Source organism: Mauremys mutica, chromosome 1 (genome assembly GCF_020497125.1).
Source record: "Mauremys mutica isolate MM-2020 ecotype Southern chromosome 1, ASM2049712v1, whole genome shotgun sequence".
Lineage (NCBI taxonomy): Eukaryota > Metazoa > Chordata > Testudines > Geoemydidae > Mauremys > Mauremys mutica.
Genome location: NC_059072.1, coordinates 101,637,043 through 101,709,131, shown reverse-complemented (window position 1 = coordinate 101,709,131; position 72,089 = coordinate 101,637,043). Strand labels below are relative to the sequence as shown.

The 72,089-nt window shown below is 43.3% G+C and overlaps 1 protein-coding gene across 1 annotated transcript; it reads right to left on the bottom strand.

Annotated features, from left to right (window-relative positions):
• Nucleotides 1-27,460: 27,460 nt before the first annotated feature.
• LOC123344161 (tyrosine 3-monooxygenase-like) lies at nt 27,461-70,654 on the bottom strand. The gene is made up of 12 exons (XM_044980059.1): nt 70,451-70,654; nt 69,497-69,671; nt 67,184-67,272; nt 63,545-63,612; nt 62,400-62,450; nt 54,917-55,062; nt 49,641-49,776; nt 46,857-46,926; nt 42,468-42,524; nt 36,945-37,040; nt 31,849-31,982; nt 27,461-29,531 (listed from the first exon to the last, which is right to left on the bottom strand). The coding sequence occupies exons 1-12, from the start codon at nt 70,652-70,654 to the stop codon at nt 29,372-29,374; spliced, it is 1,386 nt and encodes a 461-aa protein (XP_044835994.1). The 3' UTR covers nt 27,461-29,371.
• Nucleotides 70,655-72,089: the final 1,435 nt, after the last annotated feature.

Sequence of the window (72,089 nt, the reverse complement as noted above, 5' to 3'; positions counted from 1 at the left end):
ATTAGCCTTCCAGCCTGGAGGGTTCAGCAGACCAGCCTTCTCCTAACCATGTCTGCCTTCCCTGTGAGGGGAGCCTTTCTGCTGTCCCCTTTCTTCCACTGATTGGGGAAGAGTGGAGCATTGCCCCTTCCACTGTGCCAGGGTCATTTAAAGAAACCATGTCTATTTTCTCCCAACCACTACTTATTTCTGGGACTGTGTCTTCTCTATCCCTATCCCTGCTTAGCTCTTTGTATCTCTTTACTGGGCCTTAAACTCTTAAAGGGCCATGCCAGGTGGTGGGAGGGGCTGACCACTACGTGCTATCCCCCTTAAGGGTAGGCCGCCCTGTCACAGTCAGCTAATATGGTACTGTTTCAGCTCCCTGATGGGGGACTCCCAAACATGCAAGAAACTTCCAGGTTAGCTGCAAAGTTGAGTGCACAGACTTATGGTAATATGTTTTGTATATAGCTATTCTCATATGTATTCATAACTACAGCTTGCTGAAATCTTTTTTTGTTGTTGTTGTTGGCAAATGTCCTTTTTATTAAATCTAGACATTAAAATAGAATAGCAAAAAAATTCTGTTTTTCCTTGTTTTTTGTTTACTGAATTAGAAAAGGAAAATGAAAAGGGGGGAAGAGGAATGAGGGGAGGAAAAAAGGAAAAACAAAAACTGAAAAAGCAAAAATTTAATAAAAATGTTTTTTGAAAAATTGAGTACATGAAAAACTGTTCCTATTCTAAACTTATCAAGTAATATTGACTTTCATGGTCCCCCCCCCCCGCATTAGGTGGGGAGAGGCAGCCTTTTCATCTGAGTCAGAACAAAGCACTGGAGAGCATATTATTAACAAGCTTGCTCTAGCAAGGGGATGATCCAGAAGATCTGATAGCTCTTTCCCATCTGCAACTTCTAGGATTTCATTATTTCCAATTGTCCAGGGAAACAAGTGTCTGAATGTTGTTCTCACACCTGGGGCTTGTGCATATGTCATCCCTTAATGCCAACTGGCAGAAGGCCCCCTATACTGTCACTCATATCAGGCCTTCCACCCTCACTGCCCCCAACACACTGTTGTATAATATGTATCTAAGACGTGTCATATAAGGTGTATGTGAACTGTTGACATGCTGGGCTCAAAAATCATTGTGTGGTATATGTAGAGGTTGTATATAAAGAATTATGTATGTGTGCTGGAAATATGTTCTTCACGTGCATTTGGAAGGCAGTACATAAATCCAGCCTGCCCTAGACAAAGGAATGTGGATTTATCTGTCTGACTGGTTTGATTCCAGGCAGAGGACAATGAAAATACATTGTCATCAAGCTACCAAGTTGGGGTAGAAATAGCCTGGTGAGCACTCTGGGGCCTGAGTTTTCACCTCAGGAAGTCTTCCTTTCTGTTGAGACAAAGACAATGAACTTTGGGAAATATAAGGGGGAGCAAAAAGACATTCTAGTTATCCATCACTTAAGGAACAAAGGGAACAGAACCCTCTGATTCCATGCAAGTTGGATCCCCTGGCCTGGAAGTCTTAGGATTCTGGTAACTTGATGTAAGTGAGAAAACTGCTTCAGCAAAGATTGCAATTTGCTAATGTTAAGTTTTAGTCACTAGAAAGTGTGTTTTGGTTTTTTTGTTTGTTTGTAACCACCCTGACTTTGTCTCTTGCTTTTTAATCACTTAAATCTCAGCTCTTTTGTTAATAAACGTGTTCATCGTTTTACTATAAACCATTTCAGTGCTGTTATTTTGAAGTGAAGTGGGAGTCTTCAGCTACACTAACAGGCTGGTTTGTGCCTTGTCGCTTTGGAGGCAGCTAACTTAATTTCTGTGAGCTTCCAGTGAGAGGGACCTGACACTGCAGAGAGAAGTCTCTGGGGAACTCGGGACCTGGTGTTCATTGATAGTTACCTGCATGGGTTAGACTGGCAGAGTCTTGAGGAGTCTGCTGGTGAAGCAGACAGACTGGCGTGGCAGGGTGCTGATACATAGTCTAATCTTTGGCAAGATTAGAGCAGAGTGGTAACACAGCGACTTATGGTTCTGGACTGCCCTGAGGAGAGCAGCAGTGCCACTTGTCACTATCAGAATGACCTGCTTGCTTTATTGACATTTGTATTTTCTTGGTCATCTCTCACAATCATATCCACGTCCTTAGGAACATCCAGAGACATGAAGATTTTTGGAATGTGGTCAAAGGGAGCTGCCTACTTTATCCCTGGAGGCACTCACTTAATCTTTTTAAAACCCATTGCAATAAGAGTTCTATATTTTGACATGTCTAACACTCTGAGGCCCGTGGCAGGCAATTTCAAGTGTTTGAGGTTTCAGCACAGTCAATGGTGAAGTAATGGCAACTATCAATAGCAGCATCTTTTTTTCTCCCCAGTGGAGGTCCACTCCCCTTTCATAGAGCAGATGATTTCTATGGGAAGACCCTGAGGCTGGACCCACCCAAGAGGTATTTTCATCTGGATATGCTTCAGCTACACTGCAGGATAGCCCACTAGACCTACAGGGTGTCTGGGACTTACCGGCTAGCCTGGGAACAAAAGGAGTGGAATAGCTCTGCAGGGGAACTGAAGCCATTACGGTGCAAGTCCACAGGGCTTCTATTATATTAACATGAGAGAGAAAAAGGCATCTTTTAAAATGTGGAAGTCAAATCCTAGTGAGGTAAATAGAAAGGAGCATAAACACTACCAAATTAAGTGTAAAAATGTAATAAGAAAACCAAAGAGGAGTTTGAAGAACAGCTAGCCAAAAACTCCAAAGGTAATAACAAAATGTTTTTTAAGTACATCAGAAGCAGGAAGCCTGCTAAACAACCAGTGGGGCCCCTGGATGATCGAGATACAAAAGGAGCACTTAAAGACGATAAAGTCATTGTGGAGAAACTAAATGGATTCTTTGCTTCAGTCTTCATGGCTGAGGATGTTAGGGAGATTCCCAAACCTGAGCCGGCTTTTGTAGGTGACAAATCTGAGGAACTGTCACAGATTGAAGTGTCACTAGAGGAGGTTTTGGAATTAACTGATAAACTTAACATTAACAAGTCACCGGGACCAGATGGCATTCATCCAAGAGTTCTGAAAGAACTCCCTCAGCCTTTTTTACTCTACCATCTCCTGGTTCTCCTCGTACCTCTTTCATCCCTCCTTCATGTCACCTCTCATATTTAGATTGTGAGCCCTCCAGGGCAGGGACCATCATTCTGGTATGTTTGTACAGTGCACAGTGGAACTCAGGCCTCTAGGTGCTAAAGCAATTCAAATAAACAATAATGATAAAATAATACTGTGACTCCATTGAAGGCAATGGCGTTAAACTGGGCCGTACTGAGCTATAGTGTGTATTATTTATCTCCTTTGGTAATACATGTTATTATCTGTTTAAAAATAAAAGAGGGTTAAAAATAAATAGGGAAAAACTGTCATTGACTTCAGTGGGCTGTATGTTTGGAACTACGATAGCTAAGCTTTGTAACAAAACAAAACCTAACAAGACCCAGACATCTATGATACAGAAGCCAAAACTAAGGGCATGTAATTTAATAAAAAAAAAAAGACAAGATATTTCCATACAGCCAAGATAAAGTTAAAAGTGAAAGCAAAACACATTTTTACTTATAAGGGAGATTTATAATTGGATTAGGGGAATATTTAAATATGAGAGTTGCCATGTTTATGAGCTGCATAGCATGTTCACATGTGGACAAATGTATATTTCAATATCCTTAGACTAGTCTCTGTTGTTATGCCAGTATTCAGGCTAACAATAAGAAGTTGCTACTGCACATGAGAAGAACTTTATCCAGCTGTTGGTGTTGGAGAAGTAGAAGGCAGATGCAGTTTGTTAAATGTAGAGAAGCTATTCTTGAGGGATTTATCTCCAGTATTGCATTTTGTAATGTGTGGATGAAAGCAGTACATAAGCATAGATTAGTGATGTTTCTACAGCTGATGAGTATATAGAAGAGTCAGTATGAAACAGATTTTGCATTTGGTGCTGGATACCCATGATGCATCTGGCTTATCTTCTGTTCTTATGTACAATTCTATGTCTTTATTAAAATCCAGATTTTCTTTAAGACTCCTTTGGGAGTTTTGAGGAAATTCATGTAGGCTTCAATAGCAAACTTTCTTGTCTCTAATATGTTCAGCATAGAAGCAAATAAAACTTTCATTGTTGGCCTAAGTACCATGGTACATAAATGTTGAATTTCCCACATTGTCTGATAGCCTGTAGTTCTTTCCATTCTGGTGTGACCTTGCTAGATAAATATCAGAGGGGTAGCCCTGTTAGTCTGTATCCACAAAAACAGTGAGGAGTCTGGTGGCACCTTAAAGACTAACAGATTTATTTGGGTGTAAGCTTTTGTGGGTAAAAAACCCATGGAGTGAAAATTGCAGATACAGGAATAAATATATATTGGCACATGAAGAAAAGGGAGTTACTTTACAAGTGGAGAACCAGCGTTGAAGGCCAATTCAGTCAGGGTGGATATGGTCCACTCCCAATAATTGATGAAGAGGTATCAATACCAAGACAGGACAAATTGCTTTTGTTGTGAGCCAGCCACTCCCAGTCCCTACTCAAGCCCAAATTAATGGTGTTAAGTTTGCAAATGAATTGTAACTCTGCAGTTTCTCTTTGAAGTCTGTTTTGAATTTTTTTTGTTGAAGAATGGCTACTTTTAAATCTGTTATTGAATGTCCAGGGAGATTGAAGTGTTCTCCTACTGGCTTTGGATGTTACCATTCCTGATGTCTGATTTGTGTCCATTTATCCTTTCATGTAGAGACTGTCGGGTTTGGCCAATGTACATGGCAGAGGGGCATTGCTGGCACATGATGGTATATATCACATTGGTAGATGTGCAGGTGAATGAGCCCCTGATGGTGTGGATGGTGTGGTTGGGTTCTATGATGGTGTCGCTAGGGTAGATATGGGGACAGAGAAGGCAACAGGGTTTGTTACAGGGATTGTTTCCTGGGTTAGTGTTTCTGTGGTGTGGTGTGTAGTTGCTGGTGAGTATTTGCTTCAGGTTGGGGGGCTATCTGTAAGCGAGGATTGGCCTGCCTCCCAAGGCCTGTGAGAGTGAGGGATCATTTTCCAGGATAGGTTGTAGTTCGTTTATGATGCGCTGGAGAGGTTTTAGCTGGGGGCTATATGTGATGGCCAGTGGTGTTCTGTTATTTTTCTTCTTGGGCCTGTCCTGTAGTGGGTGACTTCTGGGGACCCGTCTCACTCTGTCAGTCTGTTTCCTCACTTCCCCAGGTGGGAATTGTAGTTTTAAGAATGCTTGATAGAGATCTTGTAGGTGTTTGTCTATGTCTGAGGGATTGGAGCAAATGCGGTTGTATCTTAGGGCTTGGCTGTAGACGATGGATCATGTGATGTGTCCTGTATGGAAGCTGGAGGCATGTAGGTAAGTATAGGGGTCAGTAGGTTTCTGGTATAGGGTGGTATTTATGTGGACATTACTTATTTACTCTGTAGTGTCCAGGAAGTGGAACTCTTGTGTGGACTGGACCAGTCTGAGGTTGATGGTGGGGTGGAAATTGTTGAAATCCAGGTGGAATTCTTCAAGGGCCTTCTTCCTGTGGTCCATATGATGAAGATATCATCAATGTAGCATAAGTAGAGGAGGAGCGCTAAGGGACAAGAGCTGACTTAGAACAACACCTCCTCATCAGTTATTGGGAGTGGAGCACATCCACCCTGACTGAATTAGCTTTGTCAACACTGGTTCTCCACTTGTAAGGTAACTCCCTTCTCTTCATGTGCCAATATATATTTATGCTTGTATCTGCAATTTTAACTCCATGCATCTGAAGAAGTGGGGTTTTTTTACCCATGAAAGCTTATGCCCAAATAAATCTGTTAGTCTTTAAGGTGCCACCGGACTCCTCATTGTTTTGCTAGATAAGGAGTGCAGCACAGGGAATTCTTCCTTTATTTTGGAACAATCATCCCTTAATTCACAGAACTACAACTACTCCTTGTGGAACATAAAATCACTGGAACCAGGAAATTGGATGTACACATAGCCATCCTCTGAAATTTAGTGGGCAAAATTCATTTCTAGTCATACAATGAAGGCATATCACCAGTCCATGGGAATTGCACCAAGGATGGATTTGTCCTAGTAAGTATCAGACTAGAATACTTACTGCATCAGCCACTCCAGAATTTCAATTTGAAAAAAAGAGAGATCAAGATGCTGCTCCTAAAGGAAAGTGGAATATAGCTGCCTGAGAATTTTTGAAAGTCACAGTTATGTTAATAGCTGGAGTTATGCACTATGCCACCCCTTGTATCCATGTAGGTTTGCTTTGGAAGGATGTACTTAAACAGTGACATAAAAGTTCCAAATCGAAGCTCCATCTGTATTATTGTACAGACTCACCATTCACTCTGACCTTGGATGTCAAAACAATTATTTTAATAGGTGTGATATTTATGGGAAAACCATAGAGACAAACTAGTGGGAACATTCTAGTTGTTCTTCATCCTTCTCATCTTCATGTGAAAATAGCAAAACATCTAGTGAACAAGATACATGTGAGATAGTGTGTGTGAAAAGGCTCTGCTGAGATCTTTCATGGGTTCTTAGAATTTAAGAAGGAAACATATTGATAATCTAGTCTGACTTCTTGTATAGCACGGGCCAGGGAATTTCAACCAGTAATTCCTGCGTCAAACCCATAATTTTTGTGGCAAGGTCATTTATTTGGCTTTTTTCCCTCCTCTAAAGAGAGCAGGATCATGTGAGTAAGAAAACCATTACTAAGCCACTCTTTGGTGTCAGAGTCAGTAGGATAATGGAAATCCCTAGTGGCCCATTTCCCTTTCATTTGATAGATGTCCTGGCCACTCTTGCTTCATGATATAGCACAACACAGACATTTTCTCACTCTCAGGCTTACTTTTAATTTAATTCAAGTAAGCACCAAATACCAGTCATTGATTAAATTAATAAGAAAAGGATTGCTCTATTTTATGTTTCAACAGCCAGGTTTCGAATAGTCTGAAAAAGTGCTACTGCATTTCTATTGTTTTACTTCTGATGACTACTCTTGTTTGTTCCATCAAGGGTAAAGTCTATACTGCAGTGAAGAGTGTGCCTCCCAGCACGAGTACACAGACAAGTATTAGCTCTGCTCAAGGAAGCACACTAAAAATAGCAGGATAGTGGTATTATAGAATCATAGAATATCAGGGTTGGAAGGGATCTCAGGAGGTCATCTAGTCCAACCCCCTGATCAAAGCAGGACCAATCCCCAACTAAATCATCCCAGCCATATATTCTGTTCTTTGGGTTACCTTTTCGCCCGGAAGCATCTAACCTCTGTTCCCTAACCCTTGGCTGAAATTACAGAGGGATTGACTCCTTCACATCTATAGGCATATTTATGCCCCTGAGGAAAGCCCTCACTTGGAAGCTTTACACCTATGCCATCATGTCCCTTGGGCGGGTCACTTCAGCCAGACAAAAACCATATGCCTGGCACTCCGATTCTTCTGGTGGACAAAACTGTGGTCTGATGTTCACACTGATATCAGATTCTGCAACACCTGCGCTCTTACAAAGATACCTCTAACTAAGGAGGGAAGTTGTGGTACCTCATTAATTGGGAAGGATGCAAGCCCAAGGAGTGGATCTGGGAACCAGATCATCATGTACATGCTTTTAAAAAAGTCAACACCTGCCACAGGGCACACTCAAAACCCAGACCTCCAGCACTCCAAGGGGATGTGATGTCAAGAACCACTGGGTTCTTGGGAACCAGCCTCTCACTGAATTACCAGGGAAGTCACAGACTTGGGTGGGCCAACTTCAAGGGTTCCACAACCTGCTTCCTGGTCTTGATCCTGATTGGCTGGTGACCTTATATAAACTTCCTGCTTCCTTTTTGGCCTTGTCTGAGCAACAAACCATTGCCTGCTAGTTGCCACTTGGAGCCTGCTTGACTCTTAGCTTACTGCCTCACCTGACCCTGTCTTGCTGCCTTACTTGACCCCACCAGCTGCCTTGTTGTATCTTCCCCATGAATTGGATCTCCTAACTATCTGACCTCTTGTGTGAACTCTGACCACTGATCTGGACTGTCCTTTGACCCACCTGACTCCTGGGTATTATGAGGGTTCCTCTGTATTGGAGAAATCTTCCTGCAGCTTTTAAATCCAGATGTAAGGTTTCTTTGTGCCACTGGAGTGGTGCATAGCAGACTTGTCAGGGATGAAGATCTGTCCTGCACTCTAAGCACACTCTGAAGGGCAGGCAACGAAGAAACTCAGAATCTATTCTGTATGTGCTGGCCGCAATTCCTGTTTCCCCTGCCAATATGCTTATGGTTTGGCATCTGTTGAAGCACCAAAGCTGTCCATCTGATAAACTGACACGCTTTGGGTGGCCTTAGTCTCTTGAGATTTTACAACTGCTGTTGCTCTACCAGACAAGAGCCAAAGGCTTCCAAACTCTCCCACAGAGACTTTCCTTGTACACCGGTGACAAGTTCAGAACAAGAATTCAGAGCAGACTTTTTATTCCTCCTAACACTCACATCCTTATACTGCAGCTTTCCCTCAGCTAACTGGTGTATGTGATGACCCCATGTTTTATGCACTAATTCCCCCTGGTAATCAGTAGTCTGGAGTAGTTCAGAGCAGTATCCCTGCCACCCAGGAGTCCTCTCCTCGTGAAATATGAGGCATTTTGTGTGCTTGACACTTGGATCCAAGCTTATAACCAGAGTTTGTTGCAGTGCACTGTGCAGTTCTGATTCCTGAATCTCTCTGCTGTGTTTGCGGCATGCTCAACACCCAGGTGAAAGAGATGGTTTGCTGACAATGAGACAACATGGAAAAAACAATGTCTCCAGCAGGAATTTTAGAAGGATGACTTGACTGATACAGAGTTAACACCGCATCATCTCCATTTAAGGTTCACACCATAGGTAGAGGTGCTGGCTAATGTATATCTCGGACTTTGTGTAGAATGCTTTACTCATAGAACCTTTTCACAATATGCAGAGTGGATTTCCACCACTTCCCTCTCTCTGGCTTCACATGGTGGAAGGTGAGAGCATTCTGCACCAAGTTTTGATATTCCAAGATTTTCTGGGCCATCTTCAGTATTCCCATTCTGTTTCAACAACTGCCACATCATTAAATGCAGGCAGTGTGCAAAGCCAAGGTCACAGACAACCCTACCTTCATGCACAGCTCACACCACACTGGAACCGCTCTTGGATGCCATGAATACAGGGGAGGATTAATTCATTAAGTTATTCACCTCCTTTGTTTTGCACAGTGTGCGATATCTCAAAATTGCACATACATGTGGCTGCTGCTTCTGCCACCAGCCAGCACACAAACAAGCTGTTTTTTCTATTCACCACCCAAGCAGACCAAGTGGGTGCTCTCATTCAGTAATTTATAGAGAGTGATCCATAGGTTGGTTTGTCAGGAGGATTTTCCTGTCCTTAGATTTCTCCAAAACAGAGAGCCCTGTATCCAGCAGCATTTAGAGCAGCTGTAAGACTGCTCTTGAGGAGAAATACATCCCACTTGATTCTTACCATCTGGGACTGCCCCTGGGCTCAGTTCCCAGAGGGATTCTCACCTTGTATAAGTGAAAAAAACAATGCATAACTTCTAGGAATTCACTCGCTTTGGCATTGAAAAAATCCACAAGGGAAAGTCCTGAAGAATTTAATGGGATGAATCCAATAGATTTCCAGAGAAATTACTCTAAAACTATATAGAATTTAATAGAGTGATATTCTTTCTCTAGTTTTTTTTAAAATTTTTTTTACAGAATTCCATAACAGGGATATAATTTTCCAATAAATTCTATTGGATTGTTAAAAAAACCTACAGTACACTTTTCATTTTCTATTACCTTCTATATGACTTTTCTATAAGGAAGGACCATTGGGTATTTTTAGCACAGTTAGGGCTGTATTTGAGGGTCTCACCAAAAATCAGGTGAGTCATTCACTTGCTTTCTGACCTTATTGAGGGATGGTGGTTTTGAGACTGCTTCTGCTCTGCCTTCTTAACAATAGCTATTGCACTGAAGGATTCAGCTAAAGAAGTAGCTCTTCCTTAGTTCATAACCTGCACTGAAAGCAGTGACACCTCATGACTGATTCTTCAGCAGGACTACTTTTCTGAGTGAGTGCTCACCAACCTAAGTAAGAGTTGCACAAGGATATGGCAGAGCTTAGGCACACCCCCTACAATGGCTGTCAGGACCCCAGCTACTATTTTGCCTACACAAGCAACATATCCCTTTTACTCACCCCTTTTCCTCTAGGTCACACCCTTGGCTCAATTCTTTTAATATTGATACCTGTGAGACTCGTAGCTGGGGATACTGATGGCAATTGCCTATACAGGGTTCATGTACAAAAGTTTAACTAGTTTCCCTGTGATTTAATTTAGTTTCCCTGTGATTTAAAGATGGGCAGAGAAGTCCTCCTTAGGAAATTCAGTATGACATGCCATTTAAGGTGCTGTAAAAGAGGACAACATCTTTATTCCTCTTAGAAGCTTACACATAAATATTTACAGCATTGAGCACTAGGATTTAGCGGGGCGGGGGGGGGGGGACTTGTAGACTGTCAGGGATCCCTGTTTCTGGAGTGGTTTGGCTGTATTATGTATCTGCTTAGCAACAATTAACACTCTAGTTCCCCCAGGTGGCTATTTATGGTACAAAACAAAATCAGTTGAGCGTCTCAACAAAAGGCTCTCCATTGGTCAGTCCAGGATAACAATATACAAATTCCATGGATCAGCCCTGCTCTCCATCTTCCAAGAAACCTGATATCTAAAGGTTTTTATGGTACCTCTGCTAGAATGACTTTTCTTCATCAATGACCATTTCCTGCAAAGTTTTCATGCTATGCAGTAACTCAAACAATTATCCCTTCCCCCTCACCAACATGAAAGTTTCTGTGCTGATAGTATTGCTACAGAGAACAAATCCAAGCAGTGCCACATTTTCATGATAGCCACTAATGTCCTCTTAGCAGACCTAAAAGATGATCTTTAGCAGCACTCCTCTGCAGGAGCGTTAACCACTCTGCTGCTGGCAGACTTTTCTTTCTTCAGCATCCATTTTCATGCTTTTTTTTAAGCCAATACCAGAAAAGGAAAGAAGAAGATAAAATCTGAGCTGGGATGACCAAAATATTTGAAAAGATCCATTTAATATCTTAAAATAATGCAAAAAGTTATATCTTCAGTAGTTATTCAAGTTAAGGCAGGGGGTTGGTGCAGAGCCAAATGTCTGTGCAAGCCCCAGTAACCCCAGTTGTTACATGATTCTGCCTGCACGTCTTTGTTTGCTTATTTACTTTGAGTGACGACAAGGGCACTTGATGTTATAAAACCTGGTCAATGTCCTGGGTTCAGTTGGAGAGTTAGGTTAGGATGTTATCTTTCTGGAGATTTTCCCTGCAGCAGTGATGATACATGTTCTGGGGTTAACTTTCTGTCGAATAAGCAGGGCAAATTTTAAGGCACTGGTCCAGAATGTAAACAAGTCTGTCTATATGGAGCCTGCACTGGCAGCCGTGCTGAGGTTATTTGTATTAAAATATTTGCTAAGCAATTCTTTATAAAGCGAGGTATGTTTCTGTGAAAAGGAGAGATAACATTGGTGCTTTGTCCCATTGCCAGTAGCAGTACTCTTGCTACCTTTGTTACCACTGATTACTCGCAGGAATTCCAGTGCACTGAATTTGGTGCTGCTGCACAGGGCCGGCCCACAACATTTTGGCACCTGAGGTGGGGAGCTCAAATGACACCCCCATGCCTCCTTGCTTCAGCCAAAACTTTGAAAGGTCTCAATTCTGCCTTCTTCCTGCTCTATTCTTCTCATGGTACTGCTCTGCTACCTACCCCTGTAAAGGAGAACTAACAACTTTAAATGCTTTGTTCAAAAATTTTAAGTAACACTTAACTTTCAAACACCTGAACAGCAAATGTAATTTTTCTTGTCTGCATAGTAAACACTGGCATTTTTATGTTTGAATAATCAAAGTGGTGCTTTCCATGCCTTCTTGGTTGCAAAGATTTGAACTGCTTCCCGCTGAAGGTCCACAGTCTGGGTCAGCTCATGCTCTATTGAGATGGTTGCAAGGCCCACCAGCCTCTCCTGTGTCATTGTGGAGTGTAGATGTGTTTTTATTAACTTCAGCTTGGAGAAGCTGCGTTCTTCACTGGCAACTGTTACAGGATGTGTTAGAAGTTTGCACAGAGCAACAAAAGCATTTGGAAAGAGGGTGGTCATCTTATTTGTGCACATATATTCCAGAATAGCCTTTGGAGTTGATCCTGCTGAAATGTATCTTGAAAGGGCTTTCAGTTCATCACCTAAATCACTCACATCAATATCGCACATGTCATCATGTGTCTGTCAACACAGTCTCTAGTGCCCTGTATTGCTGGTGTAGGTCTTCTTCAGATATAGTGAGGAGTTTTGGACTATCATAAAACATCCCAAATATACTGCTGTGTTCCTTGAGCTTCATGAAATGTTCTTCAACTGACTGTATTGCACAATCTAGCATCAAACTCAGCCATCAGCTCCACAATTTTGAGGAAGTTTCCATTGTTTGGACATACAGCTGATCTGAAGTGCCACACAGTGCTAGGTTTTGGGTAGCAAGCATTCTCACAATGGCAATGAGCGTTTCAGAACATTTTGCCAGTAGACTCTTGATGCTGATCATCTATGGTGGCCTTTAACCTTAGTCTCATCTCAAGCTCTTTCCACCTACGGAATGTTCTCTGGTGATTTGCTGCCTTCTCATGGCATGCCAGATTTCTAGCCAGATTCTTCCAGTCTTTTGTTCCTGTAGAACCCAATGTGGCTGGAACATTAGACTGGAAAAGTTTGCAACAAAAACAGTATGCAGCATTCTGGGTTTGAGTCCATAAGCCATGGCCTCTCCACTTTGTCACCATTGGGGATTTCAGGCCAGTAATGTGTTGGATGGAAACTTCTATTATCATTGTCTTTAGGGAATATGAAGTTTTTCACTTGCTGTGTCCCATGCAGTACAAGGAAGTCCATCAGGCTACTGCTCAAGTGGGTCCATTGTCCTAGATCATCTAGACTTAAGGAACTAAACTCAGCAGCAGCTGTTTCTTGCGCCTCCACCACACTCTTCTCTGATCTAACTTTTCTTCAGGAATGCACATGGTTACATCCATTTGAGATGGAGATATGGATGCTGCAGTAGCTGTCAGGTCACCTGCACTCTGACTAATTGGAAGATCAGGCATCTCCTCACCACTCACATCCTCACTGGGGCCAGAAGGCTCACCGTGAACATTTGTGTCTATGTATCTCAGGAGAGCTCCTTCCTTCTTAGATAGAAAAGCTTCCTTTGCTTTCTTTCTTTTTCTGAATTCTGCCCCAGAGAGGCGTTTTCTTCTTTCACTCATGACTGCTGTTCTGTGCCAGCTATAGTGGCTCTCAACACTCAGTTGAAGGGGACAAATAAGCAGACTGGTAGCAGGGCCTGAGTGAGGGAAGATATCAGCGTCTTAAGGGCCTAACAGGCTCCTACTACTTCAGTTGACTGCCTGTTCTCCTCAAGTGGGTTCAGGGAAGCAGCAGGAAACAGGAAGTTCCCTGAGAAGCTGGTGTTAATCAGTCCAGACTCCTGGGGTGCTAGAGAGGTACATAAGAGGCTTCTCCTCCTCTCTCTCCCTGCAGCTCCTGCTGCTTTCTGTTATTCCCTCTCACCTTTAATCCTGCCTGCCTGTTATGTCTCTTGTGCCCTCCTTCCTCCAGCACAGCACTCCACCATCTCTGTGCATCTAGAGCAGAAAGAATACATATGCACCAGCAGCAGACACAATATTCTACACTCTGGGTCCTAGTGGTGCCCCCCTGCCATAGTCTGGCACCTGACATGGCTTCCTTAGTTTGCCGCATGGTAAGGCCAGCCCTGCTGCTGCAAGCCTGGAACTGGTCTGATTGTCTGTCTGCCCAAGAAGCAGGAGCGGAATCAACCCAGTTGCAGAATTCCAGTGGCATCAAATTCAGTTCACCCAGAGCTGCTGAAACTAATCAATGATAGGGAAAATAGTGAGGGTCTATCAGAATAGGGGAAATTCAGGATGTAGGACAAATAAGTTCAGCTCATCCCACCCTCATGGATAAGCTCTATACCGCAGGGATTGTCTTTGTGTTCTGTGTTTGTACAGTAGTGAGCACAATGAGGCTGTGACCTATGACTCAGGTGCCTACGAGCAATATAAGTAATAATAATAATTTACAATACGTCTTATTCCTATCTGGAGAAAAACTGAACAGTTTGAACACAACTTAGTGCAATGTAAAACTACTACAACTATTTTTGTGACAAGGCAGGTGAGGTAATAGATTTTATTGGCCCAACTTCTGTTTGTGAAAGGTACAAGCTTTGAACTACATAGCTCTTCTTCAGATCTGGGGAAGGAAGCCAAGTGTCTGAACTAAATACAAGCTGGGATAGTTGTTTAAGCAGAAGAGGTGAGGTAGTCCCTTGACATGGGCAATGGAGGGTTAGATTATTATGCATAAAGGGTTTGAAAAGGCCAATGAAAGGTTAGCCGGCAGTAAGATTTGTTAAAATTGTTTTAAAGAGCCTAAAACCTGTGTCCCTGTTAAGTCCATGGTTATTGGTATCTAGCAGAGTTATGACTTTAAGTTCCCAGGCTTGCCTTTTGAAGGGATTGTGTGTAGGTTTCCCATGAGGACAAGTATTAAAAGATCAAGTATGGAGTGTTTGCTTCATGAGAAGTGTTTGCCCCTGGCTGCTATGGTGTTTTTGTCTTTTTTACTTTTTCTGTGTGAGTTCATTCGAGAGCAGAGTATTGGCTGGTTTCACCCACATAGTTATTTTATTTTATTTATTTGGGTATGTTGTTTTTTATTAGTTATGTATTATTCTTCATCTAGGCCAGGTCAACCTAAAGGTGCACAGCACTTTTTAAACAAGTAAAAGGCATAGTCCTGGCTTCAGATCTGGTCCTGTCCTGCATTCCTTACACACTCAAGCTTCCAAATTGACTTCAGTGAGTGATCTGAGGGTGCCAAAATGTAAGGTTGTTCCTTATATTTTGATATTAGATGATGAGTGATAACAAGGAAAAAGGAGCAGGGTATTGGAGAAAAGGAGATGATTGTTGCTGAGGCTGGTGTGCACTTCCTGAAGACTCTGGTCTTTTGTTCATTGTGTTTGCAATTGGTTAGGATAAAGCTGTTAGTGATAGATGCAGTCCTTTTAGCCTCTCCTCATGTTGTTCTCCATTTTCCTGGACTCGGTTTATGGGACTTACACTCAAGTTTCTGGCAAAGAAAAATGTGAAAGGACCGGGACAGGGAGGACAAGGAACAGAGGTCACTAATAAATTAGATTCAGGGTCTTTTCAATGGGTGGAGGATCAGACCTAGGATATGCGCCATACTCTATCATGGATGTTAGAAAGAACCTGTATATGGACATTTAAATAGTTTGTGTACAGTGCAGCTGATCTCTCAAGGGTAGAAAAGGTAGCTATTGATTTAGCTGTAGGGAAAAGATTAGAAGACATGGAAGCTCCTTAAGTTTCCAGTACATACCAATGTCTAATCCCTGGCAGGGAGCTATGGAAAGGCATTTGCTGTGCTGCTGACATGGTGTGAGGAAAAATAAATGCAAAATAACAGGATGAATTTGCTGGACATTTTGAATCTCAGATCTAAGTGAGAGTGAAGAAGAGGGAGCCTGGGGTTCTTCTCCAGGAAAAATAAATAAATTGAAGTTTACATGCAAGGTGGGATATTGAGATGGTAAAAGTGGTAAAACTTCCCACAGACCAACAATGAGCACTTCTGAGAGCATTTTACTGTCAGAAAGTTAGGGATTATGCACTCTGGTGGCCAGATGTTAAAAATCAGCATAGCTTCACTAAAGCCAGCTGCAGGTCTAGCCCTCTGGGGTGGAAATTCCTGCAAGTTATTCTTATCTTTATCCCAAAGGACAATGAGGATGCTTCTTTAGCACAACTTCTTGCTGGGTATGTCTCCTCATCTGAATGTAGCCCTCTCTCTTCACCATTTTTCATTCCTTTTCCCTTCTTTCTTTTCCTCCCTCTTCCTTTCCTTTACGATCCCTTTCTTGTCATCCCCACACTCAGCTAGCATATCATTTTTTTCCCTTTTATGGTGGCGTAGATGTGCATGCTGCACAAAAAACAAATAACTCTACAATATCTTTATTATTGTGTTTTGACATTTTTTTATTAGCATGTCATTATAGAATGAATTCCTTTGGTATGGACCCACTCCAACATTTTTTATTTTATTGCTTTGCGTACTGTCAATGAACAATGATTTTTTTAAGTGACAAACTTCACTTTTTTTCTGCCAATTTCTCCTCCTTGTTTCCATTAATTTTTCCCTGCAGCAGGTCAGGTTAGGTAGTTTTGCCATCCCCTGGTGCTTCAGTCATCTCCTAATGTCTGAATAGGCTTTCTCAGAGGCAGCTTTTCTTATCTGTGAGCTATGTTTTCATATGGGGTGGATTTTTACTCCGTCTGTCTTTTCCTCTGTCTCTGCGTCGTGTCTTTTGGTTTGTCTTTGGCCTTGTGTCTTTCTGCTTTTTTGGCTCAACTCTATAGTAACAGAGGCAAAGTTATTGTTAGTTCTGACTGAGAGTATATTACAAGATGGAGTGATGCTTGTTTCTTCCATAGTTAAGACGGATGCAAAGCCTTCCATTATAAGCCTGACTTTGAATTCCTCCCTAATTTTGTCAGGATGAAATCAATCCACCTGAAATTTCACAGGCATGTTCCTACGCCTGGCTAGAATTTTCTTGGAAAGTTTGAGAAAAACTTGGAGTTATTGAAAAAAGGGGGTGATCTCACTTTTTTGACTTTTTCCTAATGTGTGCATTTTGTTAAAGGAGCGTCATAACTAAAAACTGTCTTGACCTGGAAACTCCAAATTTGGTTACATTGTGGTGTCTGGCAAGGACTGGTGCCATGGTCTAGTCTTGGAAAGTTTGATGGTTATTATTTAAATATTAGTAACATCAATGTCGATGCACATTTGGAACACAGAGATATTCTATATATAGCATGCTGGCTTTGTACTTTGTTTGGAAATTGCTATCAGCCAGTTATGTGCTCCTTAAGCAATGTATCAACAGCATGTACTTTTTAGGAATAATGTAGCCAAAGGCTACCAGGTGCCTAAATAGCTGCTGTCATGTGTCATGTGACTGGGAAGCCCTCTACTTATTCATCTTGTGTTTGCCACAGGAATTCTTGCAGAACCTGTCAACTTCGCTGTTGTTCCTCTGGACTTTACAAGCTGCACAGGACCTCTCTCCCCTTTTAGTGCCTCCCTGAAGTCTCAGAAATTTTCTCTACTAGGCTCCCCCTCAGTGCCTGTGGCTTGGGAGACATTAGGGATCCTTAAATGGACTATGGCAGAGTTGGCCTCACATTGATCCTAGTGGAGCAATTTTTATACATTTTTTTTAAAACCGAATGAAATACCGAGACATCAAACTTTGCTAAACTGGAGGTGAGGCCAAGAAAATAAAGTATGGAAATTCTGGTAAGCTGCCCCTATGATGTCGTAGTTATGCCTGAATCTCAGTACACAAAATGGCGAATGGCATTACTATGAAAACTCAATAAAACCTTTAACTGTCCAGATCCAGACTCCCTGGAGGCTCAAGGATGGCTCCTGGGTTTTCTGACCTTAGGAAAAACTGAAGTAAACTGAGACCGTACATTGTAAAGATCTCCAGGTGGCCTTTTCAGTCGTACTCAGCACTGGCCTAACTCTGCTCCCATTAAAGTCTTTGGTAACACTCCAGTGAGTTCAAAGGGAGCAGAGTTAGTCCAACCTTACACTAATAATTTGTGTATTTATAATGTTCTCAGGCTGCTGTACCACATGATAAATACACAGTCAAAACATAGTGAAACCTTAATTGAAAAACCACCCACAATAATACAGTAAAACAAACAATACACAACACAAAAAGGAGTTGATAAATATGAGACCAATGATGAGGGCATCTCGAATGAACACTTCTCTGAGATATCTGACATTGCAAGAGATTGTGTTGAATATCCCAGTTAGTGTAAAAGTGGAGACACAGGATTATAAAAGGCCATTTCTAAAAAACTTTACAGACCAGATACATGATCAGGAAAATATCCTTTCTGTTCCCAAACACATATGTAACCCCTTTTGCTGTCTCAGTATCAAGATCTCAATTCCATCTAGGATAGGGTGACCATATTTCCCAAAGAGAAGACAGGACACCCCCAGCTGCTCACCTGAGAGCCCCTCCCCATGCTGTTGCTTGTCACTGGAACCCTGCCCCCCCCACCCAGGTTGTTGCCCATTGCTGGAACCCTGTGCCCCGCCCCCCACGCCAGGCTGTTGCCTGGTTGCTGGAGCCCTGTGTGGGCCCCCTCAGGAGGCTGTTGCCCGGTTGCTGGAAGCCTGTGGGAGGCCTTGCATGCTGCAACTCTGCTCCCCACTCCCAGCCCTGCTTCTCCCCTGTGGGGGGCTGGCATCTCCTCTTGCCCCCTCTGCACCACACCCCATGTTCCCCCCCCCCCCCAAAATTTGGCATTTGTCCTGTTTGCTTTTGCCATCTAAGCAAGTCAGCAAGAGAAAACAGGACAAATGCCTCATTTTGGAAAAACAGTCGGGATGGCCAGGAGAGGGCTTAAAAGAGGGATGGTCCTGGCCAAAACGGGAAGTAGGGTCACCCTAATCTAGGAGAATGCAAAGCAGGTATTAGACTGAAGAACAGAGAAGCTAGCAGTAATGTCCAGAGTGAGGGTGCTGACAGACTAGAGCGCTACAGGTGCAAAGGTTCCAAAATGAATGTCCAGGCATAAATGAGCGTAGATGTGACAAGCCTAAACAAGAGTATGTGCTGTGAGGAACATTAGCTACCGTCAATGCTCAGCCTAGTTTGAGAAGGTGAAAATCTTTGCAGAGTTAGATTTCCCCTGGCCTTAAATGTTCAGGTTTTCACATTTGGAAATTGTGCCTATGGTGACTGTTTTCATTAAGATGCCTGGTACAGGCAATGTGTTTTGTGACATGTGTTGGTGCATGGTGAGAGAATCCACATACTGTCATTTTGTTTGAGTTAGCGTATTTTTATAGCATTTTTGTAATTTTGTGTTGGTTGTAAAGAACACTCTCACCCTGGCATAGGGCAGCCTACTATATTAGGAGATTGAAGTGATCTCTTCTGGGGCAGAGGATCCTTTTGCACTGCTCACTTCTGATAGTGATACTCTCCTATAAAGATTGATCACTCTCTATAACAGGCAGGAAGAGTTTGTTTGAAACACTCCATTGTGTTAGCAGATGTTGATCCTGCTGGGGAAGGGTTAAGTGGATTGTATTGATTCAATGAAGCAAGCAGGTGATTCATTACCTGCACCTGAATATAAAGGGTGGAGGTGAAGAAAAGAGATGGTTCGAGGATGGGATCCAAGTAGTCCTGGCCTTCCTGAAAAGGCGGCTTGTGCTGATTTTATAGGCCTAATCCAAAACCCATTAAAGTCAGTGGATGTACTTCTGAACACCTTGCAGGGGTCATGAGCATCTCCAGGAAAGAGGTAATTAAAAATCTTGAGGCCTACATTTCCAAAAGTGACTAGCAATTTTGATTCCTCAGTTCTTAGGTGCCCAACTTGAGACAACTTAAAGGCATTAAACACAAGTTATGGGGCTTGGTACAGGGGTAACTGGGTGAAATTTAAGGCCCTATGATAGACAGGAGGTCAGTCTAGATGATCTAATGATTGCTTCTGGCCTTAAACTCTATGAATGAATGAAACTGAGGAAAATCAAAATTAAAGGGGCCTGACTTTGAGTGTGGGTGCTCTGTACTTTTTGAAACCCAGATGTCTCTAAAACTGATTTCTTGGATGACATGTAGAAAAGATTTGGGGGTCATGATGGATAATCAGCTGAACATGAGCTCCCAGTGTGATTTGTGGCCAAAAGTGTGTGGTGCTGATGTGATGCCGGATGGCTAAAAGGGAATCTTGAGTAGGAGTAGAGATGTTTTACCTCTATATTTGGCACTGGTGTGACCACTGCCAGAAGCAAGAAAGATGTTAATAAATTGGAGAGGACTCAGAGAAAAGCCACCAGAATGATTAAGATTAGAAAACATGCCTTATAATGATAGACTTGGGAAGCTCAATCTATTTAGCTTAACAAAGAGAAGGTTGAAGGGTGACTTGATTACAGGCTATCATCACATATGTGGGGAACAAATATTTCATAATGGGCTCTTCAATATATCAGAGAAAAGTATAGCATGATCCAATGTCTTTTCCATTGTAATGTTTTAAAGATGAAATTCTGATCTTATCACAGTTAATAACAAAACTCCTATTTATTTCCATATGATCAGGATTTGTCCTTACAAGAAAGATGATATATGATATGTCTGGTTTCCCCAACTGCTCTTCAAAAAGATTTATGTTTACTCCAAGTGTGCAATAAAAAATGGGCTCACACTATTTGATCACACCCAAATTTTTGCTCTTAACTTCATTAATGATGATTTGCAGAACAACAGTTTATTGTAATCATGTTCCACCCTCATTATGCTGTGTGGTTTGGAAACAGAAATATAATTAAGACCTCCTTTTAAATAATTTTATTTTATGTGATTATTTCTACAAATAAAAGCTTTTTAAGCGGTTCTGAGCTATATGTTTTTATCTCCAAACTCAGTACACAAGCCATAGATGAAGAATTATGGTCACACAGAAATAGCACCCACGGAATATAGAGATGCCATTGGGAAGCTAAGAAATTACATGGTTTTGTGCAATATTTATAATCTGTAGCATACTAATCCTCATTATGGGCCCTATCCTACAAACCCTTATTCATGTACATAACCATTACACATGCAGGTAGTTTCTGTAACTCCAAGAAGTTCAAGATTAGGCTTTCTGGTTTTGCTAACTGTTAAAGAAAGAAAATCTCCAGCTACTATGGGAGAGGAAATGTTAATGCTGTAGTTAACTGGGACAGCACCAGAATCTCTCCGACGCTGTACTGGTCTGTGAAAAAACTTGATTAGTTTTCAGGTTTTGAAACATAGGCCTGGTCTACATGGGGAGGGGGGAGAAGGGAGGGGATGGCATCGATCTAAGTTACGTAACTTCAGCTACATGAATAATGTAGCTGAAGTCAGTATACTTATATCTGCTTACCGCGGTGTCTTCACTGCGGTAAATCGATGACTGACTCTCTCCCTTCGACTCCCCTGCACCTCTTGCCCTGGTGGAGTCCTGGAGTCGACGGGAGAGTGGTCGGCGGTCAATTTATAGTGTCTAGACTAGATGCAATAAATTGACCCCCACTGGATTGATCGCTGCCCGTCAATCCAGCAGGTAATGCAGATAGTGATATCAACAGTATATAAATCCCAGTGTAGAAGACTATCAGTTGGGTAAGAGGGTCAAGCCAGGTGATTTCAGTGAACAGTAAGGTCTTATTTCTGGCGGAATAGGAGATTGACTCTTCCAAATCAATTGGCTGTAACCTTGTGAACCAAGAAAGTTAAGTGGACTATGGGAAAATATAGGTCGTCACGAGGTGTTCACTATGCTCACTATATTATATAACAGATTAACGGTGTTAAGTACTCCCCCTCCCAACTGCGCCCACCTACGTGCGGCTACATTGTACAAGACCCTTTATTAATTTTCCATTGCTAATATGCTGTTATACTAGGCCATGTTTCACAATTATCTGTAGGCGTTGGTTCCCCTTTCTCCTGTTGGCCTTTCGATTATGCCATACCAGCTATCCTATGTCTTAATATCAAGCTGACCTATAATGGCCTAATGTTAATTATGCTCAGCTAATTCAACATGGGGCAAGCGGGACACAGTCTGGGGCAAGTGGGACCCCTTAAAATCCCTAACAGTACTAACATCCATACTTAGTTATCTGATGACTTATCTGCCATGATCACCATAGTATCTGGATGGGTTGCATACTTTAAAAGAACACTTTAATCTGTACGACCACAAAACACTGCAGAAATAGCTACAATCCCTGGTAACCAACCCAACCGACCTTAGGGAAGCCAACCGAGCCTTAGTCAAGTGACTACTTAGCTAAAGAAATGGATCTTGCATACTGTCTTGAAAGTCGGTGAACTTGGGCTCTGGTGGAGCACAGCAGGAACAAGTTCCACAACTCAGGACCTTCTACCAATATCTTCCTCCCTCCAGTCTTCTCGGGTTTGATTCTAAGCATGATCAGCTACTGCACCTCAGCTGATTTCAACCATCACGAACAACAGTAATATTTGCCCCCTTATTTCTCAAAACAAATCAAAATAGCAAACCAAAGATGAGTCATTTCAGTTACATGTTTTTAGTCCATGTTGTTCATACTTCTCATGTAGCCTTTTTCTTTGGCTTGGAGTCTGTTTTGGATGCCTGTTTGTTTAGAAATATTTACCTGCTTTGTAGTATTCTTGTTTGAACTTCACTTTTCCCCCTTACGTTATGTGATTATTAAAGTCTAACACTATACCACAAAGCTTCTGGGGGTGCTGGACCGGAATTAAGAAACTTACTGTCTTTCCATTAAATATTAATGTTATGCTACCACCTTGTGGACAAAATATAAATAACACTGAACTACTATACATAGGTATACTGCAATAAGGGTGGAAGCCACATCACCCAGGGAAAAAATGGCTGTGTGTGAGTGACCTATCTGGAAGCATATCAGAGGCTGAATCCTCCCCGCTAACCAAGACAATACAAACTACCAGTGTGGCAAAACTGTGGTATAGCTCATGTACTGTAATAGCTGCTGCAGGCAGTGTTGAGGGCCTGATTCTCCTCTTGGATGGAGAATCAGGCCTGTGTGGCCCCTGAATTCATATAGCTAACAAACTCATTGATACAATGAGGAGTCCGGTGGCACCTTAAAGACTAACAATTTTATTTGGGCATAAGCTTTCGTGGGTAAAAAACCTTAAGGTGCCACCGGACTCCTCGTTGTTTTTGTGGATACAGACTATCACGACTACCCCTCTGACACTTTAAACCCATTGATCACACTCCAACCTCAGCCCTTAGGGCTGCCTATGAGTTCCCTCTGCAAGCCCTTGAGGGGAACGCTGCTTCCAGTTCACCCATTGTGCTTCTGTGGAGAGGGGAAAACAGAATATTGCCCTACATTCCAGCCTTAGAACCATTATTAAGAAGAATTTTACCTGAGACAGGACCAAGGAGCAGTTCATCCTGTAGGGCTGTAGCTGTGGCGGGGAAGGCACCCACACAAGTACTGGGTACCAGTGGCCTGACTCTCAGTACAGAAGATGCAAACAAACAGCTGAATCCCCCTTTCCCCCCGACAAACATTACAGATCGCCCGTTGCAGGTTTTGGGCTCTGCTTCTTCGAGGGCAGATGTGCGTTGGGTGAAGGACAAGACCATTCTCTACTTCAGCTTCCTTCAGTTCCCTGGGGATTTCCTGCACATGCAAATGCTGACCCAGTGTCTGGTGTGAAAGTGGTGGGACTGGGGGTGTGTGGAAATCAAGCAAGCTGCATTTAGGGTTCCCATGGCAGCTTAGTTACACAGGGAGCACTGTGGTGGTTGGGGAGGCAAGGAGCAGCCCACACCGCCTTTCCTCCTCTCACTGTGACAGCTGCATGTATTTCCTGATGGTTTCCGGGGAAGAAGTTCCTTGCTTCTGCTATAGCCCTAATGGCCTTTTGAGGCCATGTTGCCTTACCATTACATGAGGGCCCAATCCTGCCTCCCCAATCCCTATGCCCTTCCTCTCACCCCCACCCAATGAAAGAGATGATGTGAAAGAAATGTCATAAGTTAAAAGCAACAGAGGTTTCTGGCTCTTTGACTGGATTTTCCCATTTAGGTCTTGGTTAGCATCTGAATATGGAGCACAGGATTAGGCCTTATGTACCTATGGTATAAATTGGTGTATCTCTATTGAGGCCAATGGAGCTATGTCATTTTCTACCAGTTGATATGGCCCTAGGGCTTCAATGAGACTAAGATCTTGCCCATAAATCCTTCCTAACAAGTTTTAGGTCTTACCACTGATAATTGATACCTAGAACTTTTGACAAACTGTGGAGTAACAGAAAAAATGTGGACAGCAATTAGCTCTGCAATAGATAACCATGCAGCTGTTCTTAGAGCCTATTTTTTGTTGTTGCCATTCAAAGTACTGTATAGTGAGCTCCTCTGTGGGTTTCTAAGATTCCTGTCTTTTCATGCTATCATTCCTGCTCCTGGGCAAACTGAGAACTCAAGTGCAAAGGAATCAGAAAGATTATTCCCTCCTCATGGAAATTCACTTTGCTCTTCCCTTCATGCAGTTGAGTGAAAGCAAGATAAGTCATGTAGGATCTGATAATGGACCAAAAACTATGCAGGTAGAAAAAGTATTTTTAATCAGGTTGCACCCAACATAAGAAATAAATACCATAGGAATAAATTATAACCTCAGCGATATCAAAAAAACATATATTAGAATTGGAAAAAGGTACAGCAAAGGGCAACAAAAATGATTAGGGGCATGGAACAGCTTCTATGTGAGGAGAGCTTAAAATGAGATGGAACTGTTTAGCTTAGAAAAAAGATGACTAAGGCGGGGTGTGATAGAGGTCTATAAAATAATGACTGGTGTGGAGAAAGCGAATAACGAAGTGTTATTTACTCCTTCGCATAACACAAGAATTAAGGGTCATCCAATGAAATTAATAGGCAGCGGGTTTATAACCAACAAAACGAAGTACTTTGTCATACTCTACATAGTCAACCTGTGTAACTCACTGCCAGGGATTGTAGTGAAGGCCAAAAGGACCAGTGGGTTAAAAATGTATGATAGAAATTAGTGGAGGATAGGTCCTTCAATAGCTCTTAGCCAAGATGGTCTAGGATGCAAACCCATGCTTTGGGTGTCCCTAAACCTCCAACTGTGAGAAGATGGGATTAGATGACATGGGATGGATCATTCAAAATTGTGCTGCTCTGTTCAGTCCCTGTGAAGCTTCTGGCACTGGCCACTATCAGAAGAGAGGATACTGGGCTAGATGGACCATTGGTCTGACCCTTCATAGCTGTTCTTATGTTCTATGCATTTAATATTTTGATAGGATTTCTGAACAACACATTTGTAACTGAAAGCATGTTTTGCTAACCATTGGATAAAATCAGACAAAGAAAGAAAATAAGTAATGAGAAAAAGGTTGCAACAAACAATAGTGGATAATAAGTTACAAACACAGTTCCTTCCATTTCCCAATGCCCTAAAGCTAACAAAATGTTTAATAAGAGAGCAAAACATAAGGGTCAGATTCAGTTTCAAAGCTTGTATTTGTAGGACACTAGAGACAAAAGAGTTGAGTGAAATCATTTTGTTAACTTAGATTTAAACCAAGAAATATGAACTGACATGAGAGTAGGAACCAAACTGACTGGTTGAAGTACAAGGCTTAAACACTTTTTACACATTTCCTACCATCAGCCAACACACGTTCCACTTCAAACCCAACAGTTCTGGGATCAATTCAGGAAACACTTAAAACCAACATATTTAAAAAAAATTCGGTTGAGAAAGTTTTTAATACTCTTGTTGTGCAAAAGAGAAAGTGTTGCTTAACTGTGTCATCTCAAGACATTCTTGAAACATAACACTGTTTAATTGCCACCGTAACAGCTACTGACCCTCTATGAGTTGGTTTGCTGTCTATTGATTTCAGTGTATTTAAAGTGGGCCTATCCATAGCGCTTGATGAACCTCAATTAAATCCATGCAACTGAGTTATTCTCTATTAATCAATATAGGGCCATGTCACTAAATGTTGTGATTTGACATTACTGTAAATGACTTCTTTATTGAATTCGGATCCTGCTTATGTACCACTGCACTCAATGGGATTTTTTCTATTGCTGCAGTGCCACGCGTGCTATAAATCAGTGTCGTGTTACTAATGTCAAAGGTTCCCCACTGCTTTAAGTCAGCTGAAGCTCTTGCCTCATGACTTCAGTGGTAGCAAGCTCAGGTCCTTTAATTTCCAGTGGTATCCCAAACTGATTTAAACCAGCTAGCTCAGCTTCAGTTTTAGCTTCTAAACTGGAAGAGCTTTTTCCTCACTTTACCTTGCCTGGTCATTGCAGTCTTTTGTGGTATGTTACATGTGATGCAGGCTTCTACAATAACAGCCCAATGAACAGTGCTGTAGAACTGGGCTGCAGCAATGGAAGGGAGGGAGGGGCTTGCTTTGGCTACTGAAAGGAGCACGTCCCACCACTTAGCTAAATATATATTGTGACATTGTTTCCTCCTCTTTTATCCTAGATTGATATAAATTTAATAGCAAAATAGACCAGAAAACACCCCCAGACACCAGCTGGGGACTGCTAATGCACTTTGTGCTCCAGTCATCCCCTGCCTCACCCCATTACCTGTGACATGCTCCCTGCACTGGTAATGTGGTGAGGGAGGTGTATAGCTTGCCTGTATGCCTGTTGGGCACTACCCCATGAATCCCCAGAAGGGGACTTAGGTGAAGTTTTCACTCCCTTTGTACTTCCTGAGTAGTGCAAGGTTACTGGACTGAGGGCTGAGAATTTGGCCCTTTATCTTTGCTTCCTATCTTAACTAGTGCTTCAGTTAGCTATTAAACAGTTATAAAAATTCACTCTTGAGGGAAATCTTGGAGGTGGCTGCATTTCAGTGGTGAGTTAAGTGACCCTTTTATATATGTCAAGACATCAGTTCATTACGTGTTTTAGGATCCTTTGGGAATTTATCATGTGAGTTTGCTTCTTTCCTCCTGGGTCAGTAGGGAGTGGGACTATTGAGGATGTGATACTTTCTACTCATGGGGGAAGGGTCATGATTTCTCCTGCTCCTTGGGGTTGCTTTTATTGGTCATGTCAGGATGGAGGTTCAGTCCATAACAGATCTTCACCCCAGTGTAAAGAATGAAGATGTCTCAGAGGAAAGTGGTTGAGAAATAGGGGTATCCCACTGGACTGTGAGAGCTTTGCCATGAAATACAGATCCTCAATGGGGGAAAGAGGAGGGTGAGGTGAGAAATGGGGAGAAACATGGCCCAGTTTCATGAAGACTTGAGGTTACTTAGGACTCCTCTCTCTGCCTTGCCAAGTCCACAAAATCCTAAGACGTGACCATGCTGGGAACTCCTTGTAAGTCCACAAGGAAGCAATCCGGCACCTGGTGACTTCAGAAGGGTCAAAATGGGTAGGGGATAGAGCTGGCTAAGAAAAAAAAAAGTAATGACTTCCCAAGAATTCTCCCACATATCACAGAAAAACACAATACAGATTTAATAAAATACAGTTTTGTTTTACATACACCCAATCTAGGAAAAACAAGTTTATCAGGATAAGCAAAATATCCACCACAGGGAGTTCATCCATAGTTCAGTTTCAAGTCACAAGACATGTTTTACATGGCTTTCAAGTCACTCTATGAGAGATTAACATGAAACAACTCAAATGTGAAGTATATATAGTTTTTTTCTGTTTGATATTATCTGCTGCTAACCTCTATCACCCCCATATGGCACCATATGCTAGCTTTCCCATGGTTATTTGATGATGATGATGAAAGAACAGCTATTGTAAGAGCAATGCAATTGGTCCACGTCATTTTGGGTCAAACCCTGCAGTTCTTCCTCTGGCCTTACACCAAATAAGGGTTAAAGAATTTAGTTCTTAAGAAAGTGTGATCGCTGCTGCTTTTGGAACAGCCTTTGTTGGATCATATGAGACCCTGACCTAGAACTTGCGTAAGGACAGCAAGTTTTGCCTCTTATGGAAAGAGCAACTTACCCCTGAAATCATGAGTCAAATTAATCACTGTTGGAACTCCATAGGAGTCAATGGAGTTACACCAGGGATGAATCTGGCCAATTGTCATTAAGTCTGCATTTTATCAAAATAGTGCGTTGTTAAAAACACCAAAATCGGCTCAGGACTAGATTCTGCCACAGTAGTACCCTACTCCCTGAGTAGTTCCACTGCAATCAGTGGCCTTACTTGAGAAGTAAGGCACTAATAGGCATGTGTAAAGGCAGGAGAAGCTGGTCCTAAGTTATTTATTTTTCTCTCACTGCTCCAGGAATTGGAAAAGACAAGGGTGTGTGGGCGGCCCTGGAGTCCCTCCAAGGCAAGTGTGAGGCTTTGGACAAAACAAAGCCATTCCTTCCAAATATAGGTCTACTCTGAGCGCCAGCCAAACTCAAGTCTAAAATCCAAATTCCATCTCTCAGAGGGAATTCATGAACAAGACCCTATGGCCTGTAGAGTCCATCTATAGAAAATATTTTGATAGTTCTTCCTCTCTGGCATTATCCTCCACCTATTTTTCCTTGAGCACATGCTTCAGTCTACAAAGCAAAACAACCAGCTTGATGAACATAATATTTTGATTTATTCAAAAATGATTTATTATTAGTCATCAAACATTTTTGCCTATGCCCCAATTGGCAAGAAGCAGACAGATAAATTACTACAAGATGTAATGAAACAAATGGCTCTAAAGAAAAAAAGTGTGTGTGTGTGTGTGTGTGTGTGTGTGTGTGTGTGTGTGTGTGTGTGTGTGTGTGTGTGTGTGTGTGTGTGTGAGTGAGAGAGAGAGAGAGGGGAAAGTAAATCCATAGCAAACGTTGGGCCCTTGTGAATGGCACTAAATTATCTACTAGTATATGAAGGCTGCTAAATGAAGTGACAGTCTCAAACAGATACCATGTACAAGTTCAAGGCCTGATCCTACAAACATTTTCTACAGGGCAGATTGAGGGGACTATGCATGGTAGCCAGTATTATACATCTTAGTAACTGTTTGCAGAACTAAGCTCCAAAAATCTATAGATGATATTTTCAAGCAATTATCAGCCCTGATTGTTTGGGGTCATTTAACTGGCAAACAAAAGTCACATGTCTGAAAAGGTGTGTCATTCAATGAGATAGCCCTAGAAAAGTGGCATAGGTTTCTATATATCAATATAACGCAATAAAGGGTACAGCAGTAGATATGTACACTCCACTCAATACTAGCTTATATTGCCTATCAAAAGTAGAAGATTCTGTTGTTTGTCACTGAAACATACTATAACAAGTAATGAATGTGGCTAAGATTGTGTAGCTTGACTCACTGAGGTGATTAGACTGACTCAGCTACTCATGAGTTAGGATCTTCAGACACACAGTTTCACCACTAGAAATGAGTAAGTTCTCGAGTTATTTGTACACATTTTAGCACCAGCTAAGACTGGCTTTTAAGAAATGTTTTCAAGGGCAAAGCAGAGGTTTTTCAGCTCCTCTTTCATTTGACTGAGCATGTTCTTGACTTTCTGAGGTGTATTCAGAACCTCTATGCTGCAGGTGAATGGATCATAGTGAAGAGAAAAAGGCTTCTTGATCTTCAGCGCATATTTTCTATTGAGGGTGGGGGAAGAATATAAGAGATAGGTAAATGACATTTGAACCTGCAGACAAAACCCTAAATGTAAAACCTGTAGGGCCTTATTTACCACTATGTTACTCCTGTTTTACATCAATAGCAGTCATTTATGTCATTTATGTCAATGTTTCCATTTGGAATTTATTTAATTATAGGGGGAGCTGGACGCAATCCCTACATTTAGGTTACCTAACACCTTTCACCATGAAGGATTCTTGTGAAGCTTTCCTTTTTTGAGATGCTGCAAAACCTCCATTGTAGTAGGCTTTTGAAATTTGGACTGGATAAAGCCCTGAGGCCAGAGAATTGCCTTTTCATTGTTCCATAAGATTCTCTTCAGGTTTAACTGAGATTTGCACTTTTGAAAAATCACCATTTTTCTTCAGTCAGGTGAGTTGTCAGCAACATTTTGGCAGAGTGTGAAAATAACTGAACATTGTAACCTAAGGTGAGGCCTAAATTGCTGCTACTACCTCAATAGCAGACTGTACACTGGGAACCCTTGGAAAAGATAGCGTCTCCAGGAGGTTGGGGGAAGGGAGCTGGAGTGGGCTCTCTTTGAAGAATTCCCCACCCTGACCCAGCACATGTCCCCAGCAGCTTCTTACCCACCCCTACAACCAATAGCTGCCTTCTTCTCCTGCCAGCTAATGTGCTGATGGTTCAGTGTTCAAACACTGCTAAAAGCAGGGGAGGGCATTGTTACACAATAGTATTTTTTTATGACATTTTAAAAAAAATCTAGGAAATTATATCCCCCCTCCCTACACACCCTGTTTTATAAGACTGTTACTTAGGTTACACTCTAATGTTATGACAGAACTTAGGTTGACTGTGAATTTTAATTCTGTTCCCTTGTGCTTACACATTTGGGACAGAAGGATGGCCTTATGACTAGGCGCTGACTTCCTCATTTCCCAGGGGGTGCTTGACCTCCACTCCGTCCCAGGCCCCGTCCCTTCCCCCAAGGCCCCACCCTGCCTCTTTCCACCCCTGTTCTGCCCCCTCCCCCGAGGGCACCTCATAGACAATTGGTACCTCTGCATACTGGGGGGGGCACGATCTAAAGAGGAGGTCCCGTGATCAGTCACATGTCATCCCTCTTGGCGACCCTCCCCCATGCCCAGCCCAGGTCACGTTACCTGTGTGTGTTTTGGGGGGGCACTCTGTCATCCCTCTGCACCTGCCCCCACAGGACATATTCCTGGCAGGAGGGAGCTCAGGCAGGGAGTGGGAGGGAGCCATTCCAACACCACCCCTCCCGGTCGCTGCTCTGCCTGAGAGAGCCTGGCTGTGGAGGCAGCTTCCACTCCCTGCCCGGGCTCGGCTGCTGGGGACCATGGCTGAGCAAGCTGGAAACGTGCCGGGGGAGGGAGGCTCTGGTTTGCTTGCCCCCGGTCCCTGGCATCCAAGCCCGGGCAGGGAGCAGAAGCTGCCTCCCCAGCCAGGCTGAGCAGGCTATGTCAGGCAGATGCCAATGCCAGCCCACCATGCTGCAGAGCAGCATCCCAGCAGCCGGAGGAGGGGCTGGATGGTCCTGCCCCATCTGCTCCTGGCCCCTCGCCCCTTCCACTTCCCGGCATCTGGGGCATGCATCACCCAGCCCCAGCCCCCACCTCTTCCTGCCTCCCCACATGCCATCAAACAGCTGATCAGGGTAAGTGGGAGGCACTGGGAGGAGAGGGGGAGGAGCTGATTGGCGAGGCCTGCTGCTGGTGGGAGACACTGGGGAGAGGAGAGGGAGGAGGAGCCCACTGGTGGGTGCTGAGCACCCACTATTAATTTTCCTTGGGTGCTCCAGCCCAAAAGCACCCACGGAGTTGGCGCCTATGGCCTTATGGTAAAGCCCCTTGACAGGGCTACAAGAGGTCTGATTGCCACAAACTTCCTGCGTGACTTTGGGAAAGTCATTTAATCTCCCTACCTCTCAGCAACAGAACCCACCTCAGAGAGATGGTGCGAGGACAAATGTGAGTAAGGCATTTTTTGGATGTTGGGGCTGGGGACTGGCTAGATATGTAGCAGGAGTCTTATATGCAACTATTGCTTTTAAAAAGCAGTATTAATATTTATTAAAAAAATGTTCAGATCGTGTGTGTTCTGAGTCAGCCACCATATTTTATGGAATGAGGATGTATCTACCTTGATACTGTAAATGGAGCTCAGCTTCTAACCTTAGCTCTGCTACCAGATCGGGCAGGGGTGTAGTAGTGCCTCCTGTGCATTGGAGATTAGCATTTGGCCCAAAGTATTTGTCTCAATGAAAAGAATGTGCATCAATGACATACTCACTGGAGTTTGGCCGTGGCATCTTCAAAATTTTCTGCTACAAAATAGACGGGTTGGAAGGTCTGATCCTGATATGGATGAACTGCAGTCAGTTCAGGATCAAACGGTTTGTGCTCAGGCTTGTTTGATAAAGCATACTTTAAAAACCAAAAACAACACAAAAGGTTAGAATTTGTGCATAAAGACATAACAAAATAAACATCCAGTGTACTGATTAAGAGTCTAAAGTGCATTTGGGATGGGGCAAGATAAATTATGAATAGGATACTACATTTACAGTTTAAAGTTTATTTTAATATTTTTTTACTAATACAACACACATGGAAAAGACGATGTTTCATGCATTGCAACAATGCAGGGTGGGCATACCGTAACCCTTTTCTAGAATCAAATTCAGGGTGTGAAGCTATTTAAACATTGATTCTGAAATGTTAATAAAGAAGGCAAATGCAAGTCATAGGTATAAATACTAGGTAGGGAGTTGACAGAAAAAATGTCATAACAATAATCCCTTTTACCAAGGTGGGTAAGGATGGCATACTCTGGCTCTCTATCATTCAGAGCTTGATGGCATTATCTCTGATTTTGAGCTAACCATCTAGTTTTGAGTCACTTGCCTCTTATCAGATAATGATTTGAAATTTCTTTCTAAATGCTAGAGTGCTATGAAGTCTTTGACTGTGCAGGTCTCTCCAAACCAAGTGAGCTGCGAGTGAAGCTCCTGGTTTCAGTAACACAGCTGTCCCTTCACCTCACAATCCTCAAGTTTTATTTTTAAAGTCCCATCAACTTATTTAATTAGCAATAAATTATGCAACAAGCTCATGGCGATGAAAGAACTGAAGCTCTATTAAACATATTGAGAAGCCACCTTTATGTTCTGAGGTATGGCTACAAAGAATCCTGTGGCACCTTATAGACTAACAGACGTTTTGCAGCATGAGCTTTCGTGGGTGAATACCCACTTCTTCAGATGCAAGTGGTGGAAATTTCCAGGGGCAGGTTTATATATGCAAGCAAGAAGCAAGCTAGAGATAACGAGGTTAGATCAATCAGGGAGGATGGGGCCCTGTTCTAGCAGTTGAGGTGTGAAAACCAAGGGAGGAGAAACTGGTTCTGTAATTGGCAAGCCATTCACAGTCTTTGTTTAATCCTGAGCTGATGGTGTCAAATTTGCAGATGAACTGGAGCTCAGCAGTTTCTCTTTGAAGTCTGGTCCTGAAGTTTTTTTGCTGCAGGATGGCCACCTTAAGATCTGCTATTGTGTGGCCAGGGAGGTTGAAGTGTTCTCCTACAGGTTTTTGTATATTGCCATTCCTAATATCTGATTTGTGTCCATTTATCCTTTTCCTTAGAGACTGTCCAGTTTGGCCGATGTACATAGCAGAGGGGCACTGCTGGCATATGATGGCATATATTACATTGGTGGACGTGCAGGTGAATGAACCAGTGATGGTGTGGCTGATCTGGTTAGGTCCTGTGATGGTGTTGCTGGTGTAGATATGTGGGCAGAGTTGGCATCGAGGTATGGCTGTTTGTCTTCAAGCCATGCTCAGGAACAATCCTCATGCCTGCACTCCTGAGTCTCTAGTCTTACATTAGTGTATGTTCTTCCTGACATCTTACCCTCTTTCTCCAGTTCCACTTAGCCTGTTGCACAACAACCTGTAGCAAAGAGGTGTGGCCACCCTTGGAGATTGACAGTGAGAGATGGCCAGATGCCCCCTACTGGGCAGAACCAGGAAAGCCACACTCACCACACCGGAAGCAGAGGGGTGGGAGAGGAACAGGAAGTATAAAAGGTGGACCCTGCAGCTCAATTGGGCTGCAGCCACCAAGGGAGATAGACATGTTCTCCGGTCCCATTCAACACCTACGTGCAGCCACTAGGTGAACTGGTCAGATGGCATCGACTCATGAACAACAACATGCAGAGGACACAGAACTCTACCTATCCTTCACCACATAGGATCATACCACTACCATCAAGATGGCCCAGTGCTTGGATGAGATCAGTTCATGGAATAAGAACAGTTGGCTGACGCTGAACCTGAGCAAAGCTGAGGTGATGCTGGTGGAACATTTGGAAGGGTGTACTGCTACAGTGAAGTCTCCGTTAGATCCATTGATAACTGAATAATTCAATACATAGTTTAGGAGTACTCCTGGATTCTTCACTGACAACAAGCTCTCATATAGCAGTATCTATGAATCATGCTATCTATTAGCTCTGGTTGGCTAAGAGACTCTGTCCCATCCTGGGGGACAGTGACCTGGCCTCATTTATTCACCTCTCAGCTGACTACAGCACTGCGATATATCTGGACATGAAGCCTTCAGCACCTAGGAAGCCCTAACTAGTTCAGCATGGCCCAGCACCTCTCCTCTTGCAACATAGACTACTGCGAGCACATCACATCTATCTTCTGCTCTCCACACTAGTTTCCAATAGAATTTCAATTCAAGTACAAGGTCTCTGTCTCTACCTTTATTGCACTCTATCACCTGGGCCCAGGATACTTAAAAGACCACCTAGTACTCTGGGATAGAAATCAGGGTCAATAACTCCGGTTCTGTGACACAATGGAATTCTCTACAATAAGGGTAAAGATTGCTGGAGCTAGAACTTTCTCAGGGGCTGGTTTGAGACTGTGGAATGAACCCCTCCATGCCAGCTATTAAGGGCCAACATAAACCTCACCACCTTTCACCCCACGAGCAAGGTGCATCTCTTTGACCTTGCCTTCTGTAACAGAAATACAGAGCAACATGTATATTTTAAAAATATTCCCCTGGGATAGAGAATGAGAGAACACACACAGATATTAGTCGAGTTACTTAATGAGATACTGGAAGGCACTCAGACTATGGTGATGAGTGTGGTATGAGAACCTTGATAAAATAGAATAGACTGGTTGAATGGAAGCAGTTCATTTTAAAATGAAGTAGCAGCAGTTTGCAGGGAAGGAGTTAAAACATCTCTGAATGATTCTACAGTTCTTAATGAGAAAATTAGGCAGCAATACAAATTGCTTGCCTTCTACCTTCAGTTAAACGGCAGATGTAACTTTAGCCTTTACAACCAAGGTCATATTCTCTCACCACAGAACTAGCCTTAGGACTTGACTGGATTCCTCTATTGTGATTAATGCCTTAAAGGAGATTTCAAGCTCTGTCAACATCTCTAGAGGCCATGCTGAAAAATTATCCTTTGCTGAACTTTAGCCTCAAAACATACGTATTTGGAGACATGAGCACCAGTTTCCTTTATTACCCTGCTTAACGTTGAAATAAATTAGATTTAAAGCTATAAAGTATTCAGACATATAAGGGGATTAAAACAAATGTTGATCCTTGCTCCATATTCAGTTTTGATAATGGATCTGACAGGTTTTAAAAGATAAATAAAATCAGCTATGAACTTTATATTTGTTGACAATGCATATGGTGAAGACAGAGGGAAGTTAAAGAAAATATCAGTAGCCGGCAGACTTTATCCGAGAAAAAGTATAAGTCTAAACCAAATATATGGTAACTGAACATAATTTGTGGAGATGCATGTTGATCTTTTGGTTCAAAGCAAGAAAGTCCAGTATTATATGTATAGGTGCTGTACCTCTATAATACCGTTTTAAAATATGGTCATGCACAAGATCACACTACCATATTGTAACAAAGACGCACATACTTCTATACTAGTGTTAATGAGGGAAGTGTTTCCTGCAGACCATAAGGGAAAGCTCTGCAAACCATGCACCATTCAGTTTGGAAACTGAACCCTGCAGTTTGGTTTCCAGGAATTAGGAGCACACCAGTCCCAGAAGACTCACTGCCTTCTAGTGAATAACAAGCTTAATGTCAGACAACCACGCTTCTGTCTGCCAGGTTTTGATCTGTCAAGGCATCTGTGGTCATGTCTACCAAATTCACAGTCCATTACGGTCAATTTCACGGCCATGGGATTTGAAAATTGGTAAATTTCATGTTGTTTAAATCTGAAATTTCATGGTGTTGTAACTGTGGGGGTCCCTACCCAAAAAGGGATTGTGGGGGTGGGGGTTGCAAACCTGTTGTAGGGGGGTCATGGGATTGCCACCCTCACTTCTGTGCAGCAACCGCAGAGCTTCCTGCAGCAGGTTCCTGGAGGTGGAGGTAGGTCTGAGCTCTGCCTCCCCCCCAGAGTAGCTGTGCAGGGGATTGACAAGACCTGTCCCTCCCCTGCCCAGCCGGAGCTAGGAGCCTCCTTTGCTGAGGCGCTCCCAGCAGCACAGGGAAGATCAGACACAACTCCACAAGTCTCCTCCAGCTGCAGGAACCTTTGGGGCTGCTGCCCAGTCCCAGAGAGCATCCTGCAGCAGGAGAAGGCACCCGGAGGTGGGTCTGGTCTCCCCCCACAGAGCAGCTGTGCAGGAGATGGACAAGTCCTGTCCCTTCCCTGCCCAGCCAAGCAAGGAGTCCCCTTTGCTGGGGTGTTCCTAGGAACAAGGGGACATCAGATTTCACAGGGAAGCGCTTATTTCATGGTCCACGATGCATTTTTCACGGCCCTGAAATTGGTAGGGCCCTAGTAATCTCTGAGCCAGTTTTGAACAGGACAGGGCAACTGTGCGGCTAATCTCTTTAAACAGGGTTTTTCTAATGACCTGCAATACTGCTGCAGTGAACTTCAGACTGTCGCATATCCTTACCGACTTATTTTGAGGGCAGGTTACCGGCTCTCTACCTGGTTACTGCTGATGCCATCAAATGGCTGGGCACATTGTGCACATGCTGAGAGAGACCAAGCTTGTACTGGTGAATGTACTGTAAGGAGACAGTCTATTAGTTCATAAGTATAGTTAGTTTTCATGGCTATGTTGACTATTTAGTTGAAAGACAGACAACACTATAACTTTTCTATTCACATTTGTGATGGCTGTTGTAGGAGAGAAGGGAATATCTGGGAGGAGTGGAGAAGTGAGGTTCTAAGCGCAGTGATCAAGTGTTTTTTAAAATGATCCTCAGAATATTTTGATGTCAGAAAACATTCATTAACTTTTCCCACAAACGTTCAAAAATGGATTATAGGAATCAGTCAATAATAAATACATTTTACTTACCACAAGCTCCCCGTAAGATGAAAGGAGTCCTGCCCCATAAGCTTTGATGGATCCATTTTGTTTGCAGAGACCAAACTCAATAGTAAACCAATAGAGCTGATAACCAAGAACAACTAATCAGTTTGTGAGAACCATAAACTAATCTAATAATCACCTCCCTTTTTGTTTATTTGACTTGTGCCCTATCTTGCTTTTGTTTCTTTTCCCCTTATTACTTTTCTTAATTTCTATTTATCTTTAAGCATTAAGTTTGTATATTTTAAGAAAATATCCTTACATATTTATATGTTTACATATTTATATATTTAAATTTATGTACTACTTGAGCAAAATGAAATAGGAAAGGTCCCCTCCCTTCCATTCTCTGTATGGCACTATTAGCAGACATTTGAAATTAACCATCCCTTAGCACCAACATCCACTTTAAAATTAAGCCCATTCCATCTTTATCACATTACAACAGACAGCAAGGACAAATACCTTTTGGCTGCCCTTGCAAATTGAAGTAGTTCCACATTAAGTGCTGGATTACGACCCAGCCCTAAAGACCTGCTCAGGAAAGTAAGGGAATTAGGACACTTTCCCTCTCTGCAACCCTGTTAACACTTCCCACATTGCAGTTTCAGACATGGGGAAGCTGGGGGAAGGAAGAAGCAGGGCCTATCCACTCAGTCCCTTTCCCCAGCAGAAGGGCAGGGAGGGGTGGAACCTATAACCTGCCCAAGAACAAGAAACAACAGGGAAGGAAGGAATCATATTCCCAATGTGGCTTTGTGTCACAATTCATCTCAGGCCTCCTTCTGGGGCATTCAGCTATGCACTTCCTGTTACACAGGGCTGAGCCCTAAGTTTCAATCAAGCCCTACGTGATTTGTTTACAGCATTCCGCTTAAAGAGTTGCTGATACTTCACAGAAGAGTATGAGACTATTCTACCAATATATCTTGGTTTCTTTGATATATATCTTCATAGTTCTCTGACTTGTTATTAGCAAGGACATTTACAATTTAAAAACCCCAAACAACAAACAGGCAAACAAAGAAACAAATACCCAGGATTGTTGTTCCTTAGGGGTTTTCTCTTCTAACCACTTTACATACATTTCAAATGATAATACTCCATTTGTGATGTTCTAATCATCTAGGTCCTTTTTATTTTCTAAAGGGGATCTTTTCCCATTCCTCATCTTTTTAGTATAGGATCTCTTTGGTTGGATCCCTAGGGATAGGAAGGTGGAATGGGGTGCCCCGTTCTTTCTGAAAGTACCCCATGCCACTTCTGTGATGCTAAGAGAGTGAGGATCCTGAATCTTGACACTCACAGCTATAGTGTGATATGTGAGATGATGCTGTCTGGGCAGTGAGTTCAAACATGAATGCTGACAACTTTCAATCTGTCCTGCTCTCACACAGCTGTGTAGAACTGGACATATGTTCAATCTAAATATTAAGAACTGAATAGACGAAGGAATCAATGGTGGTTCAGAGTTAGCGTTAGTAAAATCAATCTCATAACACTTAGCAGCACACGTTAATTACATTAACTAGATAGTCTTCACAATGGTCCTATGATATAGGCATTAAAAGCCCTGTTACAGGTGGAGAGACTGAAGCAGGCCAACTAAATGAGTTAACCAAGATGACAGAGAGAGAGAGAAGTATCAAAAATGAGAGGGAATGCAGATATTCCTGGCTCCCAAGACCTGTGCTCTGGGCACTAGACCATGCATCTCACTTGAGAGGCAATTAAGAGCTAGCTTGTTAATATATGGAGATATACCTATCTCAGAGAACTGGAAAGGACCCTGAAAGGTCATTGAGTCCAGCCCCCTGCCTTCACTAGCAAGACCAAGTACTGATTTTGCCACAGATCCCTAAGTGGCCCCCTTAAAGATTGAACTCACAACCCTGTGTTTAAGAAGGCCAAAGCTCAAGCCACTGAACTACCCCTCCTCCCCATGAGTGCTGTGACAGCAGCACTCATACCTCAGCATGAGCCTGATTCCATAAATGGTCCCACTGACTTCAGGAGACATCTCATGGAGTAAGGTCAGCAGGGGGAGTCAGAATGTGTCTCTATGTGATCTGGTGATTTAGAGCCAGATTGTGGACCCCATACTTCTACTGATGAGCCAGGAGTCTCAGGACTTGTCCCATTAACGTTGATGGGACCACTTGGATGAGTCACGTAAGGGGTTCGCAATCTGACCCGTAGTTTGCATCACTTTATTAGACAACCGTAAAAAACTAAAGAGAATGAATTTGTTCCCTCGCAGAGCTGAATTCCCAAGTACTGGCATAGATGGGATCTAGGGACAACGTAGCTCTTTTTCTCCTATTTTTGCTCACCCACAGAGTCTTGCCGTAGATTCCTGAGGCGTTTCGGGGAGAACGGAAGTGTGGCTCCTGCCATGGCATTTTATGGGATGCCTGGGCTCCTGCGTTTCACAGTAGGTGCCACAGAAGAGTTAAAAGGTTTATGGGGCACTTTGCTCTCAATCTGCGTCCTGGCAAACATGGCTGAGCAAATCTACTCCAACAGGTGACTGGAGAAAGGGATCGTTAGACAGGCTCACAACCCCTGGGCTATTATTGGTGACCCTCTCCTGGTCTGCAACAAAGAGACTGAGAACTGCAGGGTTTGCAAAGATATATGTGGGCTCATCAGAGAGGGGCAGGAGGGGCTGCAGGAGCTGCCTTGTATAAGGGAGGGTTAGAAGGATTCCTCTGCCTCTGGTAGAGCTTTCCGTAGACTGGTAGTTCACCCCAACACAGCTGATTTATTCCTGGTGCTCAAAAAATCATCTTGATGAGCAAGTATGTGCCTTTGGAATAGGCCAGGTTGCATGAAACAGGGCTGCCCAAAGGATTCAGGGGGCCTGGGGCAAAGCAATTTTGGGGGGGCCCTTCCATAAAAAAAGTTGCAATAATATAGAATACTATATTCTTGTACCCCCCTACCCGGGCGGCCCTGGCATGAAATGGTAGGTATTCCCAAAAGAATGACCCAGGGTGCAACTATACTTCAAAAACAGACCCACACCAGCAAGTCTCAGAGCTTGGGTCAGCTGAGTCAGGCTCAGGGGGCTTGTGGGACCGGGTCAAAAATAGCAATGAAGATGTTTGGACTCAGGCTGGAGCCCGAGCTCTGAGACGTTCCCTCCTCCCTGGGTTTCACAAGCTTTAACCTGAGCCCGGATGCCTACACTGCTATTTTTAGCACCGCAGCATGAGCCCTGTGAACCCAAGTGAGTTGCCCTGGTCTCTGAGACTCATTGCCGTGGGTATTGTTTTGCAGTAAAGACGTACTCCCAAGGTGTTTCATTACGGGGCCAGGACCCCATGCAAGTCAGTGGAGCTATCCCCAGTTATACCAGCTTGCCCCTGGTCTTCACACCACCTCCCTATCCTCAAATGACATAGGTCAGCGTGAGGTGACAGTATGTTATCATATCAATATACTCAGAGTTTGCAGGTTCAAACTGAAAACATCTCTGGCCAGTGTCATTTAAAATGTGTGTTCACTAAGTGGTGATTCTCATAAGCAAGGAAGGAGGAAACTATTTGTTTAAATAGGAGAGTGAGTTAATAGGATCCTCACACAGTCCCCCACCCATTCTCTCCTATAGGTGCTGGAACTAGGGGTCCTGACCGTGCGGCAGCACCCCCTGGCTTGAAGTGGTTTCCATCATATACAGGGTTTACAGTTCACAGCGGTGGCTTCGGGCACTGGCGCAGCAAGCACGTGCCTGGGGCAGCAAGCCACGGGGATGGCGGGGGGCGGCCTGACGGTCGCTGAGAGGGCGGCAGTCAGGCAGTCTTTGGCGGCATGCCTGCGAGAGGTCCGCCGGTCTCGCGGCTTCGGCGGCAATTCAGTGGCGGGTATGCCGAAGGCACAGGACTGGCAGATCACCCGCAGAAATGCCGCCAAATCCACGGACCAGCGGACCTCCTGCAGGCGTGCCGCCGAAGGTCGCCTGACTGCCATACGTGGGGCTGCAAAAAACATATAGCCGCCCCTGACAGTTCGGTTCAATGGCTCTCAGCACCACCACTATACACATTGTTCCAGTGCCCCTGTTCTTTCCACAAGAACTTGCACTCCTGATGCACGAATTTGATCACAGGAGAGCAGGGGATACCTTTTGGGGGCTCTCCTTGTTCTTAAAGTATTGTCCATCCCAGGACTAAGTGATGTAGTGTATGATAGTCCAGCCTTCCTTACAGTAGTCGCACACAACTCTCACAGGCTGACATTTAGGGCCATTAGCTTTGGGGACCAGTAACTATTTTTGCATGGCAAGAAGCCAGGCAATCATGTTGTGCTTTCTGCTATGTGGACCCTGCACTACTCAGATTGCAGGACAGCTGTGAGCAGCTCGGACTGGGCAGCCTGGTAAAGTGAGGCCAGCTGTGAGTTTGTATTGTGGTTTAGCCTTGGAGCTTGATTCCCCAATGACTAGGTCAGCTGGCTAGGGGGCAGCCACAAGAAAGACCTTGTGGAGCAGACCCTCAGCTGTGGAAAAGCCCCACTGACTTCAGTGGCGGTGATGTTGTCCTACTCCAGCTGAGGTTTTGGTCATGTAAATAAATATAACTTCTGCTGTCTGAAATGAACAGTGATGAAATAAAAACACCTAGTTCTTATATAGCACTTTTCATCCATGGATCGCAAAGCACTTTAGGTAGTACATCAGTATCATTATCCCCTTTTCACAGAGGGGGAAACTGAAGTTCAGGGAGGTGAAGTGACTTGCCTGAGATCCCCCAAAAGCAGAGCCAGGCTAGAACCAGGTTTTTTGAGTTCTAGAAGGGCTCTATCTGCAAAGCCATGCTGCCTACAGAGTAATAGCTACCCTGAGATTGCTTTTGATAGTTCTAGTGTTTGCAACTGTAGTGCCTATAAAAAGAACAGGAGTACTTGTGGCACCTTAGAGACTAACAAATGTATGTATCCAATGAAGTGGGCTGTAGCCCACGAAAGCTTATGCTCAAATAAATTTGTTAGTCTCTAAGGTGTCACAAGTACTCCCATTCTTTTTGCAGATACAAACTAACACGCCTGCTACTCTGAAACCTGTAGTGCCTATGTGGATCATCACAGCTAGTTGCTGGTTTGTGCTCACACAAAAATAAACTCCTTTTCAATGCTGGTTTAATTTAATAGTAGGATGCAGGTAATCTGACTTAGTAGCTGGGGTGATGTGAAGCTGGAAGTGACTGGTGACTTTTCTGTGACTGAAACTGAATGAAAACCCTGATTCAGGAAGACATTCAGATTCAGGAAAATAATTAAGCACTTGCTTAAAGTTACACATGTGCTTATCTGCTTTCCTGAAGAAGGATGAACTTGAGCACATACTTCTGCCCTTTCCTGATCTGGAGATACAGTTCAGAGACAACTTTTGTGATGCCTCCATTTTGGGTACCCAACTTGAGACACCTGAAAGTGAATACTCAGCATTTTCTCAAAATCAGGGCCCTTGTATTTTATCTCTGATGTTAAAGTGTAATCTCTACTTACTGTTGCCAGTTTTTCAATCTCAACATCAGATGATCCAAGAGAAGCCAGTCCAATAGCCTAAAGCAAGTAGACAATGTTATACTTGTGTTATTGTTTAGCCAACAGGAGAAAGACAGAGATAGAGGAGTACTATCTCATTTCTAACATGAAATAGTCATTGCTATTTGTCAACCAATATGTCCTACAGCGGTTTCCAGGATACCTTTATCTCTCTGGCCCCATCTACACAGCAGAAGGAACCAGATTTGTTGATCATTAAAACTGTTTAATTGCATGTAGTTCTTGGCCTAATGTTGACCAGCTCTTAGCCTAGTTTTGACTCAGGGCACATGCCCTCTCTCCCCAAACAACAAAGAAATCTTGTTACGGGGCCAAGGTCTATATGGCTGGATGACACCTCCAGCTTCTCCCATTGCATGGCCTGGCAACATACAAATAGTCTCTTTCCCACCTGCCAGACCCCTTTCTAGCTCCTATGCCAGCTCCACTCACTGTCCTTGATACCCATCTGCCAGCCTACCCACCCAGCCTTGCCTTTTCAATTGCTTCCCCCTTGCCCTCTCTGCCTCCCTATCTACATTTCTGGATTCCCTGATACTTTCCTGTTCTCCTTACTGTCTCCCCTATTCTTTCCTTCTCCTCTCTTCCTAACTCTTCCTCTTTCCCCCTCAGCTACGAGGCCCATCCTGGAACTCTCCATCTTCAACCCTGACTGTACAGAAAAGAATTCAGCAGCATGTTACAGGTGAGAATGAGTGAAGTGGTTTGGATAAAAAAAAGAACCGCCGTCCCCTTAGCACCAGAAAAATAACCAAAAACTTGAGCCAAACCTTATCTGAGATTGAAAAAGTTTGCTCCTTCTGTGATGTGACCCTGCAAACTCAATTGTGTTTTCTGACTGAAGGAGTGAGAGTAGCAGAAATGGCTCTCACTACAAAGAATCTGTGTGAGTAAGGAAGTAACATGCCTCATGTCAGACATGTCGTACAGTCAGAACTCCAATGGGCAAGGAAGCTCTGCTGCTGCTTCTTTCATGTTAAATCTACATGCAACCACTAGGTAAATGGGTCAGATGGTGTGAACTCAAGATCCAGCAATATGCAAATGAGACACAGCTCTACCTATCCGTCACCACATATGACCATACTACTGCCATCAAGAGATCCCAGTGCTTGGATGAGTTCAGCTCTTGGATGGAGAACAGCTGGCCGAAGCTGAACCTGAGCAAGATGGAAGTGATGTTGGTGGACAGAGGAAAGTATTTTGAAGAGCTTGTAACTATGGTGCAGTCCCTGTTGGTGGAAGATATACAGCCATAACTGGTCAATTCAGCTGTAGTCTAGGACTACTCTTGGATGCCTCACTAAGCTGTCATATAGCAGCATCTGTGAGGAATGCTTTCTATCAGCTCCACTTGGTTAGAAAACTCCATCCCAGTCTAGTGCCCTCAGTGATTCATGCCTTCGTCATCCCTCAGCTGGACTACAGCACTACGATATACCTGGCCATGAAGCCTTCTGTGTTTAAGAAGCTCCAACTAGTTCAGAATGCAATAGCGTGTCTCCTCAGCAATGCAGGCTACCACAAGCACATCACACCTGTCCTTCCCTCTGTCAGGAATCAGGACATGCAGCATTGCCAGTATGGAAGCAGGGCCTGCAGCACAGAAAGTCTCTGGGCAACCTGATGAGCACAGCTTGCCGGTGCTAGGCTGACTGACTACACTGCCCAACTGGTTTGCAGAGTCAGCAGGCTGGCTCTTAAGCCCAGCTGCAGCAGCAGTTCAGCGGCTGCTCAAAGCATTTGCCCATAGCTGTGATAGCTCCTGCTGGTCCCCAGCCCTGGTCCTGCCTTGACTCCAGCCTTGCCCATGCCTTTCCTCACTCCAGGTAATCCAGTTCTGACCCTTGACTCCAATTCCTGACCTCTGTCTCCAGCTCTGACACTTGGCTCTGATCGCTGGCCCTAGGCTCTGGCTACTGACTCCGGCTGTGACCCTTGGGTCTGGCCCTGGACTCTGATCCTTTGCTACAGACGTCTGGTCTAATGACTAGACCTGACTCTTGCTCTGATTATTGGGCATGACTCCTGCTCTGACCGCCAGCTCTGACCGCCTATGTCCCTATCACATGACACCCTCTTTACACTGAATTCTCATAGAATTTTGAATCAAATTTATGGTCTCAGTCCTTATCTTCAAAGTACTGTGTGGCCTGGGCCAGGCTATGTACAAGAGCATCTAAAAGTCTGCAGGCAACAACTAGGCTCTCCGGGGCAGTGGAATTCTGGACTGTCTGAGTCAAGCTCGTCAGTGGGGGAGACAGATCATTCTCCAGGGCAATCCCAATTTGTGGAATGAATTCCCTGAAGAGCAAAGGACCATCACGAACCTCACCACTTTCTGATCCAAGGGCATGGTGCATTTCTTTGTCCTGTCTTCTCGAACAAACACCGAGTAACAGGTGTATATATATTTTTAAAAGACATATGCTACCAAGAAAAGACACTCCACTACTCACTTTGTGGAGAGGAGGAGAGAACAAACAACATGTGACAGATGTGTAGTCACATGGCTTGATGGACTACTGGAAGATACTACAGTGGTGAACATGGGTATAAAAACCTGAATAGAATCGAATAGACCTTGGTAATCTGATCATAATGCACCTCCAGAATTGTCTAAGATACAAGTTACTTTATAGTTTTACTAGCCCAATGGAAATTTGAACCCGTTAAAACTGCCATTAAAGACAATGGAAAGACTCCCATCAATTTCAGTGGGAGCTGGATTGGGCCTATTGGCACTTCAAAAGAGCACTACTGAACTTTTCAGCAGCAGAGTTGACAGCAAGAATCTGTCTATTCCCTTGTATGCTCCCCATTAAGCTAATTACATTATTTTAACAGTGGGAACAGAAATTCTCCAGAGCCTCCTTACAGTTCAAGCCTGGATACAGTGTCATAGTAACAAAAACAAAACAAGGGCATTTTTACCATTAATTTTCACATTAGTGGATGAAATCAAGAAGAATTTCCATGACAGGAATTCAGCCATGAAAAACACTTGATGTCATTCACTTAAATTAGTGAGCTTTTGTGAGCCTGTGTTCGCTCTTCCATAACAGAGCAGAGAAAACAACAACAGAACCTGGTGGTTCTGAAATTACTATAGCCCCTTATTTTTACATCTTTTAATGGTTCTTTATTTCTAGTATCAAGCAAAAGGGAGTGTTCCCCCCACAGGGCAGGGCAGGGCAGTCACAGGCCATTAGAGTATTATATGATTCACTGCTTCGAATATGGTAATGACCAAAACTGATGACCATGTAATAGCTCCTGCGTGTTCCCAGCCCTGGTCCTGCCTTGACTCCAGCCTTGCCCAAGCCTTTCTTCACTCCAGGTAATCCGGTTCTGACCCTTGACTCTGATTCCTGACCGCCGACCCTTGGCTTTCATCTCTGACCCTAGGCTCCATGACACTAAACCGACTAGTGGTCTCTTTCCAGAACTACTGGACAGGTGTCTATATCACAAAAATCCTGGCACTTTTGTTGGCAGTCTCAGTAGGGCAAAGACTGATGGGGACTGCATAAGGAACCTTCTCATCCCTGGGAGGATCCCACCAGATCAAGTTTGAGGCACATTAACAATGCAGGGTAGGGGAAGCTTGTGCTGCTTTTTCCCATGCTGTACCTGTTCTGGGTTTAATTAGAGAACAGACTGGGAATCCCTAGAGATTGCAGTTCCCTAATTAGCCACAGAACACAGTTTTTTGGAAGCACTAAATCCACTTTGGGCCAGATTCTGATACTTTTATATGGAGTAGCAGCTTACTCCACATGTAAGTCCCGTTTATTTTAAGGAGACTGCTCATGAGGTAAGGGTCTAATCAATATGAGTAATGGTGTCAGAATATGGCCATTTATAAACAAGATAAAACTCTACTGAATGCCACGGTGAAGGACATACTAGAAGTACCCTGGCAGATTGAAATGAGAATGCAGGGACAGGATCAGCCTAAATGATGATGGCTCCTGTCTGTGAAACCCAGAGATGCGAGTTCCCATGCAGTATGATGGGTACCTAAAAGAAGAGCCTATTCATTCTCAGGCAGGCTGTGCTTAGGGGTCTCCATTGCAACTGGAGCTTCCCTCTTCTTATTTCTGCCTTGGTTCTTATCTCCCTTAGGTGATACTGCCTGCCCTGCCCTGCCCTGGGGTATATTTCCTCCAGGGTGTAGCTGGCACCCCCAGTGCAAGAGAGTACAAATAACACCACTACCCTATACAGGTATAAATGGGGGAGAATCAAACCTTCTGAATTAAAATAGCAAATCATATCTAGTCCCTTGTACTCATTGCTACTGAAATTACAGACAAGGTTCCTTACCTGTGAGAACTGTGCAAATTCTTTGTCTGCTAACATGGGAACATGACCCAACAATTCGTGGCAGCAGTCCCTGGAAAACAAGTCACTTTTCTCATGTAATAAAGCTTGTTTTATGTGAAAATCCCCTCAAGTGCAATTCTAAGCAGGGCATAGCTGCTGTTTCACCGCTATTCTTTCTCCCACTCTTTGCACAGCAATTTCACATGGACTAGATTCTCAGCTGGCATAATTCAGTGAAGCTCCATTGGGGACATATATAAGGATACCACTGGAGTCAGACAGATGACAGCTGAGTATTTGGCTCTAGGTCTCTGCTTTCATTTTCTCCTATCCAGTTGTCTGTGCTCTTTCCAAGCCTCCTACCTGTCCAGCTCTGTGTTATCTTCCTACTCTTGTCTTTAAGCCTTCTTCCATGCTATGACTTAGAACTCCCCGGCTCCAGTAATTTGCTCAGATACCTCCTTCTTTACATGGACAGCTCTCCCCCAAATTTACTTCTTCCATGCAGCCTTTCATTGATAACCTTGCCAAGCCCTGAACACACATCATGAAAACAGAACTCCAATGGCCACAGCTCCCATTGACTTCATTCATACCTGTGGGTGCTCAGCAGCTCCTCCGAAAACCAGGCCACAACTACAGAAGAGGCCAGCCTTTTATCCAGTGCCTCTTGTACATATAATCTGTGTATGAACTCAATTTCGAACTGTATGCCATGAGCCAAACTGAGAAGTGGTGTGAATGCTGGTTTGGAAAGGGTGTGGAACTGGTGTGGAAAGAGTGTAGAACTGGTGTGGGACTTGGAGAGACAGAAGTGTGGGCTCATAGCAAGCAAAGCAACTAAGAAGCGGATGTAAGATAAGGCAGGGCAGGTCCTTCCTCCCCACCTACTCGATATGTAAGTTATACTCACTTTCATCCACTCTTACCAATGTGTAACTTACCCCCCAATGTCCCTCCCTAATTATGTCAACTCTGAATTTGGCCCTTGTGGACTCATCTTCAAAGGTGCTGAGCAACCGCACTCCCAGTAACTTCATTGAGATTGATGGGTGTTCAAAATCAAGCCAAGAGGCTGTGTCTAATTTACATTGTAAGCTTCTCATGGCTAGGTCCACATTTCCTGTGTCGTGGAAGCAGCCAAACATCTTCTCAGAGTTCAACAAATGGTCAACACAATAAGAATGATTAGATTAAACCAGATTCTCCCCATCTTTTCCTTCTCCAGACATCTTTGCAAAAGAAACAGATTCCCCCCTCATGGACCACTTCCACCTCTGCTTGCTTCTATTTCACTCTCTGGACCACGTTGTGGTAATTGGGCCTACAAATTTATCCTAATTGTGAGCTCAACTGTAAAAAGTGACTGAAAGGTCTTAAAATGTCACAATCACCTACGATAACAACACATGTTGATGGGCAAAAGGTAACCAAAGTCCAACTCAGACTGTCGTATAAGGTTGTTTATAAAAATTAGCACAAGTGAAAAAACAGAACTGAATTAGTCCAGGCAAAAAGAGCCTCTTGATAGAACTCAAGGACTGTGATAAACAAGAAAAGCCTGGTAAACAAGAAAAGCATGGGGTCTGAAAACTCATGAATCAAAATTTGTGTGTTGGAAATTAGGCCTAATTTAAAGACCAAATAATGAGGGAATGGGCTCATTCTGCCCATCATTCCCTTTTGGGGTCCTTAAAAAAAAAGACAGCGAGAGAGTCAGACCTTGGGGGAAAAGCTAATGGGCTGTGATACTGGTTGATATAAGATGAGAGAAAAGGAAGGAGCAAGGTTCACCATCATGGCTGCCACCCCCACCATCTCCTGGAACCTTGGGCCACTTGCATCCCTATCCTAAGAGGTGTCCTGACCAGACTGGGCCAGCGAGAAGGGGGCATACCTCATCCCCTCCCCCACTAGCTCTGGCTGAATCCCAAACACCACCTGCCATGTGAGACTTGGTTTCCCTTGCACGCCCCCTTTGTTCTTTTCCTTCCCTCCCTTATTTCTTCTCTTTCCTATCTCTCTCCTTTTTCCTTCTGTCTGAGAAGAGTCTGGCTGCATTTTTTTAACACTGCTGTAAGCCTGTGAACAGAAAGGGAGCTAAAAACAATGCTCTAAACAGCCCAGCGATGATATGAGTTCGTCAGGTCTCAGAGTTGCTGGTGAGACTGTGTGCACTGCCTGTGCTTTTCCAGCAATGAGGTTGCAAGCGATACTCAACCTCAGAGACAAGGGCTGCTATTTTCCATCTTTGCTGTTCTCGTCTTTCCCATTTGTGCGTGTGTGTCTTGTTTTGTCTTCTAGGAAATGGGATTGGACTTTAACAACAGCTACAAGACCAGCTCCAGCCCATCTCAACTAACTTCTCTTCTCCCCAAAAGAACAGTTATTCCCATCACAAAACCTGTCAAACAAAGGGACATTTCCTTCTAGAAACTCTCTCCAACCAAAGGGAAAGGGAACAAGGGAGGGATGTTGTTAAAGTGAAAGCCTTACTTAATACTTTATATTTCAAATGCTTTAAATTTTTCCTTCTTTTCTGTATCTTTAATAAAAGGTTTAAATGATGTTTAATGGTGTTTTTGCCATGGTACTAAGCAGAGTGAGGTCTCTGTATGTCAAAGATCTTGTTTAACACTGAGAATGTTGGACAATGACTGGGTTACATTAACACCCTTGACTCTTTGAGGTCCTGTATTCCATCTAAATTAGTACAACCACCACCACCACGAAAGGCTCATGGACTGAGAGAACCACTGGATTGTGCCATATCATCCTACTTACGGTTCTGGGGAATGCATAGGGGAAGAGGAATGCCTTATATACTGTGTACTCTGAAAGACACGAAATGCCAGGCTGGCAAGGAAGTCACGAGGAGATAGCAGCCCTGCAGCTGGTCTCAGCTGAAAGCCTGTTCTTTCTGCAAAAGAAAACAACCCAGCAGGAAAATCTACTTTGAATATGACAACTCCACACCATCCAAGCAGTTTGAAAGTTCCTTTGCATTTAGTCTCAGAACGTTCTTGTACAGATGGATAAGGAAAACGTCTGTCTATTTTAGGTACTAATATGGGCTCTATTACCATGGTATCTGAGTGCCTCAAAATCCTTTGTGTATTTATCTTTCTAACACCTCTGTGAAGCAGGGCGGGGATATAATCCACATTTTACAGATGGGAATTAAAGCACAGAGAGGGTAAGTGACTTGTCCACAGAGGAAAGCTGTGGCACAGCAGGAAATTGAAGCTGGATCTCCCAGGTCCCAGCCCACTGCCCTAACCACTGTCAGCTCTCTTCTCTTGCAATAATAAATGTCAGAAATAAACAAGAGTTTTGGATGGTATGCACACCCTCTTGATTCAGGGCACAAGGCAACTTCCAGCTATTGGTGGCTCAGGAGGTATATTCCCTGGTTATACATTAGCCTGTAACTACCTACTGCAGGATTCTTACACCTTCCTCTGAAGAAGCCGGTGCTGGCTACTGTCAGAGACATGGCACTGAACTAGATGGACCTCAGGTTTAAGCTAGTCTGGTAATTCCTATGGTCCTGCGTGGGCCTTTTATGACACAATCAACTTCAAGTAGTCAAATTACCGTATGGTATTTTGTTGTGTTTCATTTATTTGGTATGCATGATTCAAAAGCAGAAACTGGATTCACACTGGCAGCACACTGCCATACATTTTTGGAGAGTGTATATTTGATGTTTGCAGTCTGTTGAAATCATTGGGGTGCAGCAGCAACTGAATTTACATGGGACCCCTACAAGGTATGTAACAGGTAGAGTTACTCATTATGGGTAATTTGGCCCTTCGCCTTTCTACATTTTCATTTTAACACTCTTTTCAGAGCTGTCAACTCCCATTTTTCCATCTGATCTTGCACCTTTGTGTTTTATTTGTCTAAGTTTAAACTATAAACCCCCTTTGGCAAAGCCCATGTTTTCTGTGTTCAAAAAGCATCATGTAAAACTGCCGTGCTTTAAGAAGAGTAGATGATTATCTTTTTGAAGCCCCATATTCCAAATCTGTGTTGCATTCCCTGCTTTCATAAATCCTGTTTCATCTCTTATTTTGGTTACTTTTATTGTGTACAACTAAAAAAATAAAAGGACAGAAATGGCTTTGTACTTGCTTTCCTAATTTGTTTAAACAGAAATGTTTCCCACAGAAACCAAGCTGTTCACATGAAATGTTTTATGTTTCTTCCAGCATATCTGGTCTTGGCCTGTTTGGTCACGAGTTCTCTTTCTCGTATAAAGACAATCTTCTGGGGGAAGAGGTAGAAGCCCCATCCCTAGAGACATTTGACGTCAGACTGGACAAAGCAGGGAACACTGTTTCCCTGGCAGGATGATGACCTGGAGGAAAGGTCTTTTCCATCTTGAATTTCTGTGATTTCTTGAGCCAAATTCAAAGACGATGTGTAAGACGCATCATGTAAGCTACACAGTAGTAAGTACATATGAATCTAAGCCCTGGTCTACACACAGCCCCTGGTTCGAACTAGGGTACGCGAATTCAGCTACGTGAATAACGTAGCTGAATTCGAACTACCCTAGTTCGAATGACTTACCGTCCAGACGCCGCGGAAGCGAACTCCGCAGCTCCAAGGTCGACTCCGGCAACTCCTCCTGCCGCGGTGGAGTACCGGAGTCGACCGCGGCGCTTCCGGAGTTCGAACTATCGCGTCTAGATCAGACGCGATAGTTCGAACTCCGAGAAGTCGAACTCGCCGCGTCGACCCGGCGAGTAAGTATAGACGTGGCCTAAGAGTTTAGATTGTACTTGGACTACCTGCCTGTGCAAAGGTATCAGGAGGAGCTGGGAGAACCTACACTGGCTATTCAGAGACCTGTTGTGGCATTTAGGCCCTGGCTATAGCACTGGGACTGCTCAGGACTAGCATTGCACATGACCACAGCTCCACCTACAGCTGGAAGGAACTGCACACTGCCTCCCAGTATAGGATATAGAGGCTGGCATGTCCCACCGCATGCTATGGAATTCTGGGAGACACAAAGCCTCCCAGAGTTCCTCTGGGGAAGTGCAGCTCTCTGCCACCCACAACACGGGCTGGATTCCACCCAAGGTATTTGTAAATAAGAGGCACGCCTTGTCAAGGTTCCTCCCCCACTCTGAACTTTAGGGTACAGATGTGGGGACCTGCATGGACACTTCTAAGCTTAATTACCAGCTTAGATCTGGTATCGCTGCCACCATTCACAAGCACTCCCTTCCTTGGGTAGCCTTGAGAAACGTCACCAATTTCCTGGTGAACACACATCCAAACCCCTTGGATCTTAAAACAAGGAGAAATTAACCATCCCCCCTCCTTTCTTCCACCAACTCCTGGTGGATCCAGATCCAACCCCCTTGGATCTAAAAAACAAGGAAAAATCAATCAGGTATTAATAAAAAGGCTTTTAATTAAAGAAAAGAAAGGTAAAAGAAAACCCTCTGGGAGAGATTAGCATACCAGCTTCTCTCACAGACAACAGATTCAAACCACAGAGGATGTTCCTCTGGGCAAAAACTTTAATACACACAAGAATACCCAAATTTGATAATTCCCTTAATGGTACCAAGACAAGTTACAAAGAAAATAAACATAGACCTATTTATTCCTTTCTAAAACTTACTACTCTGATAAGGGGCTGGTTCCTTGATCTTTTTCACTCCGGCTGAAACTGAAAAACTAAACAAAGGAAAAAACCCTCCTTCCTTTTGAAACATCTTATTCCCCCATTGGTTCCTCTGGTCAGGTGTCAGCTAGGCTAGGTGAACTTCTTAACCCTTTACAGGTAAAAGAGGCATTAACCCTTAACTATCTGTTTATGACACGCCTTAGATGGCTCACTGACATGGGACTGGCTGTTGCCGCCGCTGCAGATCTTGCAATGGTACCATTAGACTCTGACTTAGAGTGAGTTTGTGCCAAAGGGATCTGACAGCAACTGCAACTCTCACAATGCCCTAAGAGGAACGCTGTGTGATAAGGAGACTCTAAAGTTAGAATTACTGGTGACAAGGAGGTATTGATGGATATTGATTCGGTCTGGACCCAAGTATCTTATCCACCACTATATGAGTCCAGCCATAAACAACATGGGTTTGTAGAACACTCTGAATTTCCCGCCCCCGATAGATATTTGCAGAGTTTTCTAACTGATGACTTTTTTTTATCATACTTTTGCCCAGAACAACTTGCATGATGACACATGGAAATAACTTAGGACCACAATCTAGAGCAGATGTGGATAGCCACAGACATCAGTAAACTAAATCTAACTGTACACATACAAAGAGTGAGCACCAGTAGATCCTTACTTTGCCCTAATCTCCCCGCTTCTGTTATCCCTTCAGAAGTAAGCTAGGACTGATAAAAAAATACCAATATCAGTCACATTCAGAGCAGTATCCCAAGACCTATTTACAAAGCTAGAGCTCCCTGCTGACTACTGGCAGTAAAACACACAGAGAAGAAACATACCCGATTCCTCGCCACCATCCAGAGATGCTCCGATATTATGGTGAGCGCAGGATGCAGGGTGGGATAGACAGGAATGGGGGAGAGAGAATACTAAAACAAGCCCTAAATTGGTCAGGGGCAGATATGGTTGCCATGTATACCAAGGAAAGGCTCAATGGAGCAGAAAAGGAAGAGAGAACAGAGAAAGAGCTGGGTGATGGGTGAAGCCTGGAGGTTTGACTCAGGGAGTCAAGGAAAGACATGGTTGAAACCACTGTGTAGGATTTTCCAAAATTAACGGTAATCAATAAAACAAAATGTCATTTTACCTACACAGTGAGGTATGATATTCCCTTAGTTGGGATTGGGAATGTTGTGATCCACTATTATTTTAAGTGATTCTCTTTTTTCTTATATTGAATAAACTTCCCTTAGCTAAGGCACTTTCAAGTCTTACATTTTTTTTCAGGACAATTTCACTGTGGCATGTTTTCAAAGGGAAACAGTCTCTGACCACTGGTGAGAGGCAAATGATAAGAAAAAGACAAGTGACCTGGTCCAAGACATCTTCCAGACACTGGCTGTGATCAGTAGGGGTCTGGAAGAAGCCAGCTGAGCAGAGGCAGTGGCAGGAATAGGACATGAAGGTTACAACAACGGTGTGTTAAGAAAAACAATGTGTATTATGAACCTGATTCTGACCACATGTTCACTAGCTTTACATTATGTCAGCAACAGCAAATCTCTAAGACTGCTTTACCATCTTGGAATTTCTGGAGGGCATTGTGCTCCAGTTCCCCCTCCTCCTTGCACTGGCAATGCCTACTATTCCTGGGGTTGGGTGGGTCGATGACATAGTTCTGGCCATTCCAATTTACACCACTGAAGGATTTCTCTACATCTGGGGAGATGTAGCTGCACTACAATCCCTGGCTACACTAGCAATGCAGCTGTCCATTCCCTTTGTGCTCCTGGATCAACACAAGGATCTGGCCCAATATACGTTAGTCTCTAATTAAAATGACAATGTACTGGAAATCTCTTCAGCAGTAGGTTAAGCCAATTTGTCTTGCATCTGTTTATTGGCAGATTGAGTGGTTCACTTGATTTGATAAACATCCAATTTAAACCTAATTTATAGCTACCATTTATATATTTATTTTGCCATACTTTAGCAACTGTCTTTGGCCTGCATCTGGCACCCTTCCTATTGCTGGGAGAGCAGCAAGGAGGGTGTTTTCTTTTACTGTAGCCATTTCTTGGCTACTCCAGATTACAGTGAATTTGGCAAGCCGATTTGTCGAAAAGGCACACCCTGTCTTGGAACTGAATCTATCCTGGGGGTTAGTAATACAGGATCTCAATCTCCACTGTCCTCTGTCATTCAAATGCCTGCTGACAGACTAACTTGAGCTTACACCCTCTCAATATTGTATCTATTCCTACCCCCTTGTTATTAGCAAACAGAACTTCATGCCCAGTTCATTCAGAATGGGGAGTCTACCATCAACACCTCTTTCCATCACACATCATTGTAGATTCCCAACCTAGGGAGTGCTAAAATACAGTGGACTGTAATGTCTTGCCTTTTAAAAATCTGGAGACATCCTGAAGCTGAGGTATACTATCCTCTTGGTATCCACAGCATTTCTCCAGCTGCTGAAAGGCATCCAGGTACTGCTTACAGGCGTGGGTAGGATAGAGGCTGCTCAGCTTCCTGTAGACTTCTCTCCTGAAAGAACAACAACCCTTAGTTCATCTCCTTTACTAGGAGCAGCACCTCGTCTCCCTGGCTTCAGAACCACAGCTGTTCACACAGGCAGTGCAGAGAGGGTATCTAAAACCAAGCTGAGCTCAGAAAAAATAATGCTCTGAAGCCGAAGCCTGGATGGAGGCTGCAGGGTAGGATTTTTCCAGGAGATGGGCACAAAATGAGGAACCAGATGTGGGCCTCGATCTTGCACTTGGCTCTGCTCAGGCAGATCTTGGTGCCTGTGTGGAACCGCATGAACTGTTCAACTGTAAACGGGCACCCAGAATTTCCCTATTCAGGAAAGCAAGTATGTGCATAAAATGCTTCAGTGCTTTCTTGCATCAGGGTCGTTGTGCAAGTGCAAGATACCACCCAGGCAGATCTGAATGCAAGATGGAGATGTCCATCACCTCCAATTTTGGAGGGGTTTAGCTTATTGTAATAAAAGGTGCTATATACCATTATATAAAATTAGTTGGCAGTGCGTGGAATCTAGGGCTTTGGTTTGGGCCCTTCTTGTGTATTTTATTATTTCATTTTAAAGGCCCCACTTTTAAAATATATTTAGTTGTTGCAAAATAAACAAGCACTAAAGTGATGGCAGGGAAGCTTATAGAAATGGTTATATTTATTCACACCCAGCTCTGGGGTTCTAACAAGTGTATAAACATTGTTTTATGAAAATTGAGCTCATTCTTGGAAATACTGACTAAAGAAAATGACTTTCTCTTGTTTTTGTATTGTAGATTTTTTGCTGCTATTGTTGCTATGGAGGTGATAGCCAGTATCTTGTAATGGTGTCATTCCATCACATAAACTTCTTATGTTAGCGTGGGTGTAATTGGGAAAAAAAGAAACAGGCTTAGACAGTGGCTGTTGTCAGTATTGTAAAAGCTGCATGAGCCTGGACCATCTCCACAGAGCAGACAGCGGCCAGAGCCTCAGCCAGTGTAAATAGACACAGCCAATTAGTTTTATCTCATCGTGTGGATGAGGCTTTGGCCCACAGTGTATTTTGGAGCCACGTCTCTTTCAGCACCATTTGTCTGCATAATTATCGCCATCAGCATAGAAGAGGAGAAGCCACTAGATACTGGCCTTCTAGTACAGGGCTTGGAGGAGGAGACATGGAGGACAGAAGCCCCACAGAGAAAGAAGTTGTTGCCAGGATACTTTGATATTGGAGGAGCCATTTTTTGGCCCCTTTCTCCTCCATATGGTTTGTTCTTACTCCCTGGTCGGATGACCAGAAATGGGGAATAACATAAAAGGAATGAATCTATCTTGTGTGGGCATAAATACCTCAGTTCACATGTGAATGCAGCTCTTTGTACAAGGAACAGGCATTCTCCAAACCATTGTACAGAGCACATGAATAAGGATGAAATTCAAATGAATATTTGTCAGCCCTGTATTCAGCCCGCTCTAGCTGTAGGGACCAATGATGCTGAAGGGACCGTGCTGGCCATCCCCACCCTAACAAGATGGGTGGGAAGAGCAGAGTGCAGAGTGGGGGGATAAGCAGAGGAACCTGATCCTATAGCAGCCTCTCAGACTGTAGTCCACACTCTGAGAAGACAAGGCGAATCCCTGCAGAAGAGTTTGTGATCCTGCCTTCGGATGCCTACAATCAGCAGCAAAGGGACATTCCCTGTGTTGAGGCTGCTTTACCTCTAGTTGTCACCAGGGGGTGGGACTTCTGGTCACCTGTGTTCAAGAAAGATTAATTCAAACTGGAACAGGTGCAAAGAAGAACTGCGAGGATGATCAGGGGAATGGAAAGCTATCATGTGAGAGGAGACAAGGAGAGCTTGGCCTCTTTAGCCTAGCAAAACAAAGGCTGAGGGGGAATCTGACTGCTCTCTATAAATGCATTGGGGAGTAAGCCCCATGGAAGGAGAACAGCTATTGAAGCTAAAGGACAATGTTGACACAAGAACAACTGTGTATAAACTGCCCACGAACAACAGGCTGGACATTAAATTTAATTAAACGTTTTTACCCATCAGAGGGGTTCTGGAACAGCCTCCCAGTAGCAGTTGTGGGGCCAAACACCCTAACTCGTTTTAAGGTGGAGCTTGATAAATTTATGAATGGAATTATTTGCTGTGGTTTCCTGTGATAGCACAGGACTGGCCTTGACCCAGCAGATCCCTTCCACTCCTATGTTCCTATCAATTCTGCTTACAAACCAAGTAGAAAGGGGCTGAGTTAAAAACAGAAATTACAGACTTTTAAATACGCTTACTTTACTTTAAATATACTGTACAAAACTTTTTAAAAAATTTATAATAGACCAATATTTCCCTATTAGAAAATTTAAAATTGTGTTTACACTTACAATAGAGACAAGTTTAAAATTAATTGTATGGATTGCTCTAGAGCTAAGTTTAGTATTACATATGCTTTTACTGCAAACAGTTTACTTTTTTAAAGGAAATTATAAGCATTGCAAATAAAAAAATCATATTTTATTCTTAGACAATAGAGAGAAGAAACAGTGGTCTTCATTTAGTATGCTCAGCTGTTGTGCACTATTGATCTGCACTGCACAACTGCAGTGTTCCAGCCCAGAGGTGGCTACAATTCAGTGACAGGAAAACAGAACTGTGTACATGTAGGGCTCAATTCTGCAGTTCTTACACGGGCAAAATTCCCACTGCTTCAGTGCATAGCTTTTCTAGGTCTGAAAGCCTTGGAAACCAGCTCCATAGTAAGCTGTCTGAGGCAGAGGAAAAGTTAACCTGCTTTGAAGGCAGAACCTCCTAAAACCAAACCCCTCCACAGAGCTGCTCAGGAGGAGCAGATGGTGAGCTCAGGAACATGTACTCCTCGCCTTCATTCTGCACTTCCTTCTCTTCTCATTCTTTGGATTGTCTTCAAAGACCCCAGGCCACAAGGGGGAAAGCGGAGGAAGTCCATCCTGAGCCAGGCTGTAGTCACTTCCCTGTGTGATCAATGGTTTGTGGAATGATGCACCACCCTTAAATGTCTGGGATGGGCTTTTAAAATTACCTGGGACACAGAAGAGTGACGTAGTTGCTAGAGAAAGTGGAAAATGGTCCTTCGAAACATTTTTTTCCACAGAAAATGGCTTTTTGAATCAATGAAAATGTTTGAAAAAAATCTGTTTTTCTCAAAATTTGAGGGGATTTTGTTAAAAAACCTGAAAACCAATTTTTTTAAAACCAAAAACCCTACATTTTTTAATTATAAGCTGAACAATTTCAGTTGCTGAGAAAGAGAAATATATATCTATACACACTCGGTGGTAGGTTTTTAGACAAAATCCTAAAAACATACCATTAGTCTGACCCAGTATGGCCATTCCTATGGTCTCATGATAACTGCATTCAGAGAAGAACTAGATAAGTTCATGGAGAATAGGTCTTACAATGGCTATTAGCCAAGACGGTCAGGGACAGAACCCCATATGCTGGGTGTCCTTAAACCTCTGACTGCCAGAAGCTGGAACTGGGTGACAGGCAATAGATCACTCAGAATCAGTAGCTTAGCTGGGGGGGGAGTGGGGCAGCGGCTGCTCCCCCACTGAGCATCTTGGCACCTTTTTAATTTTTACTCACCCGGTGGCACTCTGGATCTTCGGCAGCACTTCGGCGGCAGACCCTCACTCGCTCAGGGTGTCTTCGGTGGCACTGAAGGAAATGCTGCTGAAGACTCGTGGAGTGAGTGAAGGGCCCACCGCCAAGGTGTCACCAAAGACCCAGAGCGCCGCCGGGTGAGTAAAAGCACCACCCCGTCAGTAAAAGAGCCGCAGCGGGTGGCGCCTTTTTTTTTTAATGCTCCCCCTGTTCCCTCCACCTGGCTATGCCACTGCTCAGAATTACCCTGTTCTGTTCATTCCCTCTGAAGCATCTGGCACTGGCCACTATCAGAAGACAGGATATTGGGCTAAACAGACCATTGGCCTGACCTCATGTGGCCATTCTTATGTACTTAATTTTTTTTAGAAAAAATCAATGACAATTTGATTTTCATCAAAAACATTTTGTGAGATGAAAATTATTTCCTGACCATCTCTAGTACCTCCCCTAGATAAAATTTATTCAGAACACTGAGAATAATACACCTGAGAAATTTAGGGTCTGATCCAACTCCCATTACAGGCAGTGAAATGATTCTTACTGACTTTAGTGGAGTTGGATCAGGCCCTATTTAGTGTGGGAGGAGGAAGACAATTACTATTTTAAAAGGGAATATTCTTTGTAAATACTAAAAGCTAGTAAAAATCTGGATTTCTAAAACTGAACCTTGATCTGAATAGTGTTGTAAATTAAGTGCACTGTAAATGCACGCATGCTGAGAGCATATGTGTGCTGTTTCTTTAAAATGACAGGTGAGGGCCGTGAAAGATTCTAGGCAGAATCTTGACAGTGAAGCAGTGGGAAAGACAGCTGGGACAGCTTTAGGGATAATGCTGTTTCCTTATTCTAATCAAGTTCCTTGTTCTCTGTTAGAAGAAAGTGACTGTCCGCCTTTACTATTGTCACATGACATATGTCTCAATATCTTTGTCCTCTGTTCTCCCTTTTCCTGGGCAACTTCTTCCCAGTAAACATCTCCCCATTTGCTCCCATGACCATTCTGTTTATGGCTCTGCAATAACTATGCCTGACAACATAGACTCAGATTGTCCAAGCCCTGTTTTTGGAAGCTGAGATTTCTGCTCTTGTTTTCATTTTTATACACATGTTGCTACAAACTAAAGGAATCCAACAGCTCTTCAGAGCTAACATCAAGGGACTTTACAGCATGTTAAAAAATTTCCCCTTTGGTTTCCCTGTATCCATATTAAGTTGTGCTGTAATGCAGCTGACCTCAGCACACAGCCCTAGGGAGCTACGGTAACAACTATGAGATCTAATTTTGGAATTTGGGTTGCTGGGGCTAACTGTGTTGAGGAGATGGATAGATACCCCCGAAAGGCCTGTTCCATTTACCACTGTGGGAATAGTTCTAGATGGAGAATGGCTGCCATGACGGAGGTTGGCAGAAAAAGGGGAAAAACAGGAAAGAACACAAAATTTAATTTTCTTAAATACAACATTCCCACACACCAGAACATGCCAATATTGTTGGCTGGTGGGAGCCGTCATGCACATGATGCTAAGGACTTAAAAGGCATGTTACTACTTTTCAAAGGTTATTTGAAAATCTAGCAGTTGGATGAGTAGGATATGATGTTCCTTGGTAGTTATCCGGTGCTCATTTTGCAAATTCTAAGGCCCAATGGATTTTATTTAAAATAAAAAACTCCTTCAGAGAGGAAGGATGACCTTGTTGCTGAGGCGCTGGTTGGGGACTTGGGAGATCTAGGCTCAATTCCTGGCTGTGCCCTGTAAGACCTTGGGCTAATTGTCTAATTTCTCACTTTCCCATCTGCAAAAGGGGGATAATAATTTTTCCTTTCTCCCACCTTTTGTCCGTCTTGTCTATTTAGATAGGCCCTACCCAGAAGAGTGTACAATCTTCAACTATGTGTACAGGTAGTACTTAGCACAGTTGGGCCCTGATCTCAAGTGGGACCACAAGACATTCTTGTAAAACAAGTGACCCATAACAATAATTATTGCTATATAGTGTGATTTTTGAAAGGCAGCTAGGGAAGATGGAAGGAGGTGGACAAGAAATCAGAATTCCCCTTTTCTCCAAAACCTTCATCCATTTCTGAAGTTGACAAATATCTTCTAGGTTTAATGAATTTCATGCATTATTTTTTGTTGCAAATCCCACTGGGGTTTTTGCACAGGGATAGCTACAATGAGGAAAACACCAGGGGAAATGGGCTGCACTGGTGTGAAAAGTGACTTTCTCTAGTGTGGCTTGCCCTGGGTTCATCTGAGATCATGAAGCTTTTTTATTGTAAGTTAAGACCATGTTTATTCAGAGAGTGAGTCAACTTTAAAAGGAACATGTTTAACATAAAGGGAAACCTGTGCTGTACACTGGGGTTAGAAACATACCTCACCCCATAAATTGCTAGATAGATGCACTCCCTTGCACCTACTATCTATCTCAGCATGTATATATTAAGAGCACACCTTTGCATCGGTTCTAGCATATACAGGGGAGGACAGACGAGAAAAGAAAAATTCAAATGGAAAAACACACTGTGTGTGTGTGTATATGTATATACATTTGACTACACTGATTTTTCTCTTCCCTCCCACTTTCACATGGCTTTTCACTCTTTTTCTCCATCTTCACCCTTTTTTTCCCCACTGGATTATTCTTTCTCCCCTTCTCTCTTCTTTTTTTTCACACTATCCCCTAAGTAGAACATGAACCAGATAATGTTCAATTTCAAGTTAAGAACATAGGAATTGCCATGCTGGACTGACCAGTGGTTCAGCTAGACCAGCATCCTTTCTCTGGCAGAAACCAGTAACAGATTATTCCAGGCCCCTATGTTTATAAGGAACCAAACAAAAACCACAGACTCAAATCCAGATCTGGATCCAGATCTGAATTTTCTGGCTCGGGACTAATCTCTTTTAAAGATTCTGAAATGCTCAGTTAACATTTATTTGATCCTTTTCCAGTCTTATACACTTCCAGGTTCTGACCAAGACAGGAGCTGCCAAAATACCTTGCGAGAAATGGTTTCATTTTACTTCCAGCCCAACCAGAAGCAAAATAAATCTTTAAAAAGCACTTGTTCTCATGAGTTTTCCAGACAAATTTTGCAGATTTTCAAGAGCTCTGGATAGTATGGTTAAGTAGCCAAACTTTTAGTGTCTTTTAACTGAACCAGAACTCTGAGGGCTAGATCCACATCCCTACTACGTCTACTTTGTACTGCTTTAGTCCTAAGCTCCACACCTCCTACCGACATCACAGGGGATGTAACAGCCCCTTAGCTAGTGCAATTTAGAGCAGCAATGTAGAGATCAAATTTGCCTCTGCTACCTTGGAAACTGGGTGGGAGCAGAAAGAGGGGCCACAAATGTAGCAGAAAGCCCCCCTCACTTAGGTGCACTGACCCTGAGCCTTTTGATATATTCTCACCACTTAATGTAACCCGGACGTAGACTCAGAGGTCTATTCACCCCTCAGTGCAGGCATGTAACGCCTCTTAGCAACACCAGGAATTACACTTGCATGGGGAGAATAGAATTCTTCAAAATGAACAACAAGAAGGGATAATTAATACATCAATTAAAATTAGAGATGTCAAATATTATTTGAAGATGTAGGGCACTGTTGTGCACTTCTTGCACCTCTGAAATTCCCCTGGGTTTCAGTGGAATCGCCCCATGACTTGTCATGGGGCAGGATATGAAAAATATACTCACCAAGTAGCAGTCTCCTGGACAGTGTACTCAACTCGAGGCAAAGGGTCACCTCTTTAAAGAGAGAGAGAGAGAAAAAAATTATGTAGCTGATTTGAGTTCTAGTTTCAAGTACAATTTTCTTTATATGCCTCAGGATTATGTGCCATACTAAAATAAATACAAATAATAAATAATCATCCTGAAGGATTCTAAAGGGTTTTATGACCCAGGTGTCCTAGGCTCCACCGAATCCCCAGGGATGGTGCAAACAGTGAAATACTGTAAAGGATGGACCACTTGATGGAATGTAGAGGAAGCAATGCTGTATTATTTCCCGTTCCAATTGCTTAGCTGCTGGAAGACCATCAACAATTATACAGCAAGTGGGTGTATAGGTATATTGTGCATATTTCAGCATTAACTTCCCCTCTGTAGTTGTATCTACCATCAGAGAAGGAGATAATTCACAATACTAGTGAGGGAGCTGGCTGACTAGCCACAATGTACGGAGGCTGGCATTAAGCAGAAATCTCCCAAGGTTCAGGGTTTCTCTTGAGTTCTTGGGCACCATCTGGCTCACAGCTCAAGGCCATTATGCATCTTGCTAATGCCACCTACAAGTGCATAGAATGAATTTCAGTGTCCCGAAGAACAAGTCCCCAGACTTCTCTTCCACTCCCATGTGTTTTTACACAGAAAGGCAAGAAAATGTAAATTGTTCATCTGAGGATATGTCCATCTTTTTTTTTTCTGTAGGACATGCACAAGTCCTTGTCTACTTGACAGGTTTATTAAGGTACATGCCAAATCCTGGAAGGAAGATACTCTCATCCTCTAATTTAAATGAAAGAGTCATATAGAGACCATTTGCCCCCTAGAATTACATGAAATTATGCAGAGCTCAGTGAGGTGTGAAGGCAGGCCTAAAGTTAAATATTAAATTAATTTTCATTGTATTCTGAAATGTTCCTGATTTGTATGCCATGTGTGTTTCTGTGATTAACTCAGTTTTCCAACAGATGGCACCACAGCCCATTGGCCTAGGATTAAGTTACATCAACCATAAAGCTGCTTACAGGTGAACAAAATCAGACTACTTACTGTAAGAGCACACAAAATGTCAAACTGATTTAGAACAAGCAGTTTTCCAGTGGTGCTGCACTTACTCTCTGTAGCTGAAGGCCAGGTCTGTAAAGAAGGCTCTCCGTTTCCTGTACTCTGGGTCAGTGTAGCCCTAAATTGGGAAATAATTTAGCATCACTCTTACATCAGGACAGTGATGGGCTTGAATGGATTTGCTGACAGAAACATTCAAAACTAACACGCCTGAATTTGATTGTTTCTTCTATTGCAGTCTCTGTGTGGCAAGAAATCATGGGAATATTACAGAATGAGCCAAATTCTGCACTTAGTTACACCCATGAAATCTCACTGACTTTGGACCTGTTCCTAAAAAGGAATGTAGCATACTTTGGTCACAGCTAAGCATGAAGATGTAGTAGGCTTGAGTAGTGATCATTATACAGAATGAAAGGCACAATTTAAGTGGGAGAGTTAGAAACTAAGCTCACACCATTGATTTTCTGCTTAGCCATTGTGAAAAGGGACTATGCTTCTGTGAAATTGTATGCTAGGAGTCGTTGCTATAGGGTAAGGGTTGTTAAGTGAAATTGTAAGATGAGATGTGTCTCTGGACAAAGACCAAAAGGACATATAGAATCATAGAAAATCAGGGTTGGAAGAGACTTCAGGAGGTCATCTAGTCCAATCCCCTGCTCAAAGCAGGACCAATCCCCAACTAAATCATCTTTGTCAAGCCGGGCCTTAAAAACATCTAAGGAAGGAGCTTCCACCACCTCCCTAGGTAACCCATTCCAGTGCTTCACCACCCTCCTAGTGAAAAAGTTTTTCCTAATATCCAACCTAAACCTCCCCCACTGCAACTTGAGACTATTACTCCTTGTTCTGTCACCTGGGTGACCCGAAACACAGGACTCCTGGATGGAAGCTCCATTAGCCTGCTCACTTGGAACTTTTGGGGGTTGAATTTGAATGATCATAGGCTCGTTGCTATGGGGAAAGGGAGCTGGATTGCGGAGGGCTGGGAGCTGGACTGTGGTCAGGAAGGGAAGCACCACCAGACTCTCATAAGCTCAGGTTTTCCCTCCGGGAGTAAGTAGAAGGGTTACTGAAAGCTATTGTTATGTTTAATTAGGTTAAATAAAAGTTGAGTAATTTTTCACACATAAAAGTCGGAAGCATGATTAGTTGGTGGGTTTTGAAGAGATCTGCAAGGCCCACAAAACAGAATTAGGAAAAAGCAGACAGGATCTTCCGTTTTTCACTGGCAAGGGTCATGACAGGAAGCTGAGGGATGGGGGGAAAAAGGCCGTACTAACAACACAGAAACACCAGTGCTGAACAAAGTGTGTGCCTAGGAAAGGGAAGGTTGTGACAGCCATTTTTAATTATGAGACATTTAGAGATGGACATATGATATTTTGCTCAAAAGGGAGCAAATTTAAATTCAGGGTTTCTTTTTCCTTATGTTTTAATAGAAATTCAGCTCTTCCAGTCAGGTCTTTCCAATTATTCAATAAATATTAAAAACGTGGAATCAAATCCCTTTCAGGTTTACATTACTTTTGATATAATAAGAATCATATCTAAATTCTGGCTCCATATTAACACAACTAATAAAGCAGAGCTGATTGGTATCACTCTGCAAATATTTATTATTGTAAATTGTTCAACATTTATTGGAACCATTTTTCATGTTAAGGGCCAAACTTTTCCTTTAGAGTTATGATAATGAATACGACTGTAGTCAATGAGAGTTGTGCACATTTAGCTGAGGGAAGAATTTGACTCTGAGAGCATGTTATAATCTCCGTGTGCCAGGGAAGTATTATTATCTCCTTCAATGGGACTGCTCACATGTGTAAAGTTACCAATAGGTGTAAAGACCATAGGATCAAGACCTAAAATAAGGCAAGATGCAGAAGGTTGAGGAACAGGAACACATTGTTATGTCAGGCTAGCCGCGCACATGATTAATATGTTGTAATTTAGGGGTGGCAAATGAACAAGAGGTTTCTTGTCTAGAAAGTGAGACCTGATCACGTGCTAAAGGGCTTTTCTGAACAGGGATGCACTTAACCATGTACTTAAAGTTAAACATGTGCTTAAGTGCTTTGCTGAATGGGGACCTGTTGTAATAATTGGGCCTACATATTTACCTTAATTGCAAGCTCAACTGTGGGAAAGTGGATGAAAGTTTACAAAATGTTCCAATCACATATAATGATAAGTGTTGACAGGGAAAGGTGCAAAGGGGAGCCAGAAAGACTGAAGTAGCCTTCCCTTCCCCCTCCCCCCCCCCACAAAAAAAGGCCACTGATATAACTCAAGGATTATATTAAGATTATGGCTGGTAAGCAAGAGAAGAATGGATATGGAAATTAATTAACCAAAATAGCTGTGTCAGAAATTAGGCCTAGTTGGTGAACAAAATAATGAGGGGATAGGCTATTCTGCCCATCACTCCCTTGTTAGGGTCCTCAAAAAGAGATGTTGTAGGGGGAAATTAGGAGCATGCTGGCTAACTGAAAAATGGGAGAACACAAAAGAGTAACCTTTACCATCATGGCTGCCATCCCCACTGTCTCCTGGGACCCTCAATCTCCTGTAATGCATTTGGGCCTTCCTTGTACTCATCCTGAGAGATGGTTCTTACCAGACTGGGCCAGAGAGAGGGACTCAGATGACATCACCACCTCCACTGACAGTGACTGAATCCCAAACCCCACCTGGGATGTGAGACTGTTCTCCCCCTTGCCCCTTCTTGTGTCTTTTTCCTTCCCCACTTTATGTCTTCTCTTTCCTATCCCTCTCGTTTTTCCTTCTGTCTAACAAGAGCCTGACTTAGCTGGACAAGACTATATTTTGTGACCACAAAGGCAGCTAAAAGCAATGCCTTAAACAGCCTGATGCTGTACAGGTTTGCCACACCTCAGAGAGCCCAATAAGACCGTGTGCTGTGCCAGTGTTTTTCAAACAGTGACACTGCATGTGAGAGTCAACACCAGGGACAAATATTGTATTTTCTATCTTTGCTATTCTCTACTTTCCCCTTTTGTACATGCTTATCTTGTTGTGTCTTCTAGGAAACAGCATCAGATTTCAACAACAATGGCAATAACAACCACTCCAGCCCATCTCAACTAACTTTTTTCCCTTTCCCCACAAAAGGACAAGCATTACCATCTAAGACACTGTCAGACAAGGGGGATTTTCCTTCTAAAGACACTCTACAGCTAAAGGGAAAGAGGACAAGGGATACTTAAAAGGAAAGCCTTACTTAATACTTTACCTTTCAAATGTTTTAACTGTTTTTCCTTTTTTTTCTGTATCTTTATTAAAGGGTTAAAACTATTTTAATGGTGTGTTTGCCATGATACTAAGCAGACTGAAGTCTCTGTATACTAAACACCAGACCTTGTCTGACACTGTTTAATGTTGGACAGCGACAGGATCATGTTAACACTTAGCTCTTTGGGCCCATTTATTCCATATAAATTAATACAACAGGTTATAAGATTTTTTATTATTAGGTTACTTCATTCATTCCTAGTTCACTGGTGTCCATTGTAAATCCCCTCTTTAAAAGACAAACGTCGGGCACAGAATTGTTTCGGAGGCTAGTTTTACAGAGAATTCTTTCTATTGTGCTTCATCTGGAAAGCAGAAATAACCAATGTATTTAAATAGTTTCAAAGGTAAACTAATGATGAGCTTAAACTTACAGGATGATCATGGTCCAAATCAGGTTCATACTTGGCGATCAGATGGTGGCACTTGTCAAGGTCTCGTATTTTCTTTGGAAACCATAGGACTGTTGGAGATAGCAAAAAATGGTACATTTAAATGACATAGGTTCAGTACAGGCTTGGGAAGAGACAGAATAAAATCAAACCACTGAGAATAACCACCTCTGCTTTATAGGAGGAATATCTTACACCCCTATGTTACAAATGGTGGACTAAAAATGAGTTGAAAAATGACAAACAATGTCACTGTTCACAGTGACCCAAACCCTGAGGGCCCCACTCAGGCAAGCTTCATTTATAGTCAGTCAGAAATTTGCTTTTGTAAAGGGCGATATTCTTGCATTTAGTCAGGATGCTTGAAGTTCAGTGTGGCCTTAACCAGCACTCTCTTTTTGCATCTAAAATGTTATGGGAGCAACTAATTGCAGACATGATTATTTGTGAGTGCAGCGGGGGTTATCAAGGCCCCCAATCCTGCAAACACATATGCACATTCTTACTTTTTTAATCTGTGAATATTCTGATTGATTTTAATGGGACAGCATGTGCTTTGCTGGGTCAGGACCAGAGAGCTCAGCATGTTGCAGGATTGAGCTCTGAGTTCATGACTGCATTACAAATAACTGTCTTTACAAAACGGAGACTGCCTTAATGATGGGTTGCACGTCAATTGCGTGAGCTAAGCAACATGAAATCACAGTTTAAGACAGAAGCAAACCTCTCTCTCTCCTCCGTTCATTGAGAACAGTGCTATAATAACCATCTCTACTCATTTCTCTGATCATGCCACTCCAGTTTTCACTCACCTTTCCCAGCAAATTCAAGCTTTGTATTCAAGCTCTCTACATCTCTGCTCTCATCTTCTGCTGCTCCCTACTTGCTCCCTGCCCTCCATCCAAGCTTCCAGCTGAGGTGCCCCTTTTGTTTCATTCTCACGTTCACAGTTCCACACTCATGGGAACACCTTCCTTGTTCCTATTCACTCGGTGACCTGCCTTGTCACATTAAAATCCCCCCTTAAAATTCATTTCTGCAAGACTTCTCCTCACTAGCAACTCACATTTTTTTAAAGTTAAACATGTACTCAAGTGCTTTCCTAAATCAGACGTTGAATGCTGAAAATAGATTATTAAATCAATGGATTAAAAAAACGCAACCCAACCCCTCTCCCCCGCCCCTCAAATGGACAGTGGCAGTAAGGCTGAAGAAAAGCTGTGTTATCATTATCATTTCTCTCTCTGGCCCATATTTCTTCCCCCAATAACACCTCACTTTATACAACCCCCATTTTCAGAATTGTTTTCTCTGTCCCAGGTGGCATTTGATTAAACAGGTGTTACTATGTACAGTTCACTGCATACAGTATATGCTCCCGCCAATGAGGTCCCCATTCAGCAAAGCCTATGTTTAAATTCTACTGGTGTCAATGAGTCTTAACTACTTGCTTAAAGATAAGCATTTGTGTAAGTGCTTTTCTGAACTGGGCCTAAGGCCCTGATTCAGTAATGCACTTATGAATGTGTTTAAGTCTATGCCTATTCATACTTGAACTAAAAAATGTAGTTTGCATTAGCATAAATGAGTGTTACACACATGTATGAAGCCCATATACCTGTATTCTCTATCATTTCCTCAGGTTTTGATCATAAATCATTCACTCTTCACCAGCCAATGAACGTAAGAATTACCACAATAGGCTGAGCCCCTGTTCTCTGGCAAAGGCTATTTAGATCTTAGACCACTGTTAATTTCAGGCTGGCTGGTGAGAAGGCTGTTTTTCTTCTAAGAGAACAAGTAATATTACAGAAGGAATGTCCTGTCCTTTAGAAATTTAAAAAGAAGAGAACACTCTGTATTCTAATAAATAATAATAATAGCACTTTTTGTTTATAGAACATCAGATTTCCTGAATATTTTCTATTTCATTTAAAATATAATAACTACTACATGTTGACACACAGAGACAGAATGCACAGAACTACTATGGAGAATATGACATTGATAAAATCTATTGCATATTTTGATGTGCATTATTTTCAGAATCATCTAGAAACAGAAGATGCATGAAAAACAGGTGGACACCAATGCTGCAATGTGTTTTAGGAAGGCTGACCTCTGTGAGGTCACTGGAGCTATGCATGAATGTGGGATCTGCTCAGGAACATCACATTGCAGGACAGGGGGCCTAACATCACATGCATAAACTGGAAATTCTGGACCTAATGAATAATTTAAATACAATTAGACACATTGGTGGGAGGAGGGGTACAGATTCCACACATTGCATACCTCTCTCTTCTCTGATAGTTTTCACATCTTCTGCCACTTTCTTTAAGGAGTTTATTAGGACACTGACATCAGAATTATGAACTTCACATTTGACAAAAAATTCGAGGTCATCAGTAGTGTTCTTGGATTTTTTGGCTTGCCTGGTTTCAAGGTGATGGATTCCAGCTTCAAAAGTCTGAAAAAAGACAAAGGTCCACGTGGTGAGAAATCTAAAATCACTGAAAGACAGCTCGCTTTGACTGCAGCTGTAATATATCTTTTAAAAGACAACTGGGTAAAGCTTTACAAGAAATGCCAACACCAATTTTTCTTACGCCTAAAATGAACTATCCATTGGGGTGTATGTTTTACTGTGGGAGATGAGCAGCTCTTTCACTCCCGATCCTGCCTTCAGATAGTTTGCATAGAATCTGCTGAGAGAATCCATAGCATCATAACAGCCAGAGGGTCACATTGGCTGAGGGCTCTTCACCCTAGAATCGTTCTCCACCGGAAGGCACCATAATCAGAGAATGGGAGAGGGCAGGGCGGGCTGCTTACATTGAACAAATACAGCAAGATGGTTCCTCTAAACAGCTGTTCCCATCCCTCTAACCCTCCATCCTCATTTCAAAGGGTCCCTGGCAACTCCCTTCAGCCAGGAGAGCCCCAGCCAACCCCCCCCCCCCCCGAGCAGAGAGGTGGTGCTAACATACAGGGGAACCGAAGAGCTGAGAGCCTAGGAAGTGGGAAGAGGCAGCCGGCTCATAAGGGGGGGACACGTGCAGAGGCTGGACGGGGTGAGGCCGAGCAGGGTCCGAGGGAAGGTACAAGCGTGTGGGAAGAGAGGGGAAGGTTAGGGGACAGAGGCAGGGGGCTCCGATGGAGCACGGAAGGGGATGAGGCGAGAGGCAGGGCAGGGGGAGCTGTGGAGGGCGAGGACTGGGAGAGAGGCCGGGCTGGGGAGGTTCGTACCTCGAAGACGTTGGCTGTCTTGGAGAGCCCGGCCTTTCCAGCATTCCGGAGGGTGAAGGTCAGGATCAGGGTGGCTCTTCCTTCCTCTTCCTCCCAGACCAGGCCCTCTCCCTTGCCTAGGGGCTCTGTGGCGGGCGCTTCCTTCTCCGCATCTTCTTGGAGGCTTGCTCGCCTGCCTGGGGCGCCCGCAGCGTCGCTCTTCATAGAAAAGCGGCTCAGGAAATCCAGATCCACCTGTGCAGATGGGAGTTTAGCTCACACCGCCTACGGGCGCCGAGTTTCAGAGAACCAGCCCTTGGCCTCGCCTTGCTCAGTGCCAGCCCCAGCGGAGATCTGCCATAGGCAGCTAGCGGGGTCTATACACCCGCTGCTAAGGGCTGTGGGACAAAACCCTCCCCGGGCGTCCTTACAGCGCGAGACGGGTTTGGGGTGAGTGTAGGATTCCCCGCGTGCTGACACTGGGGGAGCCCAGCAGGGAGTGAGGCCCATTTATGGTGCCCGCCCCAGGGAGATCAATGGAAATGCGCGGCGGACACTTGTACGCAGGAGACTAAAATAACCCCCCTTCTCATGGTAATTTCAAAGCAGGACCCTCCTGCTCTGTTTGAAAGTGTCTTCATTTTCCGCAGTGTTGCATCTTTTTACCGGTTTACAAATAAAGATCTTTTGTTAAGAGGCCAATTAAAATCTGGATTCAGTTTACATCTCTGAATCTGAGCGTCCATGCTTTGTGTGTGGGGAAAAAGTCCCCACCCCCCTCTTTCTTTGCTTTTACTGTCTAACTGAAAAATCTTCTTTCTATAGCGGAATTCCCACTATTGGACTGGTCCGTATTCTACCTAACGCGTTCAGTTATACAGGTAATTCAGAAGGTGGAAGTAGAATTTCTCTTTTCAAGGTCTTCGGTTTGGGGAACAGGTGATCATAAAGAAACCTTTACGTTTTATTTCCCGGAGCAACAGTCCCCGCCAGCAGCAGGGAGGAGACGGGAGGAAATTGGAATGACCTGGGAAGGGACAATTGTTCAATATAGTAACTCTTTAAACCCCGCTGCAATGTCAGCTGAGAGTGTGAAGCGCTACTTTGAATATTGTCACGTGGAGAATTTTATTAGCGATGCCTAAACCTTCCTCGTACAATATGATTATTTCCAACCGGATGTTATGGATCGGTGATTGTATTTTTTTAAGCAATGAAGTAGAAGAGATGCCAGTCAACAACATTCTGTGATTTTTGCAAGGTGTCCGGAATCTCGCAGTCGGCTTTAAACTTTGTATCAGATTCACATTTTACTTTCAATAGCCTTTTCCCCCAACCTGCCACTCTGAAACGGGCTCTTTGCATACTTCACCCTGGGGAAAAACCCATGTTGTTCCAAGGGGCTGGTTTCTATTGTAATGTTGTATGTTGTAACAGTATTTTGAATTTCACTCAGATTAACGCTACCTAGCAAACGAGTTCAGCTCTGGTAGATAATTTAAACTCCATCTCTTGGGAACACCTGGCTCCGGATTAATGATGGACATTTACTAGATGATCAGTGACTATAAAGTGCAGGCAACTTCAGAGAAGCAGGACACTTGTTCCATTTTACTGATTTCGGTGAACGATGATCGCCAATCTGTATGCGCATTCTACA

Coding starts and splice junctions, on each gene's coding strand:
- LOC123344161 (XM_044980059.1), bottom strand. CDS start 70,654: ATGAAGAGCGACGCTGCGGGCGCCCCAGGCAGGCGAGCAAGCCTCCAA. Junction 67,273..69,496: donor AACTATCAGAGAAGAGAGAG/GTATGCAATGTG, acceptor TATCTCCAACAG/TCCTATGGTTTCCAAAGAAA. Junction 55,063..62,399: donor GTCCAGGAGACTGCTACTTG/GTGAGTATATTT, acceptor TTGTTCTTTCAG/GAGAGAAGTCTACAGGAAGC.